The 72089-nt window shown below is 38.9% G+C and overlaps 3 protein-coding genes and 3 long non-coding RNA genes across 6 annotated transcripts; 4 read left to right on the top strand and 2 right to left on the bottom strand.

The window, feature by feature from the left end:
* Positions 1 to 14798: 14798 nt before the first annotated feature.
* On the top strand, positions 14799 to 15345 carry LOC149676500 (uncharacterized). The gene is made up of 3 exons (XR_016366764.1): positions 14799 to 14993; positions 15049 to 15115; positions 15203 to 15345. It is a non-coding gene; the product is annotated as an uncharacterized LOC149676500 (long non-coding RNA).
* A 13365-nt stretch (positions 15346 to 28710) lies between these two features.
* Positions 28711 to 29361, top strand: LOC149676499 (BEN domain-containing protein 5-like). The gene is made up of 3 exons (XM_089838763.1): positions 28711 to 28734; positions 28885 to 29107; positions 29177 to 29361. Exons 1-3 carry the CDS (start codon positions 28711 to 28713, stop codon positions 29281 to 29283), a joined length of 354 nt encoding a protein of 117 aa, XP_089694889.1. The 3' UTR covers positions 29284 to 29361.
* A 536-nt stretch (positions 29362 to 29897) lies between these two features.
* Positions 29898 to 35214, bottom strand: LOC149676498 (uncharacterized). Its single transcript, XM_089838762.1, has 8 exons — positions 35083 to 35214; positions 32870 to 34806; positions 32109 to 32827; positions 31866 to 32057; positions 31391 to 31765; positions 31140 to 31337; positions 30477 to 31093; positions 29898 to 30428 (listed from the first exon to the last, which is right to left on the bottom strand). The coding sequence occupies exons 1-8, from the start codon at positions 35212 to 35214 to the stop codon at positions 29898 to 29900; spliced, it is 4701 nt and encodes a 1566-aa protein (XP_089694888.1).
* An 8516-nt stretch (positions 35215 to 43730) lies between these two features.
* On the top strand, positions 43731 to 44433 carry LOC149676497 (uncharacterized). Its single transcript, XR_016366763.1, has 2 exons — positions 43731 to 44291; positions 44332 to 44433. It is a non-coding gene; the product is annotated as an uncharacterized LOC149676497 (long non-coding RNA).
* Positions 44434 to 56008: 11575 nt separating this feature from the next.
* On the top strand, positions 56009 to 56777 carry LOC149676496 (uncharacterized). Its single transcript, XR_016366762.1, has 2 exons — positions 56009 to 56554; positions 56614 to 56777. It is a non-coding gene; the product is annotated as an uncharacterized LOC149676496 (long non-coding RNA).
* A 3073-nt stretch (positions 56778 to 59850) lies between these two features.
* On the bottom strand, positions 59851 to 60488 carry LOC149676495 (vacuolar protein sorting-associated protein 37B-like). The gene is made up of 2 exons (XM_089838761.1): positions 60272 to 60488; positions 59851 to 60215 (listed from the first exon to the last, which is right to left on the bottom strand). The coding sequence occupies exons 1-2, from the start codon at positions 60486 to 60488 to the stop codon at positions 59851 to 59853; spliced, it is 582 nt and encodes a 193-aa protein (XP_089694887.1).
* Positions 60489 to 72089: the final 11601 nt, after the last annotated feature.

Raw genomic sequence — 72089 nt, 5'->3', positions numbered from 1 at the left:
ATCCCACGGATCGACGATTTGTTAGATGTCTTGGGCCAGCGCCATTATATAACTACCTTAGATTTACGATCCGGGTTTTGGCAAGTGCCGATGAAAGCTAGTTCAATTCCCAAAACAAGTTTTACTACACATTATGGAAATTATGAGTTTTTGCGTATGCTTTTTGGACATGTGAATAGTCCGGCCACCTGCCAACGTATGATGCAGGAGGTTTTAAAAGACCGACGTCTTTATGGAACTGTTGTATATTTTGACAATATTGTCGCTGCCCATGAGCACTGGCTCGACCATCTCCGCACTTTGGACTATATTTTCCAATGTTTAGCTGACGCGGGTCTGACACTTCGTTTGGACAAATGCGCATTTGCCATGTCTGAGACCAAGGTTCTGGGACATATTCATGGACCCTATGGGGTTAAGGTTGATCCTTCCAAACTAACCGCGGTTGAGCGCTACCCTTGGCCCACAAATCTTAAACAACTAGAGCGTTTCCTTGGGTTTATTGGTTGGCATCAGCGGTTTATCCCTAATTTCGCTACCTTGGCCTATCCCTTTTATCAGCTCAAACGCAAGCATATTCGATGGCAGTGGTCGTCTGTTCTTCGAGCTGCTTTTGACTCTTTGAAAAGAGCTCTTCTCAACTCTCTTCCATTGGCCACGTTAAAAGAGGATTTGCCACTTACGCTTACGACTCATGTATCTGATACTGGTATTGGTGCCATGTTAGCCCAAGTTGTTGGCGGTGCTGAGGTTTCGGTTGCTTATTTTAGTTGTTCTCTCAAACCGGCTCAGCGGAATTATACCACCAGTGAACGGGAATGTTTGCCAATTGTAGAGGCTGTAAAACATTTCCCTCATCTTCTAGAGGGGCGTCGTTTTACGGTTTTAACTGACCATAATGCCTTGCAGTATTTACAACGCATAAAAAGTCCTCAGGGTCGACTAGCTCGACGGTCCTTGATTCTGCAAGCGTTCGACATAGACATTCTATATAAGAAAGGAACCACCAATGTCGTTGCCGATGCTTTATCACCGTTTCCTGTAGACTCCCTTTGCTTGACCTCTGAGTCTGTAGTACCTTCTCGCTGTCCTGGCGTCCCCTCTGCCTCTGAGTCCCCGTCGGCCGTTCAACGTTTATGTGTTGTAAGTCCACTAATACATCTTGGAGTGGGAGATGGCGTTTTCGACACTTTGTCCACACAGGAAATTATCGATGCTCAAACCCTTGATGATACCTTTGGTCCTATTGTCACTAGAGACGAGTCGGGTCTTCCATTTTTAAAACCCGACCCGGCCCAGCCCGAAAATTTAAAATAAAAACTTGACCCGACCCGGCCCAACCCGATAAAAGTTTTCAAAAGTAAAACCCGACCCAGCCCGGGCCCGAATGAAAATGAGCCCGACCCGATCCGACCCGAATTTTATTCATTTAAATAAAACCCGACTCGACCCGAAATTGGCATAGGACATGAAAAATCCGACCCGACCCGAAGAGCCGATTGCTTTATCAAAAAGAGATCACACCAAATAAGTAGTAAAAATACTTTATTATTTTACTTGTTCAAAAAGTTCTTATGGACAAACGTAAGGCTCGAGAGTGTTGAGCTTTCTAAATTGGTTCTTCGTGGGCCAAGGGTGTTTCCAGTGGTAGAAAAGACACGTTCATCACTAGTTTGGGATGAAGGAATTCCGAGAATTCTTTGAGCGATACGTGTCAGTCCAGGGAACTCCGAAAGTTTAATGGTAGACCAGAATTCGAGTACTGAAAATGAATTTCCTAGAGAAAAAAAGAGGATACATCTTATGAAACTACTGTATACTTAATTATTCTTTAAAATTTAAACAGTACAAATCAAAAAACTATGCTCACAGTGACCACAAACAGGTTTCAATTTCAGTTTCATATAACGTTCAAACTCTTCTTCAGCTCTTTCTTCAAGTGAAATATCTCCGTTTGTCTCAAATCCTTCCTCTTCAGATGAATCTTCAAATTCGGTACCTTACTTTTTGGAGAGTAAACAGCCATGCTTGAAGTTGAACTTCTTGAAGATTTTGTTGACATTTGACTTAGAGGGCGAATACTATCTCTGCTCTGTTGGTGTTGGTACTCCATTACTAGTTGAGATTTCAATTTCAAATAGGCCAGCTCTTTCATTTCATTACTGGCAAACTTGAGCTTTCGATACCTGGTGAAAAAACCAAACTCGAAATTAGATTATTATGCAATATGCATCGCGAATTCCCGAATCGCGACCATAATCAGGCGAACATACTTAGGGTTAAACAGAGTGGCAACATAGTGGCAGCATAGTGAAACGTGTCTAAACAGCAGTATTCTTTATAGCATTCTCTGGCTTGTTGTTTCAAAGATTTCAACTCCAACAAGTCCTTATCCCCATCTTGAATATGGTTAAAAATTATATGCCACCATGGAGCAGTTTCATGAATGGTTGGCTTCTTTTCTTTGCTAAACACTTCAGTTGCTTCGTGAAAAGGCTTTAAGAAATTAATGATCGTTTCCAATACTTGATCGTCAATTTGGAACAGGCGATAAAGCTGATTTTTTTCCAATAACATTTTCTTAAGCTGCTTGGAAGACTTCATGTACGATTCTAACATAATTAGTGTACTGTTCCATCGGGTTGGAACCTCTTGTTTTAAAGAGTATTCCAACTCTGCATTTAACCCCGACCTTTTGAAATAGGAAACTACAACTTTAACTCCTTGAATGGTTGAGTCAATTTTCGGGCATTGCTCCTTTAACGCAAAAAGCTTTTTTTTTGGTAGCGTTTCAGGATTTTTATATTTCTTTGGGTCCAGGGCAGTATTATTTAACATCCACATTACAAAAAGATTCAACTTGTGGCACTGGCAGTTTAGATTATTTTTTGATGGGAATAATTTCGTCATATTTGAGCTACCATCCGTTACAAGATATGATGATTCCAAGACTTTGGTAGCCAATTCGTTGAAATAGAAATGTAGAATTTCGGTTAACTGCATTCGTATATTATCAGTCGTTTTCTTTTCAAACTCGAGTTCGTCAACGGCAAGCATTCTACATACTAATTTCCAATGAGAGTCTATGTAGTGAATAGACAGCGAGATGAAACTTCTCTGTTTAAACTTGTCAGACCACATGTCTGTGGTGAAAGTAAATACTGGTGATTGGGGTGCAAGACTTAATTCAGATATTATTTCTTGTTGTTTTGACGATACTAATGATGGCAGAATCTGTCGCTTTAAAGTAGTACGGTGGAATATTACTTTGGAGGCATTTTGATGCCCGTGCTTGGCTCCAAAGTCAATTAATGATTGACTTAAATGCCTGAAACCTTCACCCTCCACTGCACCCAAGGGCCGTAAACCCTTAGCTAGGCCAAGTACGATACTATTGTTCAATGATAAAATTTCTCCCTGCGGTACCTTTTTAGAAAAACAACTAGAGATGGAGGGTTGGACTTGGTTTTGTAACTTTTCATATGAAATTTGGGAAACATTTGGACGAATTTCAGAAACTTCGAATATAACTCTTGAATGTTGTTTGGCACTTTAGGTAGCAGAGCAGTAATTGTTTTGGTGGCGGTTTAAGCTCGATGTTCCAGTTTTGGCTTGATACGAAATAATACTTTTACATTTTTCACATCTAACAAAGGGCTGTTCATTATCGTCTACAAAAACAATTTAAACGTCTTCCATATACTTGACGTTTTACGTGCCGAAGAGTTTTTTCAAATTTAATTCGAGAACTGTTTTTGATAATCAGACCTTCTATCACGCTTTTGCTTGAGTTTAAATATATGTTCAAATGGCAGCTAAAATATAAATTAAAATTTAAAAAGTATCAAATAATCAACAGCTATAATGTTGAAAACGGGAAACAACTAATAACTATGTGTATGCGAGTAATCTTGCGAATGTTATCTATACAACAAAGGCTACAGGCTACAATCCAGGCCTTGGCTTGTCAGCACGACATATTCGGCTAATTATATTTTTATATGAAATTGAAAACTTGAAATTACCTTTTTTTTTTCTATATCTATACCTTCGTCAATAGAATTCGAATCTTCATTATTTTCCATGGTTTCAAAAAGAAAATTACATCTGTCGTGACGACACTAAAAGGAAACCGAGCCTAAGGAAGTGTCGATTTGCGGTTGGAGGGGCCGGTGAAAAACTGAAAACCAACAACCGTGCGCAGAGCCAAATATTTTTCTTCAAGGTTTCTCTATTCAGAAGTTTCGACAGCCGAGGCCCGAGGACACGTGTAGTACGTTCTGCCGCTCTTACTCTGGCTCTGCTTCTGCGATTGCCTGGTTCATATGAAATCGGGTCTGGTCTCTTGTTTTCTAATAAAAAACCCGACCCGGCCCGACCCATTTCTTTTCTGAATATAAAAAATCCGACCCGGACCGACCCGAAAGAAACTTAGCCCGATTCGACCCGTTTTTTTTCTGATAATAGAAAATCCGACCCGGCCCGGCCCGAATATTTTTAAATAATTTTGCACCCGACCCGGCCCTAAACGGGCCCGGGTCGGGTCGGGTAGGAAAACCCAATTAAATCGGGGGCCCGACTCGTCTCTAATTGTCACTCAGTTGCGTGACCCTTTGGCTGTTTTGTGTTGTATCAGATCGTTTTATTTGATAAAGCTGGGGGTGCGCAAAAGTTGATCGTCGTTCCTGAGACTTTGATTGATAAAGTTCTGGGTCTGGGCCACGACTGCCCTTTGTCCGGCCATTTGGGTGCTAAAAAACTTATGACCGCCTTGCTCGGTCTTTTTGGTGGCTGCACATGCTGGCACGTGTCAAGACTTATGTTAAGGGATGCTTGGTTTGTCAGCAGCGTAAAGCTCGTAATGTCAGGGTTCCGGGTCCCATGCAGTCAATGGTCCTTGGGTTATGGTGGGCGTTGACCTTATGAGCCCCATGATTGTAAGTATTAATCGCAAAAAGTATTTACCTGTGTTTACCGATTACTTTACCAAATGTATCGACGTTATGCCATTGTGCGAGTCCACTGCGGTGTTTACGTGAACGTGTTATCCCCTGTCCGCCTTTTAAACGATAACGGTCCTCAATTTGTTTCTGCAGTTTGGAAGGAAACCTGCTCCTCCTTATGTCTTCGTTGCACTTACACATCCCCTTATCACCCTCAGACAAATCAAACTGAACGTGTTAACTGGGTTCTTGGGGACATGATGAGTTCGTATGTCGTAAATCGCCACCGGCTATGGGATGTCCATTTGGACTTGTTTCAGCTTGCCTATAATAGTGCTGTGCATGCGACTACGGGAGTATCTCCGTATTTCCTTAACCATGGTCGCGAACCCCGTTTGCCCTGGCTTGAGCCCATTTTCGATCCTACGGGCGTTGCTGCTGACCCTGACACACAGCGTCAGCATATAGCTGACCAATCATATTTTAGTTGGTGAGAGGGGCATATTATCCAATGTATATACCTCTCTTCCTCTGAGAAGGGGTTCCTAAATTTTTTCTCAAATGAAAAATCGTAACTGCCCAGCTTGTTAATGTTAATTGTGTCCCCAAATGCTCCATTGACGCCCATAGTTACTTTTAACAGTGACAAATTTTCACTTGACACACACACACCAGCCCTAAGGTTTGGAAACCATAGGTATAGAAGTCTTCGATTGTTTGATACAGACAAGCTACTAGTAATTTCTGTTGGAAGGGGAATGGCGACGTGAAATATGGGCCAATAATATCAAACCCCGATGTCATATCCCTCCAAAGAAATTGTAGAACATACTTTGCTGGTGCAGGTGTTCGCCTGCTTGTTTTAAAAATATCGGTTAGTACTGGATAATCTTCTTCATCCACTGCGTAACCAACAAATTCGTGGGTTTTAGAATTCCACATGACTTTATCGATGACTTTTATTTCATCCAACACCAAAATTCCATCCCCTTTTGGGACTTCTAGTCCTAATCGTACTCTTTCTTCCTTCCAATTGAAGTATTAACTTTGTTGTTCAGACAGGTACTCTTCAACTACACCAGACGGATGGTAAAATTTCTTACTTTTCTCCCTAAGAGTCGATTCACTAAAGAGGTTTAGAATTTTAAACCCCCTCAATGCTTTATACGCAGCCTTGCTTCGACTTGCCACTGCTAGAGCAATTCTCAGCGTGATGGAAGTCCATTGCCCCTTTTTTAACCGCTTAATGATTGTGATTGACCCGGAACAAATTCCATTTGATCTTGCATGTGCTTTATTTTAGAATCTCGCTCCCATGATGCTTTGAGTAAACTTTTAGTGAAACCATCAGTGGTATTTAAAGTCTGTTCAATTGCTTCATTGCAGTTCTCATTTATCTCTGTAACTATTTCAGATAATTGTTGTGAATGGGGACCTATTAAGTCCAGTTTTCTCTTTTCCAGCTCTTTTTCTAGCTTTCAAATTTTACGCCTCAATATATATCGTGCTTTTACAACTCTAGATGAACGATTCTTTTTACTGTTGGGCGTTAAGAACTTCAAGGGAAAATTACTCTCAACACGTTGTCGCTTAATTTTTCTGGTTGGAGTTTCACAGGCGTTTCTCTTCTTTGCTCTTGAGATTTCGTTCGTTAAAACTGCGCAAAATTTACACTGTTTGGCTTTATTTTTGGGTGTCATCTCATCTTCTTGTTCACTATTTTGATTGTAGTAAACCTCGCATCGTAATGGTAACGAAGAAACGGTTAGTTATCGTAATGGTAACGAAGAAACGGTTAGTTATAAGTTTTTAAACTTTTGGGCATAGTACAAATTGCATTTTTAACTTTGGTTTCATTAACTCCCTGACACAAAACATGTCCTAAATATCCACCAATTAAAAGTAAAGCATTTCGTATAATTTTTTTGTTCAACTATTTTGTCTTAATTTTTGAGTTGAATTGTTTTCACTGGCTTGAAAACAACGTACAAATGAGATACACCATCTTCACTTACAACTAGCTCAACTGGATCTTGACGATAGTTTAAACCAATCAATCCAATGTTTTTTCTCCTTTTAATTGACAACAGGCATGCATTCTTATGATCCAATTTAATCTGCAAAAACGTTTTTGTAGGTGGATCCAGACATAATTAATTATTTATAATAATTTTATCCTTACCTCATATTGTAGTTCAGCGAAAAAATCTAAATCTACAATTGATTTCACTTCATTAAGAAATGGTGTGAGGTGTTCATCAGTTTGAGTGGACAAATTAAGAATTTCTTTTCCCGTGGTACTTGTTGACTTATCTAACTTATTTAAACTTGATTTGCTAGTCAAATTTAATTTATCTAACGAAAAGAAGCACTGTGTGGAGACAGTTTATGTCAAAGGCTTAACTACCAACTTGGGTTTTTTAACATGCGTATCGCAAACCCTCGCTTCTGTTAATATATTAAACATCACCGACCTGTTGTAAAATTTTGGTCTATTCATTAAATAGAAATTGCACTGCGTACTTGCGTCATTAACTAGACTTAAATCTAATATTTTACATTCATTTCGTCCTAATGCCAAATCTCCACCACTACTGCCGGTCGCCATCTTTCAAACTACGTCATAAAAATACCTCGTTAACTTCAGTGGTGGCCGGTAGGTAGCGTAAATAGAAACGAGGGAAAAACTTGGGGAAGAACACAAGGGGGCTCCTTATATACAGAAATAAAGTTTAAGTAAAGCACTCGCCTCCACAATGGGCTCTATGGCGGTTCCGAAACTTCTGCTCATTTTCTTCTGGTAACATTTTGCTTTTTTACACAAAATCACTCAAAATGCACCAGAATTACTGTTTTTCTTAAATATACGGTACATTTTTTTACGCGTGGAATAGCTTTATTTGAGATCGCATAGAATTCTCAAACCATTTCGACTGTTTGAAGTGTTATGAAATAGAATGAATGTTTCTCCATATTTTTATTTAGTCATTCAGATACAATTAAAGTTCTCATTGTTCATAAAATAACTTGGCATGAACATGAGGATTTAATGAACTTGGTTGAGCAGTCCGCTAATGTCGAAGTCATAGAAAAAGAGAAAGCAAATGCTGTTGAAATAATTAAAAATAATTTTCTCGAATTAGAAGTAAACGAGGAAGATGTTTTCAAAGTCGCGAATAAAAAAACTAATTTTAAAATGTTGTAGATATGCTTATTTCAACTCAAAAAAGCGGTGAGGCGTTTTATTAATGCTATAAGAGAACCAAACACCAGAGGGAACGGACCGCCAATCGGAGCTTATTTTACTCACGCCCGTGTATACTCTATAAAACAGTTAACCCTGATATGAATTCGCGTATTAAATATCTAGGAGCAATGACTACCAATTTTTCATAAGTCATTATCAGTATTGGACAACAAAAGCGAATAATGGATTTTTCGTTTTTCTTAATATTTCAGCAGTATGCCTCAGAGGTAAAACGCAGGAAAATTAAGCAAACAGTAAATTGCTTGAGGTGGACAAACGAATAAAAATTCCTTGCAACTTTTGACCTTATAAATATCGATGCGTCATTATATTTCTTTCAGCAAATAAACTGCAGATCACCTATTGAGCTTGCGTTAGTTTTCTGGGATAGTGTTTTACCTCTTCGAATGAAGATGACGTCACGGAAAGGTCTTGCAAGGTGTGTCACCGCGTTAGCAGTTGTTAAAACAATATCAATTAGATTTATTTAATTATTTAAGAAAAACAGGTTTTTTCTGTTTTTACAACTTGTTACTATTGTATGATGATGATTAGACATAACCGAAATGTTTTGGTTTCGCGCGTCAAAACCTAATAGATTTTCACAAGTTTTAAAGCCTTTTCAGTTCTAAGTCTATATCTTAATTTAGACCAAATCAACCCAAAAGACGAAAAAACTCTTTTGAGTGATGCAGAACTTGACAGCAGAAATTAAAACTCCAAATAACCTAATAGGCTATCTCCTTTTTTCTTCAATATCTTCCACCACTTGGCAGTTTAAATGATTTGGATCACATTGTCGTTCATTAGTGACTTTGGAATAACGTCCTCAATTTGAAACGCCAAAACAGCAGGAAGAAATTCTGTTTGTTTCAATCCATTCTTCAGCTTTATTTTTTTATCCTTGGTTAAATGACTTTTTCTGTACTTTGAACACATTATGTTAGTCAAAAGGTGATAAAGTGTCATAGCTTGGTTAAATCTTTTTTCAAAATGTTTCTTATAAGGGCACGAGTCTTAATTAGTAAGGCATTGAAGCCAGATTTCAACAGAATCGGAATTGGTGGTTCCATTAGCCAGGAGTTTATCCAGTGCAACTGCTACTTAAGAATAATTTTTTTTCTGTAAAATGACTACTTCTTTATACATCATTGCATTGACCAAAATTTGGCGATTTGATTATCAAAAGACTCTTCACTTTAAAAGAAACGTAGTTGGAAACGAAGGTACTTAAACAATCTGGATAAGAGTTCCACCGCGTGTCATTAGGATTTTTAGGCATAGCCTCGTTCTTTTCTCGTAGCTAGCCATGAGCTAAGCGAAAGTTTCTAAATAACTTTTGTACTTCCACTTAACGTTTTGGCACAGTTATTGGTGTTGTGTCGTTTTCTACCAGGTTCATAAGATGAGCTGAACATGGACGAAATATTACTGAAGGACGGATGGCAGAGGAAGAAAGTTGAAAAATACTTGCTAATTCGCATTCTAGCGGCTGATAGAAGCAAATCGGACATTGGGGGAATCAACGTTCTGAAGAGGTACTGGGAAACCGGGGGAACGACATTAGCCACGCGATGAAAAAGTCGGTAGTGATTGGTTCATGGTTCAACGGATTCATGCCTTCTCTAAATTTTGAAAAACTGAAATAGGAATTTAAATAGGGCTGGCGTGTTGTCGTAATAAAACGAAAATGGCGTGCCTCTCAGTTTCAGGTAAGTTTTTCATTGCCCAAGGGTTAGTTAATTTTATTATTTTAAACATGAATTTGTTTTTAAAGAAAAGTTTTCTTTGTTGTCCAAGTCTTATCGCTTTAAAAAATTATTGATCTTGACCGTAGGTTTGTATTCAATATCCCCATTCGACAACCATGAAGATGTTTCGGTATTTTATATTACATATATGAAATTCCTAGCTGTTACCCGCGGCGTCGCTCGCGTGTAATAAGAACTACAATCAAAATGATACAAAGAATGGGTAGATTTAACTGATGACTAATATTTTTGTAGCACCCTAGAAGCGAAGAAACTCAGCGTTGCCCGTTAGCCCGTCGAGACATTTTTTGTTACTTTTCATGCGGACATTATTCCATAAAGATGGGTTTTTAAGTTTTTGGCCGCCATTTAAAAAGATGGCAACAAATCGAACACGAAAAATCATTCAGCCCGTCTATAGGTTGCCATAGTACTAAATATCAGTGAAGTCGGTTGAAACGCGCGGACTTTGTTGCATAGAGAAGAGTTTTTACATTTATGGGCGCCATTTTTTAAGATGGCGGTGGATTGGAAATATCTTTCTTAGTACGCGCCTACTACTTATGAGTAACGTTACAGCAAAGTTTCAGCCTTCTAGGGCAAGCGGTTTGGGCTGGGCGTTGATTATCAGTCAGTCTGTCAGTCAGTCAGGACTTTGATTTATATAGATAAAGATAATATTTGGGAAAGGCCAAAGTGTGGTTTCCAGTGTAGTACATCATGATCATTAACAAACTTAGCCGAGATGTGTTTGTGATGCATAAAAAGTGGTCTCGCCAGATCGGCACGTCCGTCTACAATGAACCATTATTATGGCTATTGAACAGTTGACGCAAACGAGTTCTTTGAATGTTCTCTAAATCATTATCTTCAACCAAGAATGGTTCTACTGCACTGTGATCCACGTCTCATTATCTAATTAGTGACGCGCGATACGGAAATAATGAGACTACAAAGTTCTCAACTAATGACCCCGAATATGATTAGTTGTGAGATCAAAACGTTTAGTAAAGCTTTCAACTGAGCACAGTATTCAACCTTCCACGAAGAATGGGTCTGTGTGACCGACACAAAATATTTCGGTTTAAAGCGTCATGAAATGTCAAGGTCAAATTGTTAAGGGTTATTGAACTTATTGTAGACGCATTTCGTTGCGTAGTACAAGCTTTATCTACCGACACAGCTAACTGACAGCGTCCTATACTAACTATTACTGTTAACCGCAGCACGTTATGATGGAAAGGCGAAACGGGGTGAGACCATGAAGGAGAACTCCTTTAACAAGTGTATGGGGAGAGAACTTGCAAAATCTACGCAGGAGTAGACCGGTTCCACAGTTCATGATCAAAATTTCCCACTTGGTGTTAACTGCAACGCCACCCCACTTTCATGATGCTAAATGCTGTGCTTCCACCCAACGTCAGCGTTTACAGCGCTATCAATGTTTGCCGAATCGTTCGTCCAGCTTGAAGCAGCTCATTGTGGTCATGGGCTTGTTCTGCTTCAAGTTCGTCATCGGTGTCATTGGTATTTGGTTGCGGATTTAATGCAACTGGTGCAGCTAAAAACAAAAACCTTATATTAAAACTGGTTCTAATCAAATGGAGTCAAGAAAGCTGTTGTAACTAATTTAAATTAGTACACACCCTTTACTGACCATGGGGTTAACAGTTAGATTACAGGATGATGCGTAATCTGAGAGAAAAACGGCACGCTTAATGTATCAAAGCTCAGGTCGGATAGGACGCCAAAAAGGGGGAGGAATCGCCGAACTCAACACTAAGGGCTACAGATGTAGCAATTACCATTGAATCCTACTCTTTCTTCCCCATTTTTGGCGACCCATCCAACCTGAGCTGTGGCACATTAAGCGTGCCGGTTTCTCTCAGATTACGCATACTTCCCCCATCATCCTAATTATAATGATGTACATATATCCATGCACATGAATAAATTTAACATTCAACATATATAACTATAATTTACCTTGCTCCCTTGGCATTGGCTCATCCAAACAGAAGTTGTGTTAGATGCAGCAAGCATAAATTATGTCAGTGGCCTTTCTAGAGTTATAGCAAAGGGCACCTCCTGACATGTCAAGGCATCGGAAACGCATCTTCAAAATGCAATTGATGCGTTCAATAACATTCCGACCTAAATGTTAATAACAATTAATTGACTAAGTTAATACAGCAACACTAGCTTTGATTATGTCAGGTATGAACGTGACCAATAGTTTAAAATATTTTTGAAAATATCACAAGTGACAACTATCACTTAAATAGTTAATGTCAGTCAATAGCTATCACTTGCGTAATTGGTCAGAATGGTCTATGTTATTTATCTATCAAAAATTCAAAATGCAATTACCTGACATATGACGCTGATTATAGCGTTGTTCATTTGGTGTTTCAGGGTGGAGAATGGGTGTCATTAGGAATGGCTGTAACGGGTAACCACTATCGCCCAAAAGATACCCTTGTGGCATTGTTCCAGCCTTAAAACGCCCAAATATGTCGCTGAAACGCCATATAAATGAGTCATGCGAGTAGTGAGAAAAGGGGGGTCCTAACCCAAGAACCACCATGTTAAACCTATGGAGTTTTTCACAGTACCACCATGTTATTTCCCATAGGGAACCCGTACTAAGTATTTTCTATGGCTAATAAAAAGCGTCCCCGTTTTTTTATGACGTAAAGATCGGAAGGGGTGTTAGTGGTAAAATGGACACGCTTGATTTCCTAACCTACAAAGACTAAAATGTGTGTTATTGTTTAAAGTATTAGAGGAGGAGGGGATGTGATTTAAAAAGAAAAAACCCCTCCGGGATTACAATATGGTTATGAGAATCTATTGTAAGGTTTTTTACGACGTAAAGATCAGAGGGTGGTGTGTTAGTGGTAAAAAAAATTAGTCGAATATGTCGTGTCTGGACAGTTCGGTTTCCTGACCTATAAAAACTAAAATGTGGATTATTTTTCAAAGTATTAGAGGAAGAGGGGATGTGATTTAAAAAGAAAAAAACCCCTCTGGGAATACAAGACATAAGAAAATTTATCTCACGATTATGTATAAATACCATCCTTCTCCAGAAAAGACCCGCACTTTAAGTTTCAGTCATCATCATGAATTTCATCTGTCCGGATTGTAATCGGGAGTTTAGTTATAAGAAAACGTTAAACAGACATACACGCGAAGCTCATCAAAGAAACAAATTAACTTGTAAAGTTTGCGGCGCGACATTTTCCCGCTGTTACAGATTAGAAAAACATTTAACCATTCATAAACGATTAAAATAACTGAGAAATAATTACCCCGATCGAGGGAAGGATGATGTGGACCCATCTAGCAAAACTAATCAACCTAGTACTTCATGTACTAACACATCGAGTGAAAGGAATTTAAATCAATCAGGAGTTAATGACTTAGAGTCGAATGAAGTTCCGATTTTACGTAACGCTCTAGTAACGACACGGATAGAGGCGAATGAAAATGAAGTTGATATTTTAACGTTTACTAGTAGACATAGAGAAGCGATATATGCGTATTTGATGAAACATTTGACTGAAAGACGAGGTATTAAATGGTACCTTGTGGTTAATGTCCAGTTTAGTCGACAATTAGTTAATTCAAGTCTTCGAGTTTCCCTTCTTTCGAGGTTATACAAATACAACTTTAAGCGAGGATGAGATTTATGAACAAATAGAGAGAAGTGTTCAGAAAATTATGAACTCTTTGGAGCAATTTCAGAAAGGTGGTAGCAACTGGGTTTTGAACAAAATTCTGTTTTTACAAGACCAGCGTCATATTTCAAGCTACCACCGTTTTTGAAATCGAAAAAAGCGTTGATAAATATTTGAAATAAGGATGAGAGATGTTTCGAATACTCTATTCTAGCTAAATTACACGATGAAAGAGTTAGTAACTATGCGAGATACTTGAATATTAAAAGTCCATTCAAAGTGTCACCGAGTGAGCTAATTTCCTTCGAAAAGCGTAACAATTTAAGTATCAATATTTTCGGATTCGAAAAGTTTGTCTACCCTTTGTTCATCAGTGAATACGAATGTGAAGAACGGCGTCAAATAGACCTGTTGCTAATTTCTAAAGGAAGAAAGAAACATTTCTGTCTTATTAAAAGTTTATCGAGACTTCTTTCTAATTTAACTAAAAAGAAAGCCACGACTTTTTATTGTCGGAGATGTCTACACAGATTTTCCAAACAAACATTAAGGGATAAACACAAACACATTGACGACTGTAAAAAACACGCGCCGACATTAATAGAAATGCCGGAAGAACAAGAATTTACTTTCAAGAATTATGAAATGAGGGAAAAAATACCGAGATACGTTGTTCCCGATTTCGAATCTATTCTATCTCCGATTGCAGGCCCCGAACAAGATAACAAAGTTTCGCACACGCATAAAATTAATAAACATATCACTTGCGGTTTTGCATACATCGTTATAAATAGCGATGGTACAACATCAAAACCGTTTGTTTACAGGTACATTTTTTAATTTCCAATAACTTTTAACCGGTTCTAATTGAAGCCCCCTTTAAACAGAGGATTGGACGCTGTTAGTGTTTTTCTCAAACGAATGCTAATAGAGGCTGACATTAATAGTTACATGCTCTCTATAAATATTCCACTAATTATGACGGATAAACAGGAGAAAGAGTTTCATTTTTCAAGTCACTGTAGGTTTTGTAAGAAGAATTTCGCCGATGATGATGATGACCGACCAGTACGTGATCATTGTCATTTAACTGGTCAGTTTCGTGGAGCGGCGCATTCGTCGTGTAATTTGAAAATCAAACCCCCTAAATATCTACCATGTATTTTCCATAATCTCTCCAAGTAATAGTTTGAATATGAAATTCTAAAATAGGATTAAAAACATAACACTATTTTTTCAGCTATGATTTACATTTAATTCTTCAAAAGGCTGGATCTTTCAAAAATGAAAAACTGTCCTGCATCCCCTCAAACACGGAACGTTACATTTCGTTTACGTTTAGTAATATCCGATTTATTGACTCATTTAGGTAAGATATTTCATTATTTTACTCCGGTAAAAGTGATTATAGTAATTGTTTTTAGATTTCTAAACACTTCATTATCCAATCTCGTGATGAATTTGGGTAAAGAAGGGGCGGAAAAATTTAAGGTTCTTAATAACCTATTTGAATAGGACAAAGCGAAATTGCTATTAAAAAAATTACCGTATCCATATGAAAATGTAACTTCCTTGAAGGTTTTCGATGAGACAGCGCTTCCGGATAAAGAAGCGTTTTTCAGTACTCTATCGGATAAAAGTATTGATGAAGAGGATTATGAACACGTGAAATTAATTTGGAATACATTCCAATTGAAAAATATGGGTAATAGCTTTTTATTTCTAACAAGAAAATCTAAAGGCTGAAGTTTTTAAAGGATTCATTTAAATATCTAGGTCGATACGTGCTTACCGACTGTGTTCAATTATGTGATGTTTTTAACGAGTTTAGAGACAAATGTTTTCAATTTTACAACCTCGATGTTCTACATTCGTTCACACGTAAGGTGTTGTTAATGTAGTTCTTAAATACTAGAAAGTAATATTTTCAACAGTACCAGGTTACGCCTGGCAAGCGATGCTTTTCCAAACTGGGGTGAAACTAGAGTTATTATTAGACATCGACCAGTATCTCTTCCTAGAATCGGAAATCCGTGGAGGAGTTTCTATGATAACGCACCGATACGCCGCTGCCAATAACCCGCTTATTCCCCAAACATATGTTAATGATAAACCAACGAGTTACATTCTCTATCTGGATTGTAATAACCTGTGAGTTACTTGTCGATTTTTAAAAATAATTACAAGGGGTTAATGTTAGTCTATCATTTCAGATATGGAACAAGTTTAAGCGATTATTTACCAATTGATGGTTTTAAGTGGGTCCCCGAATCGGAATTAAATAGTTTAATGACAAAAATCCCCAAAATACCTGATGATAATAATCTAGGATACATCATCGAATGCGACCTTCTTTACCCCCCGGAAATTCATGCTTTTACATCGGATTTCCCTTTGGCTCCTGAAAGGTTGAGCGTTCAGGTTTCCCAACTTTCACCATATTGTCTTGATGTGTTAGCAGAATTTAACATACCTCCTAAAGAATCAAACCCAAAATTAATTCCCAACCAAATGTCTAAAACGAAGTATGTTCTCCATTATAGAAATCTAAAACATACTTACAACAAGGTATGGTCTTAACAAAAAATACATAGGGTGTTAGAATTCAGACAAGAGCGTTGGCTTAGACCGTTTATTGAATTCAATACCGAACAGCGGAAGCTAGCGCCCGACGAATTTACACAATCATTGTTCAATCTAATTGTCAATTCGTTATTTGGTAAATCAATGGAAAATTTAAGGAAAAGAATAGTATTTCATTTAGCTCACACGAAAAAAAAACATTGTTAAAGAAAGTTAGCCAACCCTCGTTTAAAAGTGTGGCGGTATTTAACAAAGATTTAGTGGGTGTTTCCATGCGCCCCAAAAAATTACTTTAAATAGACCAATTTACATAGGGTTTTCTGTTCTTGAATTATCAAAACATCTCATGTTCGATTTTTACTTCAATTTCTTAAAACAAGTATATAATGATCGTGTGAAATTGTTATTCACCGACACTGATTCATTCTGTATTGAAGTTGAAACAGAAAACGTGTATAAAGATTTAGATTGACACGGTGATAAATTTGACTTTAGCAATTATCCTAAGAACCATTTTCTCCACAATGAGGTCAATAAAAAGGCGTTGGGGAAGTTCAAAGATGAAACTTCAGGGAAGCCCATTCACGAATACGTAGGGCTACGTAGTAAAATTTATAGTCTTTTGTTGAGTGGAACGGAAGAAAAAAAAACGTTGAAAGGGATTGTAAAACTGTTGTGAAAAACAAAATAAGACACGAGGACTATAAAAATTGTCTTTTCAAAAGGAAACGTACGTCGGAGACCATGTATCGATTCCAGTCTGAGAATCATGAACTTTATACCTTGAAAGTTCAGAAAGCCGCGTTATCGTGTTATGATGATAAACGGTATATTTTTGAAGATGGTGTTACTTCATTACCTTACGGGAATAAGGATATAGCGGAAAAATAACCCTATTTTGTAATGTGTGATAATAAAAAAATATTACTAAGATGTCTATTATTCCTAGTTGCGTTATTTTCCTATAAATAACAAGTGTATGAATAAACCATACTCATTCAGAATTTGGATCCATGATGTTACGTAAGAGAATTATAATAGTCCCGTCTAAGGTTTCGCGGAAACTTCTATCAGGTAGGAGGGTAGTTAGACGGGGGAAAAGGTTTTGGAATGTGAATAAACATTTGAGAAAGACAGTAAAGAGCGTGAATAGACCAAGAAAGGTGAAAGTTTAGGCAGCGATTTTTTTAGGTTGTGAAAAGGATACGAGATGAAAAAGCGTAGAGCAGAGGAGACACGAAACAAGGATTGGGGGAAAATTCGAAGCATTTATTATAATAGTAAAAGCCCGGGGTCCTACGCCAGTGTCGCTGCTCTCTTTAGGGAAGCGAGGAAGTTTGGTTATCGGGTACGAGATGTTAAAGAATTTCTCAAACAACAAAATGTTTATACTCTACACAGACCAGCTAGAATTAATTATTTGAGACCGCGAGTTATTTCATTTGGTATTGATCAAATTTGGGGTTTGGATTTAATTGATATGCAAAGCTTATAAAGGTATAATAAAGGGGTCAGATATATTTTAGCTTGCGTGGATTATTTTTCAAAATGGGGTTCGCTAGTTCCGATTAAAAATAAGAGGGTGGAGACGGTGATTCAAGCTTTTAAACATATCCTATTAAAAAGCAATCGACACAAACCTAAATTAGTTACTAGTGATAGAGGTTCGGAATTCGGTCCTCGTTTCCAGATATATTTAAAAAGTAAGTGTATAAAATATTATACAACGTTTTCGGAAATGAAATCGTCCATATGCGAAGGGTGAGACTTTTTTTTAAATGGAAGGAAGCGTCTAACTTGGGTTTTTTTATATAGATTTATACAAACTATGAAACATCGAATTTACCAGTATATGACAGCGAATAACACGTTTAACTACAATAATTTATTACCGAATTTAGTAAAGGCTTATAACGACAGTTTCCATAGAACAATCGGAGTGAATCCTAATGAAGTCAACAGCGAAAACTCGGCAGAAGTTTGGTATAGAATGTTTGGTAAAATCGATTTCAGTCCCCCTTTAGATTCGGAAGATATATACGTGGGAAACATTATTAGAATTTCCAAACAAACAAACGTGTTTAATAAAAAATTCAAGCCAAGATGGAGTGATGAACTATTTAGAGTGCTTGAGGTTTTGAATACGCAACCGAGGACCTATAAGATTGAAGATCTGAATTCTCGGTTGATCGAGGGCACTTTCCTTCAACCGGAAATGCAAATCGTGGGGAAAGATTTGAATGATTGCGTTTTCCGTATTAAAAAAATTTTAAATCGCGTAAAAAATCCGATGGTACTAAAGAACATTACGTTAAATGGTATTCGTATGACGAATCCTTCAACTCGTGGATTAGCGAAATCGATTTAATAAAGAAAAAGTTATAATCATGTATAAATATCGGACACGGAACATCATTCCATCCATTGTTAAAAATGAACTCGTGCTATCTGAAGTTTCGTCATCCTAGCAACTACGCTATTTACGGACCCAGTTTATCAGGTTACGTCAATTTCATTGTTTTTATAATTAATACGATAGCTATTAACTTGAGAACTTTATTTCAGGTAAAAACACGTTCGTTGTTAAATTACTTCGTAATCACAAGTTTTGCATAACTCCGAAAATACAGAGAATAATTTATATGTACGGTTCGTATCAAACCGAGTTTGAAAAGTTACTAACGGAACTTCCAATTTTGGAATTTGTTAAGGGAATCCCCGATGATCTTGAAAATTTACTAGACTGTAATGTAAATAACTTGATTATTATCGATGACCTTCTAAACGAATTGAAAGACAATAAAACTGTCGGAAGTTTATTCATTATAAATGCGCACCATAAAAACGCCAGCTGCATATTATTAAGTCAAAATATGTACAAGACAGGTTGTGTATGGATTTTATTTGTATATATTTTTTTACCGTACTTTGAATATGTCTAATTTTTTAAAGGTTCCGTAATGAGAGATATCAGCCTGAACACGCATTATTTAATTTTGAAGCGAATGATGCGTGATAAGAATCAGATTGCTACGCTTTCGAGACAAGTCTTTCCCAAAAAACCAAATAAATTATTGTTAGCGTACGAGGATACGACTAGTTTATCGCCGTACGCGTATCTAATTCTGGATCTCAGGGTGGATTGCCCCGACGATTTGAGGTTAAGAGGACACGGAATTTTGGAAGATCTACCGATGATATTTTATAAATAGCTATATTTAACAATTAATTTCATCATTATGTCGAGCACTTCGAGGAGATTTAGTAGTCTAAACGGTCTTCCTCTAAGAGGGTAGATTGTGTAAACGATCCGCAACTTAAATTCATATGCCAACTATCAAGCAACTTAAAAAAGGAGATGTTATCATAGATAATAAAACAAGGAGAAAATTAGTCAAGTTCAGGAATTTGATACGTAAACTAGCTGATAAAAATATTTCGTTCAAAAGAAAGAAGTCTCTTCTGAAATTGAAACAACACGGCGGTTTTTCCCATTAACTTCGACGCTTCTACCGAGCATTATCAGTGGCATTTCAACATTACTCGGACAATGAATACTCTTCAAAAATTAATTCTCGTCCCATATGATCAAATTCGATCAAATCAAGATCTAATTAACAATGAAATGACGGGAAATGTTCGCGGTAATTCGAACAAAAGGTCTTACATCGAGAGAAAAAACTCGACGGTATCAAGAATTGCTTCAAAAGTATCAGTTTTCTAAAAAACACATTGTTCCGAAAACGGTTAGCGTTAGCAATCTACCATCAACCCCACCGAATATACAATCGTCACCTATAATTATTCATTCTAACCCTTCCACCTATACACCTCCTCCAACTCCTCCTCCTCCCCTTCAAACCAAAACATTTCAAACTAACGCAGTTCAAACCCCCGCAGCTTCGACTTTTACTCCCACTAACGCAAAACCAATCGTAAAAAAATCACGAAAATATAAAGTCTCGGGTAAATTGAATAGAAATACCGGTCAAGAACCGATTATAACTAGAATCCAGACGGAGTTATTGGAAAAGAAGAAGAAACCCCCGACTATGGTTAATAAGAAAACAGGAAAAAAGTTGTAATATCTTCACCTCCAATTTTAATTGATTGGGACGATGAAGATTTTTAAAAATAAAATGTTGTAAAAAAAGAGACTATTTATTGCTTTTTAATATTTAATTTATTTCAATATTCAATTTATTTTATATATATATATATATATTTTTTTTAATTTTTAATTCAACGATTATATATATATATATATATATATACTTTTAATTTTAATTTTTTTGTTACATTCCGCTGCTGCTGCTCTGACTCTCGAAAAAGTCTTTAAAAATTAAAGCCCTGGACCGTTCGTGGGGCAGAATGAACGTCTCCAACTTCCTCACCTAGTGGAGAAATAAAGGAAACATGGAATAATGATGTAATTAAGCGGGGGTGAGAGAGAGAGAAAAAACATACCTGCACGAAGCTTTTTTCGCCCCCTATTTTTCGCACGAGACGGTCCAGATTTGGGTGATACGACACGGAGACATCTATGGACGATATCTCCGGTCTGAGATCAAACCGGATGACGAATCCGATGTGTATGGATCGCACCAAAACCTTAAACAAATGAATAAAAACGTTGTCGTGATATTTAATTTTTAATATCAAAATGAATCAATTTGTTAAATTCTTACCTCCAAATCTCTGAAGGTAAATTCTGGGAGCTCATCTCGTCCAGGTATTTTGCCTAGGACGGCCGTGTATCGCAAGATCGCTTTACTTCTTCACCGACAGCAACCCCAGTAGCACAAGCCTTCCGCATAACAGTCGGTTAAAGGTCGAATAGTCGGTTTACGGTCCAGTCAGCTGTACTATGCTTATTTCGATAGTTTTCCGACTCATGAAGCCGACTACTTCTTTTAGTTGGCAATGCCGACATCTATCTGACAGTTGGAACAGAGATGGTTTAAAGTAGGCTTGCGTACCGTCTAGAAAACTTCAACTTATTTTTTGCCAATTGATTACCGACTCTCTCGCGCTAGTCGGTATTGTGACGTTTAAGAAGAGTAAAATTAAAAGCAAAGTTATGCTTAGGCCGTTTAGTAACCGACATTTATCCGGCTGTTGGAACTGTGGTGGTTTGAAGTAGGCTTGCCTACCGTCCTAAACATGTAACCCACTTTTGCCAATTGATTACCAACTCCTTCCCGCTAGTCGGTATGGTCACGTTATAAAAGAGTAAAATGAAAAACGAAGTTGTTGTATAGGCCTTCTTTTTCCGTGGGACGGTTTTTTTGACTTTTACTATTCCGCAGTTTATGAATAGCCTTTGCTTTTTTACCTAGCTTCTCATCTGCTGGGAACCACACCCCTATAAAATGAAACCAAAACTTAAACGTTTATGTATACCTTCAGTTTCTTTGTTTGAATATAAAAGAAGCAAGTGTTTTGGGGCGCTTAGAAATCAAAAACCTTATATATTAAAGATTTTTGGTTGTGAAAATAATACTGAATTCCAAAATAGATCTCAATTTGTTTTAGTTACAGAATTTTTTTGCGGTTTCAAACTTTTTAAGAGAAAAATGTGTGAAATAATACCCTTTAGAATTGTATGTTTTTCTTTTTCATTAAAAAAAATCTGTAAGTGTATATCAGGGTTGCCACAGTACCTGGATATCCTGGAAAAGTTAGGGAATTTAAAAATGGGCCAAAAGGTCAGGGAAAAGTCGGGAAATTTTAAAAATTTTAGCAAATTCTGGGAACTTGATTTTAGTGGGTAGTAAAAGTATTTATTGAAAGAGTAATGAAAGTTTCTCCTTATCCTCTCTTAACACAGAAAACTCCATGAGCAATGCTTCAAAATGTCTAGAATTGTTTTTATAAATAAATGCCTTCAAAAAAGCTCTTAAGACTGTTATTTATAGTTAAAATGATTCTTATTCATTTTGGTGCAACAAATACATTGGAAAACTTAATGTAGAGAGTTATATAATTATAAGCACTTAAAACGTGCTGTAAAAATTTACCCTACCGCCCTAAAAGGTCTGGGAAAACTGAGAAAAAGTTCAGGGAAAACCTGGAAAAGTCCGGGAATTTTGTTCTGAAAATTCCGTAGCAACCCTGTATATTTTTCATTAAGATTTTTTTAATTTAAGAGATAGTAACTGGCCACATCGAAGATATTAACAATGAATATTAATAAATGCTTTAATTGATGTAAATATTATACTCGCCCTGAAAAATTTTACTTTCGGTTAAAACCAATTAGCTAGGCAGCTAATATTTCCATTCGACTAGTCGTGTAATATCGAATACATTGTTTAATATTTGAAATTGTTATAATTGATGCTCAACCTGTATGTTACTTGAAATATTCAAAGTACAAATTCTAAAGTGATTTTCATTGAAAATGTATTAAAGAAATTTCAATACTTGGTATCAGTATCCTTTACTATAAGCGAATGAAGCCTCGAGTTAAGGCTTGATAGTCGCAAAACCGTCGGGCCTCGAGTTAAAGTTTGATCGTCGCAAAAGCGTCGGACCTCTTGCTGACAGGCGGTTAAGTCGACTCTCAAACGTGTTGGATGAGGGTCCTATTTCATTCGTGTCGTAACAGTCGGTAAACCAGTGGGCCGTCGTCCCAACGGGCGGACATTTCGATTCTCAAACCCTTACTCTACCAGCCCTTTACCGACGATTTACCGTTCCTATACTAAAAAGCCGCGAAATCGTCGGATTGAGCGCGGCTTTAGGTAGGCATAATGACGCCGACCTATAGTCGGCCAACAGTCGTTTTATAGTCGCCTCGTAACAGTCTGAAAACCGGCGGGCCGTCGTCCCGCCGGGCGGACATTTCGACTCTCAAACCCTTACTCTACCAGCCCTTTACCGACGATTTACCGTTCCTATACTAAAAAGCCGCGAAATCGTCGGATTGAGCGCGGATTTAGGTAGGCATAATGACGCCGACATATAGTCGGCCAACAGTCGTTTTATAGTAGCCTCAAAACAGTAGGAAAACCGGCGGGCCATCGTCCCTCCAGGCGGACATTTCGACTTTCAAACCATTACTCTCCCGACTTATTAGTGACTTTTTACCAACTCGTCGGTAACACACAAAGCCGACCATGTTGGCCCTACGTCGGCAGTGCTACTGGGGAATAAGACCCACAGACATTTTCTATTCTCAAATGTGGTTGATTCTCCGAAATTTTCTGTTTCATAAATGCTGCTTTATCTCTGAAAATAGTATTCGATAATGATGGTTCTAGAAGGAAGGACCGATACTTTTATACACTATCACCGGAACGAATAAATTAGTATAGTATAATACATTTACAATCTGGAAGAATTCAAACTCACCTACGACAATACCTATAATCCTTATTGATGTATTTTAGTTACGACGGAAGGCGGTAACTTTTTATCACTAGATAATCCCACCTCGAACTAGTTTCGTATGTGGGTCAAATAGGATATTTAAAAATGCCATAAACCCATAATCGGTGTTTTCTACGATAAATCACGTAGGACTTATTTTCGTAAAATATCCGATATACATTAAAAACCGAGGAAATGACTATCCACTATTAATTCACCCGCAACGATTAATCCGATACCTATAATCCTTATTGAAGTATTTTAGTTACGATGGAAAGCGGTAACTTATCACTAGCTAATCCCACCTCGAACTAGTTTCGTATGTGGGTCAAATAGGATATTTAGTTTCTATGGTAGATCATGTAGGACTTGTCTTCATAAAATATCTGATATACATTAAAAACCGAAGAAATAACTATCCATTATTAATTCACCTGCAACGATTAATCCGAAAACACGTCCTCGCATGTAGTTTTGACGTTTATTAAAATGAAAAAAGTTCGTTTCGACAATATATCCGTAATATATTATATTTAACGTGAAAATAGAATAAACTATTTCTTATACAATGTCGTAAGATTTAAGCATCTTATTTCCGTCATGAATTCGAAATTGGGTCCGATTTAAAAAAAAAGTTTGAGAGTCCAGGAAATCGGAACTAAAATCACATAAGAGGAAAGGTTGCGGTTAGAAGCTTTCATTCTTCTTCAATTAGTCAACGCGTGTACAACGCTAAAAATGGCTCAAGAATCACTATTTTGGTAATTGGATGTTTTTCATTTTACCGAATATTCTGTTATATTTATATAGCTTTATATAGTGTTAATGATTTGCTTCCAATTACTGCCCGGATCTTATACAATGTTGTAAGATTTAAGCAGCTTATTTCCACCGCGAATTCGAAGTTGGGTCCGATTTTTTTTAAAAAAAAAAGTTTGAGAGTCCAGTAAATCGAAAATAAAATCACATAAGAGGAAAGGTTACGGTTAGAAGCTTTCAGTCTTCTACAATTATTCAACGCGCGAACAACGCTAAAAATGGCTCAAGACTCTAATTTGGTAATTGGATGTTTTTTCATTTTACCGAAAAACCTGTTATATTTATATAGCTTTTTATAGTGTTAATGATTTGACGTTCAATTACAGCCCCGATTTTTACAACATGGACGTAGCCGATCCCGTGTTTTATGACAATAAAAGTGGCTTTGACATATTGTTTAAAGCGCCATTAGGATCGGTATTGGTTTTGGTTGTACTAGCTGCGATACAGTTTGCTAGGTCATCCATAGTTTCCGTTATTTTCGCTTGAGGTGGAATGTATACGATTATTCCAATTATAAGATCTCCGGAGTTTTTATACTTTATTTTCGCCCAGATGGATTCTAGTTCTGAATATAATATATTAATATGGTTAAATAGAACATATTAATATAGTTAAATAGAGTATATGAATATAATTAAATTATGATAACGGTTAAAAGTAGGCACGTTGAAGTAATCAGTGAATCGTTTCCTCACTGTGAAACCCTCAGCTTTGGCATAGCCACCCACTCCAACTTAAGGTATCATGTTGTCCCGAGGCAATTCGTAATTTTCGAATTGGTCCCCATTACGTTGATGCTGTAATTGGTATTCATCTCTGAGAAAGTTGTGCAAGCAGAAGCACACTACAATTACCAAATCCACAATCGCAGGTTTGACATTTATAGGTGTGAAAAAAATTCTGAACGTCGAACTCATGATACCAAAAGCATTTTCAGAAACTCTTCGTGCTTTGCACAGTTGGTAATTAAACTTCCTTTTTTGAGCGTCTTCCAAAGCTTGCTGTTTGCAGAATGGTTTCATAATATGTTCGTCTAATCTGAAGGCCTCGTCACATAGTATGACATATGGCAACAATATATCTGATTGTGGCAATATTTGGGGTGGTGGGAAAATAAATTCATTTTTAACCAATCGACCAATTGCTGATTTATTGAAGATTCCGGCATCCCCTCTTTGCCATAAGAACCAATGTCAACGATGACAAACTTGTAGTTCGCATCCACCATTGCAAGAAGAACTATTGAAAAGTACCCTTTGTAGTTATAATAAAGAGATCCGGTTTGGTCTGGTGCCACAATCCAAACATGTTTTCCATCCATTGCGGCAACAGCATTAGGAAAACTCCATCGCATCCAGAATTCCTCTGCTTTTTTTCCCAGTCAATCTATTCAGGGGCAGGTAAAAATCTAGGAAGTAAAGCATCTTTGAGTGCATTGAGAACTTGGGGAACAATCACACTTATTGTCGGCAAAGATATGCGATGTGAAAATTGTAATGAATGATAAGATTCCCCAGTAGCAAGATACCTGTAAAAATAAATCAATGAGAGCAAATTAAAATTTCACAAAGATAATACTATATTCTAAACAAATGTGTTCACCAATTGTACAAAAGTATATTTATGGTTTCAGGTGCACAGTGCAAAGGGCGATGGAAAAAAAACGTGATCATTTCAAGAAACAAAGGAAGCAGGAAAAAATGCTACAACTGGATCTGCAGCTACCAAGAAAAGGGCTGTGTACTGGGAAAGACTTCGATTTTTCGATACTGTGGAGGATGAAAGAAACACGTTTTCCAATGGAAACACGCAAAATAATGGAGAGCCGCAATTGGATGGTGGCATTAACATTGATGATGACATCATCGCTGATGAGAACGTTAACACTGATGAGAACGTGAACGCTGATAGGCACGGCAACGCCGATGAGATCGTCGACACTGAAGATGATTCAATTTCTGCTTCTTCGAGAAATACCCCACTTGTAGAACCTCACAGTTTTTTAAGACCCCATACAAGTTTCAAGAAGCCTGCGTCTAAAAGGACAAAATACCAAGGAGACCACGTTTTGCAGAATCTAATAAATTCAAGAACTGAGGACCGACAGCATTTAACCAAGAAGTTATATCAGTATCTCAGAGAGAAGGTATAAGATGCCTTTGTATTCGCGCGTTATAGTCCCAGTCCCCCTTTCAAAATACAAGGGGGGACGTAAAAGGAGGCGCTGGGCTATTTCGTCTCTCCTCAGTTGGAAAATATGACTAATTTTCGTCACTCGCGTCGTCGCGCTGACGTGAGTTTTCAAGAACCAATGAGATGCTGGTTGTAATTTAGAGACGGGGATTGACTCCGGACCTACGTTTGGACTGAAGATAACGATGGAAATCTGGCGAATTTATACCTTCTCTCTGAGATACTAGATATAACTTCTTGATTTAAACAAATGTCTGGACAAATTAGTTCAGCCTGAAGAAATTCAATCCTGACCTTGTCAGTGAAGCCAAAAGAAAAATATTTAATATAGTAATGGATTTAGAAGGTTTCAACCGTAGGCTTCAAATGTTTCATGAAAGTAGTTCAACGTTTGAAGATGACAGCATGACATCGTCACTCAGTTCATGTGGGAGTGAGTGCAATTATGAATGTCCTCCTGATTCTGCAAACGGAGACAATGCTATCAACGAGGCCTTTGCATTTGTCCTCGGGAACAAAGACGCTTAAAATTTTTACGATATTTGTTGTATTTTTATATGGAATTTTTATTTCCATTCTAGTTCAATAACACTTATTCTACCTCTACGCAGTTCATTTTTATTTCAACGCTACTAAATAATAAATATTTTTATTCATAGCTTTCAGACTAGGAGAATTCACACCATTTACAAATCCTCCTAGTCTGAAAGCTATGCATTTCATCACATAAATAGGTATCTACCTTAAGGTTAAACCTAGTTTTTCTGCTGGTGTGATGGGTGTTGCAACTCGATTACATATATTTGTTTCCAGTTTATTTTCAATAAGATGTAGCAGAAAGGCAAACTGGTCTGGGTTAAATCTAAAATATTCTTTAAATTTCACACTGTCAGAGAGCAAATGGTTGTTAATCAAAATAGTGTAAGCTCCTTCTTCTCGTCGACGTAAAAACATTTTTCTTGTTGCCCTGCGTTTCCTTTTAATGACTCTATTTACTATATAGTCTTCCTCCTCTTCAGCATCATCCAGATATTTTTTGATTAGAATATAAGGCAGTATTTGTTTGCCTTTATGCAGCATGTTTTTGTTGTAAATCATCCGCTGGTCGATGCGCAGGAGCTGCTTGGCATTGGTGGTTCAAGGATCTTCTGACGACGTGCTTAACCTAAGCACATTCTCGGTGGCGTAGTCTCTTTTAGACTAACTTTCATCTTCTGACGTTGAACTCGGCGTGATTGGCACTTTGGGTGCTTTCTTAATACCAGCAACCGTAATTATAAAGAAACCTAATATTTTATGTGAAATTTACTTCTTCAAAGAGAAGCTTTGTTTTATATGAAATTTACTTCTTTAAAGAAAAGCTTTGTTTTATGTGAAATTCACTTCTTTAAAGAAAAGCTTTGTTTTATGTGAAATTTACTTCTTTAATAAAACTTAATATTTTATGTGAAATTTACTTCTTTAAAAAAACTTAATATTTTAGGTGAAATTTACTTCTTCAAAAAAAAAATAAATGTTTTATGTGAAGTTTACTGTTTTAAGGTAATTAAATGAACTGATTATTGTATTGAAATTAATTAAATGAACTGATTATTGTATTGAAATAATAGAGGTTTCCTATCTTTCTTTAAATCACACACACACACAGACAGAAAGACACACAGACACACACGATCGTTACAGAACCTCTCCGTGACATACGTCACTCGGAGAGGTAAAAAGTGGATTGAAACCATTTTGCTTGTGCCATATATTTAGTGTTAAGTTTTCAAGTGTGGGTGTGTGTGCTTTTTTGGGAGGCTTTTGTATCATTCTCAGTTTCTCACAAATTCATATTGAAATGTCAGAATGTACATAGTGTTATAAGGTGTAAATGAATTGAACTGTTTTGCACAATCCTAAGGGTTCCAAATAAATCTAACTGGGAGTTTCATTATGATATATTAATTTTTCTTGTTGCATGATATTAGCATTTTATTTTCATTTAATATTTTCATTTCTTTCAGCTTCTGCTCCGGATATTTCGGACAAATTTAAGGGGAAAGCCTTTCTAGATGAAGTAGATGAAATGGTTAGAAAGCTCTTAGTAATTATCTATCTTTTCAATCAGAAATATGGATAATGAGCTTAGCAAATATGTAATTGAATCTAGTGAAAGTAGATGAATTTCCTCTCTGTAAGCGAAAATAAGAATGAATTTAAGCTAGTAAATGTTAATAATTAATTGGTAAAAGTTGCAGTCTAGTTATTCAACCGACATAACAATAGTTAATGAGTTATGTTTTCAGGTTTATCTAGGAAACAATGTGTCCATTTGCAAAGAAAAATGGGAGCAGTGCCTTATTGCCCAAAATGAATCAATTTTTTCCAAGAACTTGGCTGTTGCTTTGTGGGGGAGTGGAACTCTAATTAATAGAAGCTTGACAGGAACATCGTCAAATAGGTTCAAAAAACCTAAGGCGTTAGAAGCGAGGCCACCTCTTACTCCACAAAAGGTTTCGGCTATTAAGAGTAAGTTAAATAAAATGAAAGCTTAAAAAGTTTGTATCAATCATACAATAGTAACTGATATTATTGCAGGTAGTGTTCGCTACTACGCCAAGAAAAAGGGGAAAGATCAGTCTGCCCAGGAGATGGCGGCTAAGGCAGTGAACCACGCCCTGACCCAAAAAATTTCCGATTTGTGAAAAAAAATTATTGCCGTGCCAAATTGAAAAAACCAAAAAAAAAAATTCCTTTTTAAAATAAAATATTTCAAATGTGAAGGTTTTATTAGTATTGTGGAGCCTGTGGTAATTCGTTTGTTCGCCATATTATTAATTAATTTCATATGTTCTGTGTGAGCCTATGGGTCGGTAATTGGTCAGTCTTATGGGCCGGTAATTGGTCAGTCTTATGGGTCGGTAATTGGTCAGTCTTATGGGTCGGTAATTGGTCAGTCTTATGGGTCGGTAATTGGTCAGTCTTATGGGTCGGTAATTGGTCAGTCTTATGAATCGGTAATTGGTCAGTCTTATGGGTCGGTAATTGGTCAGTCTTATGGGTCGGTAATTGGTCAGTCTTATGGGTCGGTAATCGGTCAGTCTTATGGGTCGGTAATCGGTCAGTCTTATGGGTCGGTAATTGGTCAGTCTTATGGGTCGGTAATCGGTCAGTCTTATGGGTCGGTAATCGATCAGTCTTATGGGTCGGTAATTGGTCAGTCTTATGGGTCGGTAATTAGTCAGTCTTATGGGTCGGTAATTGGTCATTCTAATGGGTCGGTAATTGGTCATTCTAATGGGTCGGTAATTGGTCAATCTTATCGGACTATTGGTTTCCTATTGGCTCCCAATTGGTTTCTGAACTGCATTTTCCCAATTGGTTTCCAATCGTTTTTTCCACTAGGGTCGGCAATTACTAGAGGATATTGCTTTCTTGTTACGTAGATGTTCTTCTGTCCTGAACGTCTAGTGAAACTTCTGACAATCTTTTCAATGGGCGTCCATGATTCATTAATATTCTCGGCTGCCATTAATCCTTGCGCCTGCGCTCTAGTCTCTTTTCCAGTCTTTTCATCATTAAATTCAATCCAAACTCGAACAGGAACTTGCTCACCTTTTTGATTTTGGACATACTGTATTTTTCTTAGCCTACCAGTTGCACCATTTACCAAACCATCGGCAGTGTTCAAATTGTTGGTGATCATGTACCTGATACCAACCATTAGAGCTAATTCTCTTGGTAAACCGCTGGTTTCTTGGGTTTTTAAGGTTTTGACGGCTTCTAGAATTCTTGTTTTGATTTCATTGCTAGCGTCACCCGTAGCCGAGTCAAATGCGACAGAGCATATCTTTTCAGCATTCCGTGAACATAACTTTCATTCATTGAACGCATTTACTTCATCATTTATTGCAAACAAATGAAGGGCTTCCAGAGGTAAAGGCCTTGAAATAGATGTTTCCAGGCTTCTAAACAAGTCAACGTCGGCGGGTGTCATCTCTCCCATGGACATTCGACTTAAAGCCATATCGAATATTATGTCATCTTTCTGTCTCATAATTTCATCAAGCTCATACAACTTAAATTCCTCCCACAGTGGACTTCCAATTAGGGCCGCATAGGGGTTGTTCTTTTCTGTGTAATTATCCCCAACAGGGGGTAACGGGTTGAAGTCTCCCACGAAAACAACTGAAATACCACCAAAATGCTTTGGAGATCCGATTTGTTGGGCTCTTACATTAATATAATTGAAGATTTTTACTCCACACATAGATATTTCATCTATTATCAGAAGTTTCAGGCCTAAAAGTGAACATCTTTTTCTGTTCAAAGTGTCGTTGTCCAAAGGATTCATCTTGCCAGAAGGCCCAGAAAATTGATTTGTAGGCAAGTTAAAGGCAGAGTGAAGAGTGACACCATCAATATTAAAAGCCGCTTTCCCGGTGAATGCCGTACTTAGAACAGATAATCGTGATGGATCGGCACCGGGTTTATTCTTTTCATGCCTGGATACGGCTTCAAAAAATGGATTGAATCAAGAGACTTTTCCCAACACCAGCACCGCCTGTTATCGGAATCCTCAGAGGTTCTTCTTGAGATGTTTTGAAATGATTAAGTACGTAGTAGAAAATTTCTCGCTGCTTTAAATTTAGTTTTCGAAGCATGCTGTAATATTCTTCATTGTTGACAAGAGTAATTGTTGGAGTGAAGTCGGCAGTGCTTCTCTGTTGAATATCAGAAGTTATGTCACAAACGGCTTCTTGAAGAGAGTTGACAAAAATTGCGGGTCATCCAATGTAAAACTTCTGTCACGCTCGTTTTGATGTTCAATCATAGGTTGAATATTTTGAACGTCATTTGAGTGTTGGTTTTCTCTTACTTCTTGAATCATTTGGTCCAGATCCAGATAATCAACTTCACTTATAAATTCCCTTCTAGCTTCAGATATTTCCTGCTTATGGGCTTCATAAATTTCTTCAACGTTAGCTTCTAGCAATTCGGTTTCCTCACAACGCCAAGGTAAAAATAGAATCATTTCCACTCGACAGTAATTTTTGAGATCTTTCACCATACTGTACTTTTTGAATCTGATTACTTTGGCCTGCATCCTTTTCCTGACGTATCCTGAAGAATCTTTCAGCTCAAGAGACGTTTCCACAGAAGTCGTTTCAATTTCTTGGTCCTCATCTTCGTTCAAATTTTGGGTTCTATTGCGTTTGGATCAAGAAAACTCATACCATGATTCAAAAGCAGCTAATCTGAGATTTTCCAGTTCATCAGGTCTCACAATGTAGTGCTCGATGATTCCATCGGAAAAAAACGTTAGTACTATCATCAGGCAATAATTCCAATTCAGATGGTCTTTTAAAAATGTGTACCCTTTCTTCAGGGGGTGAAGTTTTTATGAAAATATGAGCACGACTGCTCCGGCAAATTGGAATGGAAAGTAGTATGTACCAGCATTCTAGGGCACTAATTTCTTCACAATTAATAAACTTATTAGCAAAAACTTTTAATCTCTCTTTTATACCACTGCCTTTATTTTTCGCTTCCTTGATTGCCTCCCTCAAGAGCTGTGACATCCCCTTTTGGGCTTTGCCGATGTAGGAAACTATATACATGAGACAGGCGTATGGGTCTAGGACGTATTGAAGATCCATATTAGCGTTCCATAACTCCAAAATCTTCTTGTTGTAATGATTTATTGTTACTTCCTGCGGTGACTTTTTCAGAAGGACAGTGTTCCATCTAATTGGATAAGTTATAGCTGCAATATATTGCTCTTCCGTTATGTTCAGCGTTTCCAAAAATTCTTCAAATGTTTCCGATGCAGTTTCGACTTTCAATTTCTCGATAGCATTTTGCACCAATTTGCTTAAGGCTTCAACCTCTTCAACGTTTTCGTTTTCATCACGCTTAGAAGGGTCGTAAATAAGGGTTCTTCCGATTGGCGGAAAAGGTATGCCAAAACGACACGATGACTGTCCACTATCGTTCTTCTTACGACAGGTTTTAGAATGCTTGTGAGTTTGCAGCTTGAACAAGTTGTTCCATTTTTCACTTCCATCCCCTTTCGAGCAGGTAATGTTGGAATCAATGAATATGATAACCTCTTCTAGATTGGAGTTATCGCTTCTCAATTGTGGGACGTATTTATTCCATAGTAGAATATGGGCGTGTGGTGATCCCCTCATTTGGAACTCTATTCTAATGTAGTAATCATCAATGATTCCAATCGGTGACTCTTTGCTTCGCAGAAACTTGAAAAATTCTCTCAAACGATAATCAAACTATCGGCTGCAGGTGACAGGGTCCTCGTTGATAAATGCCAAGGTTTTTACATATTCTTTCGCAGTTTCCCGAGGGTGCCCGGCAATGACGCACAAGGACTCCAAAAGCTCTTCCCATTTCGTCTCAGCGGCACTCAGAGTGAGGAACCACGTAGGATTACCAAGTTGGCGAACCATAGCCAGAAGGTCTTTCTCACGCTGTTGTAAATAGCCAGGGGAAGATCTGACGCTTTCCAAAACTTTGTAACCATCATCGTGTTTCACCAAAGAATCCAAACTTCCTGGCGCTGTTAATGCTCCTGCTGTGTATGCTAGGCCAGCTTTGGACTTGGTTTTTCTCATGCAAATATTAGTAGCGCTCCGTAGTTTTGACGATACTAATTTAACATAGGAATAAAATATTTTTGGAATACTAGAGGCACAACGCCTATCGCTGCATCTGAACTTCCATTTGATATGCTGTGTGTACGTTGCCTTAGCTGGGAGCTTCAAAGCTTGCCCAGCGTAAATACTCGGGAAAGATAGGTATTTGGAGTCCTCATCATAAAGAATTGATTGTGGTGTCTGCCCTTCTCCAGGAGCATAAGCAATACTTTCAATTTGGGGCGTAATTAGATCTTCAGATGAAAGCAAAAGGGTATCACTGTTGCCATTGTTCAATGCTGTTTCTTCATCAATTTCGTCCCATTCCTGGTCACTGTCAGGTGCTTGTTTAGGTTCTACAGCAGAATTACTTGGGTGATCTGTACCAACAGGGGGCGTGTGCTCCACTTCAGTTGGCATATCTTCCTCATTCGATACGAAATTATTTAGTTGATCTGTACTAACAGGGGGCGTGTGCTCTACTTCAGTTGGCATATCTTCCTCATTCGATACGAAATTTACACTATTAGATTCGCTGAATTCCAAAGCCACTTCATCTGGAACTGTAACTTCATGTTTCAAATACAAAGGAGTTGTTATTAGAATCTTTAAAGCATCAAGTATTTTTCTGGGACGAACTGTTTCAAACATATAGTGGTGTTGATATTCCTTCTTCCTCATGAGTTTAATTTGAATAACTTGAGTGTCAGTGGGGCCTCTGGGCAGAATTGAAACAGAAGAGTCGATTGAAACTGGTACATTTACGACATTACCGCGAATGCCTCTTTGCTGATCAACTCCTAGTTTTCTTATTTGCATAAACGGTAATTGCGGAGAAATCATTCTACATTCAAGTTCTGTAAGATCTTTCAACTCCATGGGCAAATCAGGATAAAAATAGCCGTTTTCTCTAGAGAGTGGTGGTACTTTATTTCTAGAAACGTAGCTGTGGCAAGAACCACACAACAAAATATGTGACGGAAGCACTCTCTCGTGTACTCCTTCAACTGACAAGTATTTCACCGACTCTGTTTTTTTAACAGAAGTACGGAAAAATAGTCCATAACAGCATTCGCATTTATAATCTGGACCATATGATATATTTTGCAGATAGGCGTTTTCGAAATATTGTGAGTGTTGTCTCCTAATCTGCCTTGTAGCGTTGTCCCTCTGCATTTCGGCTTCTCTATAGTTGGGATCTTGACGCCTGACAATTCTTGACAGATTATCTCTCTGGTTTTCGGCTTCACAGTACACAGGATTTTCACGCCTAATTTGCCTTGTAGAATTATCTGTCTGGATTTCCGCCTTAGCATAATCCATATTTCCTCTTCTTTTCTTCCTGGAAAGATTATCCATTTCTAACTCAGATTGAGCATAATTTGAATCTATGCGCTTTTGTCTCCGTTTCAAAAGATAAGTTGACGGTTCCTGCTGAGTTAAAGAACTCTGACTAGTTGATGGTTCCTGCTGAGTTAAAGAACTCTGTCTAGTTGATGGTTCCTGCTGAGTTAAAGAACTCTGACTAGTTGATGGTTCCTGCTGAGTTAAAGAACTCCGACTAGTTGATGGGTCCTGCAGAGTTAAAGAACTTTGACTAGTTGATGGGTCCTGCAGAGTTAAAGAACTCTGACTAGTTGATGGGTCCTGCAGAGTCAAAGAACTCTGCCTAGTTGATGGGTCCTGCAGAGTCAAAGAACTCTGCCTAGTTGATGGGTCCTGCAGAGTCAAAGAACTCTGACTAGTTGATGGGTTCTGAAGAGTCAAAGAACTCTGACTAGTTGATGGGTTCTGAAGAGTTAAAGAACTCTGACTGGTAGAAGGGCCCTGACTAGGAGGAGATTCTAACACCAACTGCCTCTCTCGCTTCTTTTTGGCCGCATATCTCTCTAGTCTTCGAGCTTTTTCTCTTTCTCTGTATTCTGGATTCAAACGTAGCCTTCTCATCTTTTCCGCTGATGTTTCTTTCACATTAGATGCCATTTCTGAACTCTCGTATTTGTATAACAGCCGAGTTAAACGGCACAAAGTCAATTTTGATTTCAGACCGTTGAAAATGTCCTAACTTAGTTCATGACTTGTTAGATATCCTGAAAACAATCTTAGGTTACGCGTAAATAGGCCTAACAAATAATAATATAAGACAAAACTACACGTTCAAAGAAATACTTACTTGAAATTAATTCTGAAAATAAACTATAATTAGTGGTAAATTAATAGGCCTAATAAAAAAGGAGAACTATGGTAACAAATTTCAAAACAAATACTTATTTCGAACAATAAGTTTTCAATTGGCATTCACAAAAAGCAGAAGAAATCTTCCAAAGCCGTTAAACGCAGAGCTCGCAAGAGAACAAAGGAAAGGATGTTCAAAGCAGTGATGCCAGGTGGGAAAAATGAAATTTCCCTTTCTAACCCTTAAAATTTACCTTTTTGGACCAAAATTTCCCTAGTTCAGGGCTGCCAGATTCCGCGCCTAGAACCAAAAGTTTCACAAGTGCCACCGTGCGGAGAAAACGCGAAGCTTGATCTAGGGGAAACCTGTAGCATCAGCGGCAGTGTATTTGACGTTTAAACTTATAATTCAGTGCCAAATGAAAATTAGTACCACAATTTTCAGAAGAGAATATTTTCAAAAATGGTAAGTGTTGAAAACCTAATTACCCTAATATTAACCAGATTAGTTATGTAAACTCTTAAGCCTTGGTCATAACATGAGTATAAAAATTGGTAATACTGTTTTTGTTTTGTTTAATACCTGTTGCTCTCTCTCTCTTGTCAAAATTGCTACGAGTATTACACATATTTTCCAAAAGATCCTACTGAAAAAATTCGAAAAGCTCTTCAGTCAAACTTTAAAGGAAATGAATTCACACAGTATGGAATTACAAACGAAAAAAAACACTTGTTGCTTTAAAAAAGTCTAATTTAAAAGTACCGAAGATTGGTTTTGAAGTCAACCCTTCTTATCCATTCTTGGGGTGTTCCCCTGACGGTCTAGTCAACGATAATTTGGTCGAAATGAAGTGTCCAGTCATTGGTGAAAAAGGAAACTTAGAAACAGTCCTCAAGAAAATTCCTTACGTAATCAAGAAGGACGGAACATTTTCTTTGAAACCCTAACAAATGTATTATGGGCAAGTGCAACTTAGTTTGGCCCTTTTAGGACTTCAAAGTTGTCATTTTGTAATTTATTCTAAACTGGAAGATGATTGTTTAGTTATTGATGTGCCTAAAGACCAAACATTTATTAACAATCTTTTACCAAGATTACAAATTACTTATTTTAATTACTACATTCCAAATTATTTGAAATGGAATAAAAAGGACGGAATGTAATGGCGCAAATGAGGCTGAAGTAATATTTTTAAGTTCCTTAAAATGTGATAGATATTTACAGATTTATTAAATAAAATTGTTTAACAAAATTTCAGGAGTCTTGGGTGCATAATTTATTTGCATTTTTTTTTCACGGGTTTAAACAACCTTGGGAACTGCGTAAGAGTTAATTTAAAATGATTTGAAGTCTGAACTTTACTTATTCCAAACAAAGCTGATAGAGCGGTGTTATGTTTGTATAAAAAACCAATTCACCTATTTTACACCTACTACGCTCTAATCTACGCTGATAAGAAATAGTATAAATACCCTTAGTATAGAGTCGATATGGGCAGTTGATATCTATGTAACCGGACTTAGAAGTTATGTAACGTGAACATTGTAAATACCATTAAACTTCATATTGTACAGTAGTTGATGTAACTTAATAGTATAAGTCTAATACACAACAAGCGGTGAATGAAATGCCAAGTTTTACGAATTTTGCAGTCTATTTATGACATCTCATGTTGCCCTCTATTGATTATCTCTCAACAACTATCGTTAAATATATTACTTAAATAATATATTTTTTTAATTATAATAATCATGTTAGCTAATTATAATTATTTAACTTTAAATGAGTGTGTTTCATAGATTTAAATTATATTGCTAAATTAAAAAATTGGGGCGTGCCACCGTAAAGCCAGACAGCTCTCTCTCTCTCTCGTCTCCCGCTAAAGCCACGCAGAAAGGGGCGGGCGCCGGGAGGTGTGTGGGGGGGTCCATATCCTTCTACCTCTCTCTTTTCTTCACTATAATTTAACTCGCTTTTTATTACAAGCAAGCCTGGCTTCGTGGTAGCGCGCGCGGGCACCTTCACTGGCGTCTCGTATGGATCAGGACGTCGCAAGTTCGCTTCCCGGCACCGACAGAAAAGTAATTTCATTTGAAATTAAATACGTTACGCCACCTACGGGTGAATTTCGAGTCGAAAATTCGCGGGAAATTTGAAATTAAAAAGTTTATTTATGACGAAACTTATTATGCGGTTACACCAAATCCAGCCAGCCGTTCAGCCAACAGAGGTCGGAACAATACTTTCGGTGCTCTAAAGAGCGCAAAAGTAAAAACTACTTTACGAAGTAAAATTGTTGACAAAAGCTAAAAACTATAAATATGTATGGGTGAGTGGTGGTAAAATATTTATTAGAAAAATTGATAATGCTTCAGTGATTAAAATAGAAACATTGGAAGACTTAAAACAGTTGTAAAAAAATGTGAAGCAAAATTAATAGCATGCAACAACCTTATAAAAATGTTTAAAGAACTAAGTAAATTTTCAACCCTGAACATAAGAAAACTAGAAGATAAAGTATGTCAAAAGAATCTTAAAATAAATGTATTTAACTTAAATATCCGTAGCGTTAGGAAACACTTCGATGAGCTGATTGCATTTTTATAATCGCTGGACTGTTTACCTCTCCGAGTGACGTATGTCACGTGAGAGGTATTACACCGGCCGTGTCTGTCTGTGTGTGTGTCTGTGTGTCTGTCTGTCAGACCCCACGTGACCGCGTTCGCAGTTTGCGTATCGGAGCAAACGTGTTCCCAATTTCCGGACTGCATTGACAGTTCACGGAAATTTGGGTTTGTCTCCTCTGGCTATTCTTCTTGAGTTCCAACACCACCAGCTTTGGTTTTCGTCCACTCCACATGGACACTAGTCTGTACTTGCTTGCTTCCAAGCACCACCAACTTCTGTTCTTCGTCAATTTCACCTTGACTCCAGCTTCTATGCACCACCATCTTCTGTTCTTCGTCAATTCCACATTGACACCAGCTTCTATGCACCACCATCTTCAGGTCTTTTGTCCATTCCACGTGGACGCCGGTCAGTACATTCTGTCTTCTTTTCCACCGTCATCGTTTGGTTTCAAGATATACGCGGCGAGCGGCTAGGGTTACGAGAAACGTCTAGCCTCCCAATGGCAGGGCTTCCACCATCGGTTCACGCGAATGCGTTTTTATCTATTATTTGGTTTTAAGATATACGCGGCGATCAGCAAGGGTTACGAGAAACGTCTAGCCTCCCAATGGCAGGGCTTCCACCAAAGGTTCACGCGAATGCGTTTTTATCTATTATTATAATGGAAACGGATCGTATATATACCCCAAAATTTGAAGAAAGCGGGCAAGAAGGGTACCCTTCAGTTTAAACGTCAATATTAGCAAAGTGTCGAAAGATATTATGAACAACTTTATTTTAAACGATTTAACTATTTTTAAAGTTATTTACTGGCGATTAAAATAATTAAAAATAATTATATTTATTTAAATATTAAAGATAAACCCAAGTACCGAAGTCGTTAAATCATTGCCTCCTATATCTATTTAGGCCCGTTTATTGCGTTATATTTCCTACAATGCCTCCTCTATCTATCATGGCCCGTGCATTGCGATATATTTCATTCATTGCCTGCTATATCTATCAAGGCCCGTGCATTTCAAAACAACAACCAAAATGAGAAGCTCCTCTCAAAACCATAATAATTTCTTTTTCTCTACTAGTGGCGGTAGAGAGGGGTGTAGACTGTGTATCCCTTCCTCTGGGCGCGCTCTTGCGAGAGGATATACTGTACGCGCCCAGTAGGGGGATGACACTGAGCTAAGAGATAGAAGGGTATGACGTTAGCATACGTAGTACTGCCATTGATGAGGGAACTATTTATCGCGTATGTGATTCGATTTAGTAACCTTGCCCCAAATGGTCTGATGTAGGCAGGGAAAAGGGAGTTGAGATGGATTGGAAATGATGATGGGCGACCTGCGGCACCGTATCTCTCCCAATGTACCTCGCGCACGCCCCTACCCTTCGGTAGGCGATTGCTAAGTGCTGCCGCGTAGCGCCATTTTATTTGTATGAGAACTAGCTTCTATTTTTAAGATAGAGGGAGCGCCCTTTATAATTTTGTCCAGTACGACCCTACCTAACCGCTGAGGATGCTGGGAGGACTACGGTGCCGTAGGTGGGGGTAAACAGGCAACGCTATAGGTATGGGGGTTTCCACTCCATTCCTCTCTCCTTCAAGATGGAAAACCCATACGCCGATTCGCGATGCAAGTGACAGTGTTGCCAAGCTATGCATTTTCAAAACCACAAGATAGTGAAAAATTGCTTGTCCACTTAAGGTAAATACAATTAGTCTTTGTCAACTGTTACCGTTTTCCTACCCCCATATATGGAAATTATTCTATGAATAATGTTTAACTGTTTTTTCATACGCCCCCCCCCTTAGTTTGAAAGAGACCTTTTTTACAAGCTGGTGTTAAAAAAATTCAACGGCGCAAAAAGTATTTGACTATCTAAGAATATTTTTAAATATAAACAAATGCTGTTAAGTTTATACGCCCCCTATTTGTGAAAGACCTTTTTTACGTACTCTTATCATTCTTTATTTGAATTTCAAAGCTAGTACTTCATAATTCAATCTTCCGTAATAAATTTCTTCGGAAAATAATATTTCAAACGTTACAGTCTTGCAAGGGGATTGCTTTTGCGGATTTTTGTGAGTATTTAACTGAATAATAAAATGGAGGAAGATAATAATTTAAGTAAAGAGGAAATCAGAAAACGAAAGGCAAGGGAAAGAATGAGGGCAAAAAGGTCAGATCCCGAATTTAGGAAACGCGAAAATGAAAGGAGAAGAGCGTTAACCGCGGAAAAAAGGCTGTTTCTGGAACAGGTTCTAGCACACAAAATGTTGGTCCTACCACGAGGCCAGTTGGCCATGATCGTACGAAAGATAATGCATTAAATAAATGTTCTATTGAAAGTACTGTAGGCGTAGGCATATCTATTAATAAGGAACCCAATAATGTACAAAATGTTAATGCTAATATTAGTGAAATCATCGAAAGCGATGAACAAGTACGAGCCTAGCTTATGTGTGATTGGGTTGTGGCTTCCATGTTTTGGGGACATTTGCTTTTTGTGTGGCGAGGTATGATTCAGCTTTGATATGGACAAATGTTACAAATCATACTGGTAGACTAAGAATTCGGTTGAGGTATAGCGAGAGTGTAGAGTTTCCACAGCAATTGAGAGATAATGAAAAGGCTAGAACAATTGACTATTTTAAACTTGAATTCCTGCACTTGCAAAGAATTAAAAAAAGCGATAGATGCATATATTTAGGTTGATTAAGGGGTAGTGATAGTCATCTCCACTCGGAGAGGTAATATTTTGGCTTTCCCAACTTGTTGTTTGATATTATTATACTAACGGAAACCCTTTACATAGATGATAGTTATGAATTCATAATTCTTAACTATAATTTAGTTCTAACAAATATGGTATACGGACTAAATACCACCCTCTCTCAAGACAAAATCCCCGGTCATTTTCCCCCATCCAAGTAAAGAGTACAAAATCCCCCCACTCTCAAGACAAAATCCTCCAACGCTCTAGACAAAATTCCCTTGTCATAATCCCCCGACAGTAAAAAATACAATATCAATATTATCTAAAACACTGGAAGCCTTAGCGATCTGGTGGCGTAGTGGATAAGGCGTTGAACAGCGGAGAGAAGAATGGTGGGTTCGATTCTCCGAAGGTACGTGAGTATTATCAAAGATTTCTATAAAAGACAATGCATATTTTAGCACTTGCTCATTAAACCATGGAAATTATAACGACCAATAAAGGCGGGAAAAAGATCCTTAAAGACGGATTTTCGTATGTTAAACAGAAAATTCTTAGTTGTGAGTTTATAAAATGGGAATGTACCAGTAGGAAAGTGGGCTGTCGTGGTAGTTTAACGACCGATAGTGAAATTAAATCAATTCTTAGCTCGACATTTCATTGCCATGAAACAAATATAAACGGTTGCGCGGTTTTGAAATATCGACACGCTTTGAAAATGAATTGCGCTGATTCATCACATTCAACATTGATGGTGTAAGCTTCAGCTGTGTCTAAAGTACCAGAAACATTAAAGCCTTTTCTGCCATCAGAGGAGACAACGAAAAAAACCATCTGGCGAACCAGAATATCAAAATACCCTGCAATTCCAAAAAATATTTCTGAACTGAAAATTGAAGGTGATTGGAGGACCTACAAAGGGCTTCCCGAAGCAGATCCGAAGCCCATTCTCATTTATGACAACGAGTCTAAGAACAGAAGTGCTCGAATTCTCATATTTGCTGTTTCGGAACGCTTAGAGATACTGAGTCAGAGTTCACAGTGGTTTATGGATGGCAACTTCAAAAAAGCTCCTAAAGGATTCACGCAGGTCTACGTGGTTCACGTGCAACTAAATAATGGGTGTTCCATCGCAGTTGTGTATGGAGTTCTTGAGGAAAAGTCGTTGAAAACATATGTGGAATTTTTTACTGCTCTTAAAAATTTGTGCAAGGAGCGTTCACTTGAACTGGTACCTAAAATGGTTGTAATTGATTTTGAACACTCGGTATTTTGTGCCATAAAAGAAGTATTTGGTTTGCAGGTGAAAGTTAAATATTGTTTCTTCCATCTATCGCGAATTAGGGTTAATTCTAAGATATAGGGAAGATAAAAATTTTAAACGATTTGTTAGCCTTTTCGGTGCTTTAGAATTTTTGCCCCTTGATGATGTTTCTGAAGGTTTGCAATATATTTATGATATTGCCGAGGGGTCGGACTTCGGCCAAAATCCCGTACACTTACCCTGAAAACACTTTGGAAATTCTAAAATCTCAAAATCCAAGTCAAAATCCTAAAATCCAAATGAAAATTCCAAAATCCCTGTGAAAATTCTAAAATCCCTTTCAAAATAAAAAACTTCAAAATCACGAAATTTGAATTAAAATCTAAATTAGCTTCTTGCTAAAACTCAGAGGCGACGGAGTATGCGCGAACACGATGTTAGAAAAGGAAATCAGGCTCCTGGCAAGAATTTTACACGGATGCGGTTCCGCCTTTTTGAACCCACCCCATCCGCCTGTTGTTGATGGCTAACAGCCCAAGCTGGTAGGAGTTCACCTAACCAGGGATATTAGATTTTAATACCTTTTATAACCCTGGCCTTATAAGTATCCTCCCTCATTATCCTTCTGCAGATGCATAAAACGCTCGACACCAGCTTGATAGCTCACTGAAAGCTATTACATTGGAATTGTCTGTGTGTCTATCACCGCGTTTGCAGTTCTCAAATCGGAGCAAAGGTATTCGCAATATCCGAACCGCATTTGCAGTTCACAGTGAGCAATATTAGCATGTACTCCAGTATCATCGTTAGGGTTAAAATGTACGTGCCGATCGGCTAGGGTTACGAGAAACGCCTAGCCTCTCAATGGCAGGGCTTCCACCAACTGATCAGTGATCACGCAATTGCGGCATTTTACCTCGCCGAGTGACGTTGACGTCACGGAGAGGCCTTACACTGGACGTACGATCTGGGGGTGTGTGTGAGTCTGTCACCGCGTCCGCATTTGGCAAATCGGAGCAAACGTGTTCACAGAAAGCAATTTTTGGCTTCTACTCCCATCGTTAGGATTAAGAAGTTCGCGGCGATCGGCTAGGGTTACGAGAAACTTCAAGCCTCCCAATGGCACGGCTTCCACCAAAGGATAACGCAATTGCGGGTTTGCTTATCCCTAAATTTTCAAAGTTGTTAAAGAGGCATACGCTTGAATTCAAAGATCAACAATAGCTACGTTTAAAATGACTTTTGGAATAAAGTTTTTTAAAAAGATTTAGCTAGAATTAAGGAAAATTAATGACGATTATTTATTTCTTTAAGAAAAATCTCGTAATTGCGTCTCTACTCGGAGAGGTTTATTTTTGTTTCCCAACTTGTCTTATCATTAAATATTAACCAATTGCCTTATAAATTTACAAAATCAGTGAAAAAGATGGTCGCTAGAAATCAAACGTTAAAAATAGCTATGTTTAAAATTATTTTAGCAATAAAGTTTTTTAAAACGACTTAACTAGAACGAAGGTAGATTTCTGACGATTAAAATAATTAATATAAACTATATTTATTTAGTTATTTAAACCTCTTAATTTGGTAGTTAGCCCTCGTCTGACCTCGGAGAGGTTTATTTTGGTTTCGCAACTTGTTCTATTATTCTACAGATAACTCTCGGATAAATTTCCACTTCTTAATTGTTTCAACATTTTACGATGAAAACTAGTAGATAGGCCGAGTGTTAAAAGTGATAAAAATCAATTTAATTTTAAGGGTTTTAAAACGGATTTGTTGTGACGGTCGGCTTATTTGTTAACATAACTAGCACCACTCCCCTGATATGCATTAAATATGGTATCAAAATATGATGAATAGGTGATCTACTTTCAACTTTAAATTTCGGTTTTCACACTACGCTTAAGTGGTAGTATAGTAAATTGAATGAAAACAATATACTTGGGATTGAAATCCGACGATAATACACTGGCATAAAATTCAGCGCTCAGAACACTATATTAATAAGTTGAAAACTAAAATGAGGGTCAGATTCCAAAAATACCGTTCAAAATCCTAAAATAAGGGTCAAATTCCCAAAATACCGTTCAAAATCCCAAAATCCAGGTCAAAATTCCAAATTCCCAATCAAAATCCTAAAATCCTGGTCGAAGTTCCAAATTCCCACTCAAAATCCTAAAATCCAGGTCAAAATTCTAAAATCCTGGTCAAAGTTCCAAATTCCCACTCAAAATCCTAAAATCCAGGTCAAAATTCTAAAATCCTAAAATCCAGGTCAAAATCCTAAAATCCAGGTCAAAATCCTAAAATCCAGGTCAAAATCCTAAAATCCAAGTCAAAATTCCAAAATCATTTTGAAAATCCCAAAATCTTGAAATCCCGTACACAAAATCGCTCCATGTCCGACCCCTCGAGTTGACTAGTGAACTCCCAGATTTCGATTTATTTTAGTAGTCAAGTCATTTTTTTAGTAGTCAAATGCCTTGACTAGTGCCTTATGTCGAGCCCTGTTTATAATCACCCATTGCATACACTCACTCAATAGTCTGCCTAAGCATGGATTTATAATAAAAGCTTACGCTTCCTTGATATTTCACTCACCTTAAAACGCGCACAACATTTATTCCTCGTCTGAAATAGTACCAGCCTGAGGCAAATTCAGAGGGGGGGGGGGTTGAAGTTTTTCACATGATCGAGTTCTAATTTTTAATAGCGTGCGCGAAAATATTTTTAGAAAAGCGCGCGCGCACGCGCGCCGAAAGAAAAAAGTTTGTCTCAATTTCTACGTCATCAGCGCGAATTTTTATGACATAAATGTGTTTAAAATCAAAATGCCTTACTGAAGGCTACAGTGAAATATCCATGAAGCGTAAGCTTCTATTATAAATCCATGGCCTAAGTAAGGCAACTTAAGCCTTGGTCGAAACTAACATCTAAAATATAAATTAAAAAGGTATCTTAAGTATAGAATTTCAACCGAGACACATAATTAAACGAAAATTAGACCCGACAGAGATTTTTTAATAAATATAGTGTTATATTTATTGAAAAATATCAAGTTAAAGTTTCAAGGCGGTGAAATGGCAAATTAGCGTCGTCTACTTTAGAGTAATGAACAATTAGCGTCGTCTGCTGTAGAATAATCTTTTGAGGTACTTACATTCTTAATTAAATTAACATACTTGGACTTAATTAATTTTCATGAAACTTGAAAAAGGCACACCTTGAATAGTTACTTGTTAATTTGAAAGTATTCCGAAACGTAACTTCGCTTTAGTTTTTAAATGATTCGATGTACAGGAGCACCAAAAACCCCATGTTATTCCTATGGGAAAATCGGCGAAAATCTGTGAATTTTCATTTAACATTACGGGAGGGTGTGGGATCTTATCTAGAAGGGCCTACCAGCCCTCTAGAATTAAAATTTTAGTTCGCCATTTTTTACCATAACCCATTCCCACACAGTTAGGTTCTGTTTGGTTCGGTTAGGTTTTGGCTAGGTTAGGTTAGGTTCTGTTTGGTTCGGTTAGGTTTTGGCTAGGTTAGGTTCGGTTCGTTTAGGGTTGGATTCGGTTTGGTTCGGCTTCGGTTGGGGTTAGGTTCGGTTTGGTTTTGGTTAGGTTAGGTTCGTTTAGGGTAAGGTTTGGTTCGGGTTCGGTTGGGGTTAGGGTTCGGTTTGGTTCAGTTAGGTCATGCTACAATAGAGGTATCCTATTAAACTTGTGATTTGACCATTGCAATATAACTATCTATAAAGAAAAGTGTATTGATAGACGTTAGCATTAAATTAAGTGTGTTTTTGTTAAAAAAATAGATGTAAAAGGAGCATTTTTTAAATACCGTTTGTAAAATCTGGATCAAAATTAAATCTATCGTTAAATAGTATCGAAAATTTTATAATCATAAAACCTCATATTTTTCCTATTTTCGTTCCAATGAGTCAGCAGCCCAAGCTTAAGGTTTCTAAAAGAAAGTAAAAATGTTTTTTTTTATTAAACTGTGCGGAAATGGGTTATGAAAAATTGTGCGGAAACGGGCTATGGGTTTTTACGGTGTGAAAAATAAAACTGTGCGGAAATGGGCAACCACCAATCTGAGATGGGGAGAAATGGAAACATACCTTAAAGTGAATTCAATTCATAACACAAAAGCAATTATTTCTAAAGTTGCACAAAAAAATGCTTGAGTACAACTTACAGACAAAATTAATATTAGAATTAATTTGTTAATGAAGATTAATTAATTCATTTTGCAATTTGCCGAAAAGTGCACTCACTAATTTTCGGACTGTTTTGGACCGCCTAAATGACTGTCGAGAAACACTACAACAAGCATGCTTGTACCCGAGTAAATTCCGAAATTACCTCTTCAATATCTGACAATCGTGTTTGCATAGTTAAGCACCAGAACTTTGTCTTTTTAACCATAAGCTACGTCACTTTATTTTAAAATTACCCAGAAAATTGGCATGGTATTACATGAAAAAAATATGAATAATAAGATTTTAGTTTATTTTGCACTTTATTTTATAATTATCTGTAATTATCCGTAATAATTTGTATATAATTCCAACCTATACAGAGTCTGCAGTATGAGTCTCCTGAACTACGGTCTTCAAAGTAGCACGAGCTGTTTGAATATCTTCACCGCAACTGTATGGCTTTGCAAAATAGCGCATCCCAACAAAAAAATGTACTGTGGAAGGCAACGATAAAAAACAAGCAAGCTTGGACGCTATCTTGAGGGGAGAGAGCGACCGTTTTCCTGAGGGGAGAGAGCGACCGTTTTTTCCGAGGAGAGAGCGCCCGTTTTTTCCGAGGAGAGAGCGCGGCTATTGTAAAGAGGGGGAGCGAGTCTATTATAAAGAGGGGGAGTGAATCTATTATAAGGAGAGGGAGCGAGGCTTTTATATGGAGAGGGAGCGAGGGTATTATAAGGAAGGAGAGCGAGGCTTTTATAAGGAGAGGGAGCGAGGCTTTTATAAGGAGAGGGAGCGAGGTTTAAAGAGAGGGAGCGAGGGTATTATAAGGAGGGAAAGCGAGGGTATTATAAGGAGGGAGAGCGAGGTTTACCAAGAGAGGGAAGGTTTAGAAGGGAGGGAGCGAGGTTTAAAGAGAGGGAGCGAGTTTTAGAAAGAAAGGGAAGGTTTTGCAGGGAGAGAGCGAGGTTTAAAGAGAGGGAGCGAGGGTATTATAAGGAGGGAGAGCGAGGTTTAGAAAGAGAGGGAATGTTTTGAAGGGAGAGAGCGAGGTTTAAAGAGAGGGAGCGAGGGTATTAAAAAGAGGGAGAGCGAGGTTTTGAAAGAGAGGGAAGGTTTTGAAGGGAGGGAGCGAGGTTTTGAAAGAGAGGGAATGTTTTGAAGGGAGGGTGCGAGGTTTAAAGAGAGGGAGCGAGGGTATTATAAGGAGGGAGAGCGAATTTCGAATTTTGTCCGCTTTGGCTAATATTCCCTTTTTCCATAATATAAAATGAATATGTGGAAATATTTTTCGTAATTATGATGCATTTTCGTAATTATGATGCATTTAGTACTTTTGTAGCTTTAAAGGAATGGTATACCCATAAAACTTGTTTTGTCTCTTAGCGTCAATAGTACTTTTATAAAGATAGTGGTACTACTGAAATTAAATTATTAGCGATAGTTTTCATTTTATAATTAAAATAAAATTTTATATGGACAAAACCCTTAACCCCTATCTCTAAACTTCACTGTCGTGCTTGGCCAGACCTGCCAGATGACTGGCTGGTTTAAATAGCGTTTAGCCAATGAGATTTTAGCACTCCAAGCAGAAAAATTTAGGTCGGGTTATTTTTTGAGTCTGACAATTTCGTCTTCAAGTATGTTTAGCTCTCGTTAGTCGTTTCGTTGATCAATCTGAATCAAAATTAATTGCCGAAACGCCAAATTGTATTATAAAAGACTGTCAGAGTATTAACTCTAGGAGTGCGGTTAGTTTATATACTGTTCCCGATCACTATAAGTACCCTTATAGTGCATAAAAATGGTTACGATATACCACGATTTGCTAGGCCTTGGCTACGGCGGTCTACGGGCTTGAATACGGCTCTCTCTACGGGCGCTACCAACGTAACTTGTCGCCGGTCTAGCGCTCAACCGCGTAATAGTCGAGTTTACTTTTTAGTAGAAGCTTGTCCTATAGATACCTCGGCCAATAAGATGGAGGACTGAATTAATATATGAGAGTGACGTATCGCACTCTCTCTGGCTTTGCGGAAAAGCAAGTAGTATAGACCCACACTTCGTACCTCCGTAGGTGTAGAATGTAGGTGTAGAAAGTCAAGGTCACTGTGTCAATGACCTATGACGTCATTATGCCACGCCCACCTGGGAAAACCCGCGCGCCCCCTCACGGGAAAACACTGCGCGGGAATCTGGCAGTCCTGTCTCTTCTACAACTTTATCTGTGACGTCATTGATAAGAGACGAGAATGGATAGCTTTAAACGTACATTGCCAAGGGTTAATGATAGGTCTCTGCTGGAAGTTGCGCAATCCATTGTAATTTTTAGTTTGACTCAGAATTTCAACCTTTTTTCAAGGAGTTTATTTTGATTTTGGTACTGTTTTAATGGAAATTAAAAGGTACACGTAAAAACGTAATTAATATATAAGAAATTCATCTTAGACGTAATAGTAGAAAGCATAATTAGCCTCTGAAAATCAAAGTGTTACTGGTGTGTTAGCGTCTATTTGTAAACCTTGGCTAAATTCTGCCTATAAAAATGAGTTATAAAAGATAGTCAACAATCATCAAGATCAGGATGCCATATTATATGCAAGACTTGCACCCGGACTGTTCAGCGGCCATAGTTTATCCCATCAACCCAGAATTGTCGAGTCACGTCAGCAACTATTAAACCTTTATGAACAAGCTGTTGAATTTTAAAAAAAGTATAAGAAATCCAAGATTGATGAACTAATGAGACAAGTTTCTCTGGATACTACCTTGGTTTTATTTCAAACTGCCGCTGCCCAAGTTGAAGGAGAGACTGAAAGCATTGCCCAAAATTTTTTGGAGACCCAACTTTGTGTGGAGCTTTTTCTGGAGATGTTTTTGTTGCATTTGAGGAGAGTCAAAACTGAGAAAATGTCTGATATTTTAGATCAAAGTTCGAGACAAAACTCCGCAAGCTCTTCTTATTTTGGAAATTCAGCTAGGGCTAGCCCATGGCCTGCAAGACCCGCTACTTCACCATCATTACCAAATGAGGGTTTCCCCTTACAATACTCCACTCCCACAACCTCCTCTTGGTTATAGAGTACCCAATTATTATCCTAATCGATAAATTTTAATTGTATAATTGTTTTTCACTTTTAAAATAAGACATTAGTTTGTTAAATTGAGAATAGTGCTCTTTTGTAGATGTTTGATTGAACCATCAAAATTTTAATTGTATAATTGTTTTTCACTTTTAAAATAACATAGTTTATTAAATTGTGAATAGTGCTCTTTTGTAGATGTTTGATTAAACCATCAAAATGTCAAAAATATTTGTAGAAAAAATACTTGTCAATTAATTGTAAAGAAAAACAGAAAATATTGTGTTTTGGTGTGTTTTATTACAGTTTAAGTGAATTTTAGAGTGATTTATTGCAGTTTTTGTGTGTTTTGGTGTAATTTAAGTTTTTTATTATAATTTAAGTGTGTTTTATTGTACCTTAGTGTATTTTATTATGGTTTAGTGTAGTTTTATTGTACTTTTAGTGTATTTTATTGTGTTTTACTGTGTTTTATAGTAGTTTTATTGTACCTTAGTGTATTTTATTATGGTTTAGTGTAGTTTAGAGTGTTTTATTGTACTTTTAGTGTATTTTATTGTGTTTTACTGTGTTTTATTGTGTTTTACTGTGTTTTATTGTAGTTTTATTGTACCTTAGTGTGTTTTATTATGATATAGTGTAGTTTTAGAGTGTTTCATTTTACTTTTAGTGTGTTTTACTGTGTTTTGGTGTGGTTTTATTGTACTTTTAGTGTATTTTATTGTGTTTTACTGTGTTTTGGTGTGGTTTTACTGTACTTTTAGTGTATTTTATTGTGTTTTACTGTGTTTTGGTGCGTTTTTAATGTAGTTTTAGTGTATTTCAGTGTATTTTGTTGTAATTTAAGTTATTCGTCTTAATTAAAGTGTGTTTTATTGTACTTACATTTTTTATTATTATTTTTTATTTTTTATTTTTACACAAAGATTATTTTCTCTCATCAGGTAAAGTTTGTCGCATTTGAAGCAACGGTTTTTCGTGTCGCATTTGGTGGTTTTTAAATGCCAAAAAAACAAATTTTACAGTGTACGGTCGTGGTGCCTCTCGCTTTTATAACGATTTAGCCGTAAACCGACAAGTTGCACCTTCTTCGGAACATTCGGCGTTACGAGCGTCCTTCGCTGACGAATACGTACCGCATACTAAACACACTCTATCCGGACTCAAAGGTTGAAATTTTTCTTCTATCGGGTGTATGTGATTATTTTTGTTACAAAAACAGTGTGATGTCTTAAAGTACAATTGAGATCTCCATCGCAATAAAACGTTTGTCCGGCGTGATCTGGAAACTCAATAAGGCTTCCGTCGCATTGATAGCATCCAGTCGGATATGGTTTCATTTTATCGGTAGATATATTATCAAGAACTAGAACTAAACGATTTTTTCGACTAATGCGTTAGCAAAAACTAGAAACTGTCAATTAAAAATTAAAAGCAAAAACAAAATCTATCAACGTCGACGTACTAAGCATTCAAAATTAAGAATAACTGAATCAGAACTCTGGTTATCCAGCAGATATACTTTTCGTAACGGGGGGAAAGAACCATATTATATTAATAAATCCACGGTACTATAGTCATCACCGAATACACCCTCAAGTAACATTGGCTCGCTCGTTAACGTATCTGCCTTTAAACTCGTTGTTCTATGTATCGCGAGTTCGAATCCCTTATAGAGAGTCCTTAACAAGCGAACCAAGGTTACTTTTGTAAAGGATATATTTTTATCTCTTATAATAAACAGTTGCTTTTATAAAGCGAAAACAAGGTTGGTTGACGTCAAAGATAATTCGAAATATATTTTTCTCTCTTATAACAGTTGCTTTTATAAAGCAAATACAAGGTTGGTTGATGTCAAATATAATTTGAAATATATTTTTCTTTCTTATAACAGTTGCTTTTATAAAGCAAAGACAAGGTTGGTTGATGTCAAATATAATTTGAAATATACGTATGACGTCAAGGTTAGCCATGATAAAAATTTATTTTGCTCCTTTATAACTTACAGTTGTTGGTTATAGACTTCGTTCCATAAAATACTATCAAACTAGCTAGGACCCGAGGATTCGTTGTACCTGAAGGTGAATAATATAGCGCCTATACCGTGATAAAAATATATTTTGCTTCGTTATAATTAACAGGTGTTTTTATAAAGCAAAAACAAGGTTGGTTGGCGTCAAAGATATTTCGAAATATACGTATGACGTCAAGGTTATAATATATTTTTCTCCGTTATAACTAACAGCTGTTTTTGTAAAACGGAAACAAGATTTATTTATATCTATGATAGTTCAAAATGTACTTATTTTAACGTGATACGTCGACCGTTCTAGATATAGTATATATAACGCCGTAATTCGTAGCGTACAATTACTTGAGCCAATATCTCTCGACCATCTATCTAAATTCTCTCGATGACTTTGAACATGGTAAGATTTTTTTAATTTTCCACGTTGTTAAAACTGCATGTCCAATTGTATCATTATTGTCTTTAGACGGCAAATCAAACGTGGGAAACTATCGAAATTAAATTTAATCAGAGTGAAAATATCGGTGTAAAATTAATTAAATTAAACAATAAATTATATATAGATATCAGAAGATACGCTTTTAAAAAACCCCTTATATATGGAATATGTATTTCGGTAGATTTGATAGAAGTTAAAAAAGGTTTAAGCAAACCATGCGGTACCCTAAAGCAGACCCTATGTTTCCCGGGAATGCTGGAACTGGATAATTTTAAAGATACGGGTTATTTACTAACAAAATATAGGGGGGAAATGCGCGAAAAACAATTAAATTTAAAGTTTGATGAAGTACCAGAAGTTGTCAGTCTTATAGATAATGTTGTAAAGAAAATACCTGTAACTGAATAAGAAATTTGAAAATGTACGCAATAAAGAATTTTTAAAACGTATTTTTAGAAAATTAATACTTTTTATTTTAGAACTTTATAGTGTATATTATTTTAGATATTTTAGTTTGTTTCCTAGGTATACGTCAAGAGTTTTATTTCAAGTCGCGCCTAAGATCAAATAGAAACCATGTCATCAGACGAAGAAGTGCCTTTGGATCTTTCCTATTTTAATCCTAAAAGGTTTTACGAATTATCAAAAGTTAACCAAACTGTCTCTCGAAAGTTCAACTGTTTAGCCTCTGAATATAAAATTATTTTTAAAGACCTTCATATGATCAAATTGACAGAAGTATATGAACAATTGATAAAAATCTTTCAATCCATTATAGATACAATTTTAGAATCTTCTCAAGGTTACAATAGCGTTAGATTTTGTGTTAGGTCTGACTTACTGGAAAATGCTATAAATTTAAATTTTATGCCCCGAAATGAGTTAACGGCCGAAAGATTAATGACTGCCATTAGTCAAGTAAGTCAAAGCCGGCGAAATTTTTTTCTCGAGGGTGATGTCGGACTCGACGCTATATTTTTAAACGTTAATGTACCAATATCAGGTCGTCGATCTGTTAAAAATAGATCGATGATAGCTCTCGACAAATATATTCAGAAAGGAAGGACATTTTTACCCATAATAAACGATTTTGAACTATGCGTATCAAGAGCAATCGTTTGCGGGATGATGGTTGCTGATTTTACATATTTAAAGAAACAAAAGCTTAGTACTTTGACTTTTGATTTTAATCGTTATAGACGTATACAACTAGGTCATAGACCTTTGCAAAAAGAAGAAGCGTTAAAGCTTCATGCCAAGGCCAATGTGCCTATTGGTCCCGTTAGTTTAGACAAAATTTCAATGTTTCAAAAAGTATTGCAACCCGAGTACCAAATAGTTATTTTCAGTGCTAATGATAATTTCAAAAAGGTTTATCAAGGTGAAATGTTTTCGGAGAAAAATTTTTTTTTATTACAAATAGATCAACACATGCACGTCATTAAAAGTTTAGCCAGTATGTTTGCAATACGTGTTTAACAACGTTTACTAAATCAAAGAATGCAAAAAAACACAAATGTTTTAATCAAAAAACCAAATGTTGGTATTGTTACTCTGAAACCTTTCACGAAGACCCTCAGATTGAAATATCTCGCTGTCAAAACTGTAATAGATACTTTAAAGGGCCTGATGTTTCCAATTGCACATAGAAAATGGCACTTGTTTAAAAATTAAACGGTGCTTAAAATGTTGCAAAGAAATTCACGATGACAAACATAAATGTCTTACAACTTGTTCCAGATGTAAAATTGAGCACCCTCCTAAAATCTGTTACGTTCAACCCCTTGATGATACTTTTAAAGAAACTAGATTTTGTTATTTTGACTGTGAAACTATTGATATGAACTCTAAACATACCCCAGTTCTATTAGTTTCGGCCATGCAAATTAATGATACCGAATACGATTATCAAATTTTTAGAGGTTTTGATTGTGTTGATAAGTTTATGAAATATCTGACCCAAACAGAAGATGAGACATCTTATACAAGGAACAATAAACGAATAAAAATAAGTAAACCTAAATTTGAAAATTTGACTATAGTGGCCCACAATTTTAAAGGTTTTGATAGGTATTTTATATTAAATTGGTTAATTAGTAACCATGTAAAACCAGACGTCATATTCGACGGTTCTAAAATTCTAGCTCTCTTTATTAAAAGTCAAAATTTTAGGTTTATTTGTAGTTATTCCATCGTGGCGCTTCCTCTGAGAGCCTTTACAGAAACTTCTCAATTGGGTAGTTACAAAAACAGTTTTTTCCTTATATTTTCTTAAAAGAGGACACTTTAAACTATGAAGGTCCGTTACCTGAAAAGACCGTATTTCAACCTGAATTTATGAATGAAAAGGACCGACAAGCCTTTGATTTATGGTATAGTGAAAACGGTAAACAATCCACGTACAAAATAATGACCGAATTAGAGGAATACGCTGTACAAGATGTGGTAGTTTTACAAAAAGGAATTACAAAATTTAGAGAACTTTACAAAAAAGCATCGGGTCTAGATCCTCTTAATTGCGGAGCTATTACTATATCGGGGGCCTGTACTAACGTGTTTTTACACAAATATTTAGAAAAAAATACATTGGGTGTAGTACCTAGTCCAGGTTATCGTGGATCATACAACCAAAGTAGTAAAGCTATGAAGTGGTTGGCCTGGGTTAGTAAAGAAATGAAGGTAGAAATACAGACAGCCCTATCTCCTGAAGGAGAAAAAAGAATTGGACCTTATTTAGTTGATGGTTACTCAAAGGATCCTGAAATTATCCTAGAGTTCAATGGTTGCGTGTATCACGGTTGTCCGAAAAGTTTAAAAGGCAGTGAATGGAACAGTTTAGAAAATGATACAAATAAAAACTGTTTTTTAAAACCAATTTTCGATAGTTTCCTAAAGTGCACGAAATAAAGAAATTTTGATTTAATTGTGTCTTATAATTTTATAATTAAATATTACTTTAGGAAATTTTAAAAAAATTATATAATATTAAAATGAAAGAGGAAGATGATGAATTGTACGAAAAACACCCGTCATGGAGAAATTTACAGATAGCGCGGGTCAGGCCGAGAATTCATGAAGGAGCACCTGACCCGATTGAGGAAATACCCTTCGTATTGTAAGAGCAACATATTGAATGGTTAATACAACAGCATCAAAGTCATGGGTTGCCCTTACCACCTGAAGCAGCCGGACACGACTCCTGTAGTCGAACCTCAAACCCCTAACCCTAACTCTTAGTCTTTTTTTATTTTAAATTCAAACATCAGAACAAAACATATTATCCTTCTTTAGCACCATACGAAAAAATTATAAAAAGATTTGATCGGTTAAAAAAAAATTAAGATTCATAATACAACATTTCACCACAATGTTTAATGGTAACATTTATTTTCTGTTTTGACAAGATTTTATCATTAAGAGTTTTGTTTTTTTTCACAGTCTTGTATTATTTTTTTTCTTTAATGTTTTGTGTCAAAAATGTCAATTTTGTGCTAAACGTTTTAAATTATTAAGTATAGTTTTAATTAATTAGAAAATATATTACCTTTATCTTCTATTAGGTTATTTGATAGGTCCAAAGTATGAAAATATACATTTGGATTACTTTTCAAAACCAATGCATGTTTATGAGCAAAATCCCTATTTTAAAATACAAATCTTTACATTAAATCACGTCATTATAAGTATAACTTGCACGAATATACACCATTTAACTCCTATATTATCTAAATAGAGTTCTTCATTGGAGACAGTTTTTTCATAACAGCCAAAATCTGTTCCATAGCTTCTTGGGCTAATTTCATATTAGAAGCTCGGAATTTTGTAAACCAGGCATTGTGAGATAATGACGAAATTATTGGAATCAAAATCCTATTTAAAATTAAACAAGGTGGTTTTTTTCTCAATGAGTAAGGAAAAATGATTCAAGTTATTCTAACCTAACCTCTTAGTGATCAAAATCTAACAGTGACAGTTCTTGGCTATCATGTGACAAGTAGATGGTGTCAACATCCCACGCAACTTCTTCACGATAATCGCACATACAATCGTATGGCGTTGAAAAATCTCCACAAACCAGGTCTTTTGATTCTAAACTTTGATTGTATTGCAACATGGTTTGAAGTCGGCTGGGAGGTTCCAATTCAAATTTTCTTATAATATGACTGTTTAACGTAAAACCAGGAGCAGATGACAAAGGAGTCTCGGACGCTAGCTTCCATAATGTAGAGGGCAATGGGATCCGCGAACGTCACGGTTATTTACCAAAATCATTACGCCAGTGCCACCTCTCGTAGGAAATTTGAGCTTTATTTTCCAACCAATAGCGTGGCTGCAAAGTCTCGAAAGGAGATCTGGGAAATCGCGTCTGGAGCCTCTCTTTAAAAATACGTATCGTCTGCTTATAATTAGCCTAGGCTTAACGAGTATTAGAGTTAAAAAATGGATTTCAACGGCTTTTTAATCTTTTTTCAGACTAAAATTGATAATGAAAAGCCCAGCCAATAACGTATGTACACTATTAAAAAACTAAAATGTGTTTCAGTGCCAATTTTTCTAAATTTCTTCTTGAATTAAATTATAGCTACAAGAGGTTGAGAAAAGAAATCACTCACGATCTTTTAAAACCCAAAAAGTAAGAGACAGTGATTTCGTTTCCCACCTTTTGTAGCAGTCAATTAATTCCTACCTTTAAGGTCACAAAATGTAGTCTTATCTTTTATCTTAATACCAACGATTACAGCCGTTTGAATAAAGTAATTATATTGTGTATATTTATGTCGCGATCGGGTAAGACGAACCTCAGTAGCCACCGTTAGTCCGTTATTACAAAAAAAAATTCCCAGCAGACTTTGGTGCCAGACATAATCCACCAAAAGCATCGTCTGCTATAATGTCTGATAGCGCCTCTATGGCAAACGATACCGCTACAGCTGTGACGTACGCGGGTCCCATTGCCCTCTATATTGTGGAAGCTAGCGTCCGAGACTCCTTTGTCATCTGCTCCTGGTAAAACTAACTATTTTAACATAGACTGCTAAAATAACCAGTCGTAATTTACTCTAAAGGGGGAAAAACAAAATAGGTTCTAGTACCTTGGTTGGAACTTTGGTAGTAAATATAAACATATGACAGGAGGAAAATGCCTGAAAAAACTAGTAATTGCAAAAGGTATGACAAACTAACAGGTGTTGGTAAAAAAAATTAAAGTCGAGTCCTTTCAGATTTCGATGCCAATTTAGCTGAAAATAAAAACAAATCCCTTAAACATTTATACCTTGGAAGAGATTTTGCGACTATTAAACCATTGTAAGTGCGACATCATTACCAAAATAGTCCAGTTTAGTATAGGTAATTGCTTTCAAACCATTACTAGCCTATCGGTGATTGATTTTGAATCAGTGATAACTTTGTTATAACTTGGAGGTAGGTTAGGTTTAGATACGTTAGGACGGGTACTTTGGTTTGGTGTTGACCTTATACGGGGTAACCTCTGCCTTGAATCAGTGATAACATTGTTATAACTTGGAGTTAGGTTAGGTTTAGACACGTTAGGACGAGTCCTTGCGTTTGGTGTTGACCCGTAAACGGGGTAGCCTCTGCCGCTACCGTTGGCTTTAGTACGATACTAATAGAAAAATTAGACGTGAATTGCTTTGAATACGACAGATTTGAAAGGAGAGTATTTACACACGCTTACTTTTCTGTGATTGTATTTTGAAACTTAGTACTGGTATTTGATTCCGTTTGGGCTGTCACATCTTTGTTCCTTTTGCAAGCATAACTCTACACACATATCAGTCCTTTTCCAGTAAGGTATTACGGACCCAAACCTCTACTTTGCGACATCATTACCAACATAGGCCAGTTTAGTATAGGTAATTGCTTTCAAACCATTACTAACCTATCGGTGTGGCTTAACTTATTTTCCATAATTACACTTTCTCAATGAGAGATTTTCTATTTAACCCTTGTCAATGTACGTTTAAAGCTATCCAACCATCCTCGTCTCTTATCAATGACGTCACAGATACAGTTGTCATTAACCCTTGGCAATGTACGTTTAAAGCTATCCATTCTCCTCTCTTATCAATGACGTCACAGATACAGTTGTAGAAGAGACTGACAGGTGTTTTCCCGCCAATGACGTCACAGATACAGTTGTAGAAGAGACAGGACTGCCAGATTCCCGCGCAGTGCTTTCCCGCGAGGGGGCGCGCGAGTTTTGCCGCGAGGGGGCGCGCGGGGTTTCCCAAGTGGCCGTGGCATAATGACGTCATAGGTCGTTGACACAGTGAATTTGACATTCTACACCTACATTCTACACCTACGGAGGGTACGAAATGTGGGTAAGCAACTGTTATAAGAGAGAAAAATATATTTCGAATTATCTTTGAGGTCAACCAACCTTGTCTTTGCTTTATAAAAGCAACTGTTATAAGAGAGAAAAATATATTTCGAATTATCTTTGACGTCAACTAACCTTGTCTTTGCTTTATAAAAGCAACTGTTATAAGAGAGAAAAATATATTTCGAATTATCTTTGACGTCAACCAACCTTGTTTTCGCTTTATAAAAGCAACTGTTTATTATAAGAGATAAAAATATATATCCTTTACAAAACTAACCTTGGTTCGCTTGTTAAGGACTCTCTATAAGGGATTCGAACTCGTGATACATAGAACAACGAGTCTAAAGGCAGATACGTTAACGAGCGAGCCAATGTTACTTGAGGGTGTATTCGGTTGATGACGATAGTACCGTGGATTTATTAATATAATATGATTCTTTCCCCCCGTTACGAAAAGTATATCTGCTGGATAACCAGAGTTCTGATTCAGTTATTCTTGATTTTGAATGCTTAGTACGTCGACGTTGATAGATTTTGTTTTTGCTTTTAATTTTTAATTGACAGTTTCTAGTTTTTGCTAACGCATTAGTCGAAAAAATCGTTTAGTTCTAGTTCTTCATAATATATCTGCCGATAAAATGAAACCTTATCCGACTGGATGTTATCAATGCGGCGGAAGCCTTATTGAGTTTCCAGATCACGCCGGACAAACGTTTTATTGCGATGGAGATCTCAATTGTCCTTTAAGACATCACACTGTTTTTGTAACAAAAATAATCACATACACCCGATAGAAAAAAATTTCAACCTTTGAGTCCGGATAGAGTGTGTTTAGTATGCGGTACGTATTCGTCAGCGAAGGACGCTCGTAACGCCGAATGTTCCGAAGAAGGTACACCTTGTCGGTTTACGGCTAAATCCGTTATAAAAGCGAGAGGCACCACGACCGTACACTGTAAAATTTGTTTTTTTTTTGGCATTTAAAAACCACCAAATGCGACACGAAAAACCGTTGTTTCAAATGCGACAAACTTTACCTGATGAGAGAAAATCATCTTTGTGTAAAAAATAAAAAATAATAATAAAAATGTAAGTACAATAAAACACACTTTAATTATGACGAATAACTTAAATTACAACAAAATACACTGAAATACACTAAAACTACAATAAAAACGCACCAAAACACAGTAAAACACAATAAAATACACTAAAAGTACAATAAAACCACACCAAAACACACTAAAAGTACAATAAAACCACACCAAAACACAGTAAAATACACTAAAAGTACAATAAAACACTCTAAAACTACACTATACCATAATAAAACACACTAAGGTACAATAAAACTACAATAAAACACAGTAAAACACAATAAAACACACTAAAACTGCAATAAATCACTCTAAGATTCACTTAAACTGTAATAAAACACACCAAAACACAATATTTTCTGTTTTTCTTTACAATTAATTGACAAGCATTTTTTCTACAAATATTTTTGACATTTTGATGGTTTAATCAAACATCTACAAAAGAGCACTATTCACAATTTAACAAACTAATGTCTTATTTTAAAAGTGAAAAACAATTATACAATTAAAATTTTGATGGTTTAATCAAACATCTACAAAAGAGCACTATTTACAATTTAACAAACTAATGTCTTTTTTTAAAAGTGAAAAACAATTATACAATTAAAATTTATCGATTAGGATAATAATTGGGTACTCTATAACCAAGAGGAGGTTGTGGGAGTGGAGTATTGTAAGGGGAAACCCTCATTTGGTAATGATGGTGAAGTAGCGGGTCTTGCAGGCCATGGGCTAGCCCTAGCTGAATTTCCAAAATAAGAAGAGCTTGCGGAGTTTTGTCTTGAACTTTGATCTAAAATATCAGACATTTTCTCAGTTTTGACTCTCCTCAAATGCAACAAAAACATCTCCAGAAAAAGCTCCACACAAAGTTGGGTCTCCAAAAAATTTTGGGCAATGCTTTCAGTCTCTCCTTCAACTTGGGCAGCGGCAGTTTGAAATAAAACCAAGGTAGTATCCAGAGAAACTTGTCTCATTAGTTCATCAATCTTGGATTTCTTTTCTTATACTTTTTTTTCAATTCAACAGCTTGTTCATAAAGGTTTAATAGTTGCTGACGTGACTCGACAATTCTGAGTTGATGGGATAAATTGATTTCCGCCAAACTCTTGTTACTAGCAAAGAGCGCATTATTCACTTGTCTCAAGTCTTTGACCATTCCGTCCAATCTTTCATCATTGTTAAGCAAGTCTTTCAACTCATCCTCCGTCAAGTGTTGAATTAGTTCTATGGCCGCTGAACAGTCCGGGTGCAAGTCTTGCATATAATATGGCATCTTGATCTTGATGATTGTTGACTATCTTTTATAACTCTTTTTTATAGGCAGAATTTAGCCAAGGTTTACAAATAGACGCTAACACACCAGTAACACTTTGATTTTCAGAGGCTAATTATGCTTTCTACTATTACGTCTAAGATGAATTTCTTATATATTAATTACGCTTTTACGTGTACCTTTTAATTACCATTAAAACAATACCATAATCATGAACTTGACACATCTTCATTTAACAATGATATGATAAACCTTTGCCGCCACCCCTTAATATACGTTACGCAATACAACAATTCTTCGAATGACGTCACAATTGTAGAAGATTTAACCCTTGTCAATGTACGTTTAAAGCTATCCATTCTCGTCTCTTATCAATGACGTCACAGATACAGTTGTAGAAGAGAGGAATTTCCCAATAGACGGCGCGCGGTGTTTTCCCGCCAATGACGTCACAGATACAGTTGTAGAAGAGACAGGACTGCCAGATTCCCGCGCAGTGTTTTCCCGCGAGGGGGCGCAGCCGCCAGGGGGCGCGCGGGTTTCCCGCGAGGGGGCGCGCAAGTTTTCCCGCGAGGGGGCGCGCGGGGTTTCCCAAGTGGGCGTGGCATAATGACGTCATAGGTCAATACACAGTGAACTTGACACTACACCTACATTCTACACCTACGGAGGTACGAAGTGTGGGTCTATACTACAAAATTGCAAAGATTTGTTTAGTTTTTTTATTTTTTTAAAAATTAAAATTAAATATTGAGCCCCCCTTCCGTTTTTTGGGACGCGTCGCCTCACAGTCTTTGTACGAGTGACCCACCACCCCACATTTGAAGCAGTTTTTCAGCTTTTGCCGATGGGGTGGTGGGTCGATTTTCCTGCGGTCCGGGTTGTGCGGCTGGCGGATGGCTCGAATGGGCCACTAGCGGATGGCTCGGTTGGGCCACTAGCGGATGGCTCGGTTGGGCCACTGGCGGATGGCTCGGTTGGGCCACTGGCGGATGGCTCGGTTGGGCCACTGGCGGATGGCTCGGTTGGGCGGCTGGCGGTCCGGGTCGTGCGGCTGGCGGTCCGGGTCGGGCGGCTGGCGGTCCGGGTCGTGCGGCTGGCGGTCCGGGTCGTGCGGCTGGCGGTCCGGGTCGTGCGGCTGGCGGTCCGGGTCGTGCGGCTGGCGGTCCGGGTCGTGCGGCTGGCGGTCAGGGTCGTGCGGCTGGCGGTCAGGGTCGTGCGGCTGGCGGTCCGGGTCGTGCGGCTGGCGGTCCGGGTTGTGACGCTGGCGGTCCGGGTCGTGCGGCTGGCGGACGGGTCGGTCGGCTCCGCGTCCGGGGGGAGATCTCTGATTTGAAATGAACCGCTCCCCCGGACCCTCCTGCGTCGCTTGGTGGGTGGACGGCCATCGGCTTGGGCAGGACCCTCGGCTTGGGCAGGACCATCGGCTTGGGGAGAACCCTCGGCTTGGGCAGGACCATCGGCCTGGGGAGGACCATCGGCTGGCGGCAAGACATCGACGAAGGGCCGGCGGTTAGATCGTATTTGGTTGCCCATGTTTTAGTTTTCGCAGCTAATTAAGGAATGATATTTCTCGACAACCCTCTCTCTCTTTTTATAGTGGATTTCCCTCCCCCTAAAAGAAACCTGCACTGGTGAAGTTACAGTGCTAGCAGTGCTAGGCAACGCGGGCTTTTCTTTACTGTCGGCTTGTCCCAACTAGGTAGGTTGAAACTCAGGTTGGGGGGTTGAAAGACAAGATATCTCATATGGCAGAAGTAGATTAAAAGGCGGAAAAATTTATTTTGGAATTTGGGCTGGAAATTGCACATATTTTATGTTTTAAAGGTGTATATTACAAGTATTTCCTAAGCCTAGTTACTTTTAATATTGTACCATTATATGCTAGGCGACGCGGGCTTTTTACTGTCAGCTTGTCCCAACTAGGTAAGTTGAAACTCAGGTTGGGGGTTGAAAGACAAGATGCGGCATAAGTAGATTAAAAGGCGGAAAAATTTATTTTGGAATTTGGGCTGGAAATTACATACATTTTAGGTTTTAATGGTGTATATTACAAGTATTTCCTAAGCCTAATTACGTTTGATGGGGAATTATTCCAATTTTGAAACGAAATACTATCAATTATAGATCTATCACAAAATATTCTCCTAAATATTAGCCTCTTTTCTGGATAATTCCTGGTTCATTATTTAATTACTAAATTAAATTATCACACTATGAAAAGTTCGGTATTTACTTATGGGGACACACTCAATAATTTGCGCAGAGAACGGGAGGCCCGTTGTTTAAGTTACAAAGTCTAAATAAAACGTTATCCAGACTAACATTTGTGCAAAGTTCAAATATAATGCCACAATATTTGTTAGGAAATTGAACACCGTTTACGGTAAATTTAGGACAATATTTGCGTAATATACTGAAAATATATATTGAATAAGCTTTTTATTTCTGAAAATTTTATTCAAACTATTAAACATGTTTAATTTTAACTTGCACAATTAGTGAATAGTTTATATGTGTCCCCCATTTTATTTGTGCAAAACACAAAGCATGTAAAGGCCGCATAAGGGAAAGAACTGAAGTTGGATGTTTCACCAAATTCTGTCTCTTTCGAACGCTTCTGGGCATAAGTGAATGTTATAAGTATGCATCGGCATAAGTCTATGTTGTAAACTCATAGAGGGGATAATCACTAAAACTATCTGCTCTTCTATTAAGGGTTTAATGATTACTTCGAGAAATCATTTTAGCACTGTTAAAGGTAACGCGTCGAGAGTAAGTAAAACTTTCTCGATTGCTGAAGCCTTACAATCGATGGTACTCTAAGCCTCTAATCTGGTCAGGGCCATCATGTTGCTAACAATTTTTTTATTAATTAACTGTCATTGAGGTTACATTTTCGACTCAAAATCAATTGTACCTTGGGTTCGACTGCCCTTTTTCGAAAACCCTGTATATTTTTGAGAAAATGGTTTGTTTGTGTGTATATTTAGTCAAATTCTATGAGTATTCGAGGCCAAAGCTAGGAGCAATTGTAGTATCCTCAGTCTCCCCCTGGCTCTCAACCCCAGGGTACACAGGGTACTAGTCAGACCTGTTGATAAAAAATAGACATAGTAGTCTTTGATCAGAATAGACTAGTAGGTCAGATAAGGAAAGATAGGGAGAGATCGATAAGGTGACGTCATCCAACTGTTATCTTTGTCAGCCCTCTTTACTTTGCACAGTCAGTTCCCTTTGATATTTCAACCAGTTAACTAGATTAATCCGTCCCAATTAAAGTTGTATTAATTTATTTATGATATTCTTAACATTTAATAAAGATTTGTTATGTTTGTTCATCAACATGTATGATTCACTACATAATAGACCACAGGTTATTTATAACAAACTCAGACATTCCGGTTTGGGGCGTGATGGTGAATACGGTCAAGACGAGATCCGAACCGTACTTGAACAATTAACCCGAGGTTGCGATACCGTTTACGTAAAAGGGCCAGATCAAAAAGAATTTTTAAAGTTTTTTCTTGGAAACCTCCGGGTTGTGGATATAGGATGGATGGGTGCCCCTTCAATTCGCATTATGCCGGGAGGGGAAGATGTCTATGACCCCCATTTACGATTCCCGCATAACGTTAAGAGCTAGAAAAATTGAGGTCATTTTCAATGCTCAAGAAATGGCACCTCAGAGCCGCGCCGGTTCGGTTGATTGGGGTTTAGCCGAAGCTCGGGTTTTGCTGGGACCCAATCGTAATATAATTTCGGCCGGCGCTGAATCTCCTTATTCGTGGGAGAGTAATTGGGGTGACGATAGCGACATAGACATCGCCATTTTACGTAACGTTATCAACACTGAATACCGGCCCCGTACCGAAACCCCTCCTCCCCCATACCCCGGTACTCCTTCCCCTCCTCCAAACATCCTTCCTCCCGATGATCCGCTTGAGCGAATTCAACATCCACCCCAGTCTGTTGTCAATCAGGAAGGACCTCCGATTCCTGGCGCCGATCGTCGCGAGATAACGTTAAACCTATCTGACGGTAAATAGAAAACTTTTTTAAATATTACACCTTTATTAACTGTAAAATAATGAATCATTTATTAATTGTAAACTAATCTTTTGCAGTAACGCGCGGCACCCCGATCCAAATCATCGTGTCGGGTGGTAAGTATATATTAGCATTTGAAAAGATTTAAAATGTTCTTAGTGTAATAATAATACTCTATTGATTCGTTACAGAGGGGCCTTTGCTTTTAAAGATTACTTTTATAAATTTATTTGTTCATGTTTATCTATTTTATGTATTTTTCATTTATATCTTACTTTTTGTATTTTTCATTTATATCTTACTTTATGTATTTTTTCGTTTATACATTATTTATGTATGGATATGTAATAGCACAATTAACCTATTTTTTTACATATAAAGTTTACGTTGTCAGTCAATACCATTAAACGTATTCGCGACATCTTGTTTAGTCAATTTTCTGATAGTTATATCTTTCTAGCGCAATGACCGAGTAACGGATAACATGTAGCCGTAAATAAAATCGTCTCGAGTAAAATTCGAGACGTAAACAGATCCTTAATCAGTTAACATACATCGCATAAGCTAACACCCTCTTATCTAAGTCTGGCGATTACGTCACGACTAAAGAGAGACAAGTTCACGCCCTTAACCCATTGTTAACCAATTATCAAAGACCTAATCAATTGGCGACCCCCACTATCGACCAATAAACAAAGTCAGAGAAACCCACCCGGATAAAAAACCCGTTTTCCCCCGCGCTAGACTCACGCGTGAATTCTCGCGCGAGTCTAGCGTACTAGAAGGCTTGCGGCACATTTAAATGACCTAATTACCACTCCATATATCGGGTGGTTAACTACTTCTGCCACCGGATAGCCAGCACCCTATTCGCCTGCCACCGGATAGTCAGGACCCGGCCTGCCACCGGATAGTCATCACCCGTTTCGCCTGCCACCGGACCGCCAGCATCCCTTTCGCCTGCCACTGGATAGTCATCACCCGCTTCGCCTGCCACTGGATAGTCATCACCCGCTTCGCCTGCCACCGGATAGTCATCACCCGCTTCGCCTGCCACCGGATAGTCATCACACGCTACGCCTGCCACCGGATAGTCAGCACCCGCTACGCCTGCCACCGGATAGTCAGCACCCGCTACGCCTGCCACCGGATAGTCAGCACCCGCTACGCCTGCCACCGGATAGTCATCACACGCTACGCCTGCCACCGGATAGTCATCACCCGCTTCGCCTGCCACCGGATAGTCATCACCCGCTTCGCCTGCCACCGGATAGTCATCACCCGCTTCGCCTGCCACCGGATAGTCATCACCCGCTTCGCCTGCCACCGGATAGTCATCACCCGCTCCGCCTCCCACCGGATAGTCATCACACGCTACGCCTGCCACCGGATAGTCAGCACCCGCTACGCCTGCCACCGGATAGTCAGCACCCGCTACGCCTGCCACCGGATAGTGAGCGCCCGCTACGCCTGCCACCGGATAGTCAGCACCCGCTACCCCTTCCACCGGATAGTCAGCACCCGCTACGACTGCCAACGGATAGTCAGCACCCGCTACCCCTTCCACCGGATAGTCAGCACCCGCTACGACTGCCAACGGATAGTCAGCACCCGCTACGCCTGCCACCGGATAGTCATAACACGCTTCGCTTGCCACCGGATAGTCATCACACGCTTCGCCTGCCACCGGATAGTCATCACACGCTTCGCCTGCCACCGGATAGTCATCACACGCTTCGCCTGCCACCGGATAGTCATCAAACGCTTCGCCTGCCACCGGATAGTCATCACCCGCTACCCCTTCCACCGGATAGTCAGCACCCGCTACGACTGCCAACGGATAGTCAGCACCCGCTACGCCTGCCACCGGATAGTCATCACACGCTTCGCTTGCCACCGGATAGTCATCACACGCTTCGCCTGCCACCGGATAGTCATCACACGCTTCGCCTGCCACCGGATAGTCATCACACGCTTCGCCTGCCACCGGATAGTCATCAAACGCTTCGCCTGCCACCGGATAGTCATCACCCGCTTCGCCTGCCACCGGATAGTCAGCACCCGCTACGCCTGCCACCGGATAGTCAGCACCCGCTACGCCTGCCACCGGATAGTCAGCACCCGCTACGCCTGCCACCGGATAGTCAGCACCCGCTTCGCCTGCCACCGGATAGTCAGCACCCGCTTCGCCTGCCACCGGATAGTCAGCACCCGCTACGCCTGCCACCGGATAGTCAGCACCCGCTACGCCTGCCACCAAATTGTCAGCAAGCACTTCGCATTTCACCGGATCGCCAGCATCCGCTTCGCCGGCCACCGGATAGTCAGCACCCGCTTCGCCTGACACCTGATAGTCAGCACCCGCTTCGCCTGACACCTGATAGTCAGCACCCGCTTCGCCTGCCACCGGATAGTCAGCACCCGCTTCGCCTGCCACCGGATAGTCAGCACCCGCTTCGCCTGCCACCGGATAGTCAGCACCCGCTACGCCTGCCACCGGATAGTCAGCACCCGCTACGCCTGCCACCAAATTGTCAGCAAGCACTTCGCATTTCACCGGATCGCCAGCATCCGCTTCGCCGGCCACCGGATAGTCAGCACCCGCTTCGCCTGACACCTGATAGTCAGCACCCGCTTCGCCTGACACCTGATAGTCAGCACCCGCTACGCCTGCCACCAAATTGTCAGCAAGCACTTCGCATTTCACCGGATCGCCAGCATCCGCTTCGCCGGCCACCGGATAGTCAGCACCCGCTTCGCCTGACACCTGATAGTCAGCACCCGCTTCGCCTGACACCTGATAGTCAGCACCCGCTTCGCCTGCCACCGGATAGTCAGCACCCGCTACGCCTGCCACCGGATAGTCAGCACCCGCTACGCCTGCCACCAAATTGTCAGCAAGCACTTCGCATTTCACCGGATCGCCAGCATCCGCTTCGCCGGCCACCGGATAGTCAGCACCCGCTTCGCCTGACACCTGATAGTCAGCACCCGCTTCGCCTGACACCTGATAGTCAGCACCCGCTACGCCTGCCACCAAATTGTCAGCAAGCACTTCGCATTTCACCGGATCGCCAGCATCCGCTTCGCCGGCCACCGGATAGTCAGCACCCGCTTCGCCTGACACCTGATAGTCAGCACCCGCTTCGCCTGACACCTGATAGTCAGCACCCGCTTCGCCTGCCACCGGATAGTCAGCACCCGCTTCGCCTGCCACCGGATAGTCAGTACCCGCTTCGCCTCTCACCGGATAGTCAGCAGCACTACGCCTGCCACCGGATAGTCAGCAAGCACTTCGCATTTCACCGGATCGCCAGCACCCGCTTCGCCGGCCACCGGATAGTGAGCACCCGCTTCGCCTGCCACCGGATAGTCAGCACCCGCTACGCCTGCCACCGGATAGTCAGCACCCGCTACGCCTGCCACCGGATAGTCAGCACCCGCTACGCCTGCCACCGGATAGTCATCACCCGCTTCGCCTGCCACCGGATAGTCATCACCCGCTTCGCCTGCCACCGGATAGTCATCACCCGCTTCGCCTGCCACCGGATAGTCATCACCCGCTTCGCCTGCCACCGGATAGTCATCACCCGCTCCGCCTCCCACCGGATAGTCATCACACGCTACGCCTGCCACCGGATAGTCAGCACCCGCTACGCCTGCCACCGGATAGTCAGCACCCGCTACGCCTGCCACCGGATAGTCAGCACCCGCTACGCCTGCCACCGGATAGTCAGCACCCGCTACGCCTGCCACCGGATAGTGAGCACCCGCTACGCCTGCCACCGGATAGTCAGCACCCGCTACCCCTTCCACCGGATAGTCAGCACCCGCTACGACTGCCAACGGATAGTCAGCACCCGCTACGCCTGCCACCGGATAGTCATCACACGCTTCGCTTGCCACCGGATAGTCATCACACGCTTCGCCTGCCACCGGATAGTCATCACACGCTTCGCCTGCCACCGGATAGTCATCACACGCTTCGCCTGCCACCGGATAGTCATCACACGCTTCGCCTGCCACCGGATAGTCATCACACGCTTCGCCTGCCACCGGATAGTCATCAAACGCTTCGCCTGCCACCGGATAGTCATCACCCGCTTCGCCTGCCACCGGATAGTCAGCACCCGCTACGCCTGCCACCGGATAGTCAGCACCCGCTACGCCTGCCACCGGATAGTCAGCACCCGCTACGCCTGCCACCGGATAGTCAGCACCCGCTACGCCTGCCACCGGATAGTCAGCACCCGCTACGCCTGCCACCGGATAGTCAGCACCCGCTTCGCCTGCCACCGGATAGTCAGCACCCGCTACGCCTGCCACCGGATAGTCAGCACCCGCTACGCCTGCCACCAAATTGTCAGCAAGCACTTCGCATTTCACCGGATCGCCAGCATCCGCTTCGCCGGCCACCGGATAGTCAGCACCCGCTTTCGCCTGACACCTGATAGTCAGCACCCGCTTCGCCTGACACCTGATAGTCAGCACCCGCTTCGCCTGACACCTGATAGTCAGCACCCGCTTCGCCTGCCACCGGATAGTCAGCACCCGCTTCGCCTGCCACCGGATAGTCAGTACCCGCTTCGCCTCTCACCGGATAGTCAGCAGCACTACGCCTGCCACCGGATAGTCAGCAAGCACTTCGCATTTCACCGGATCGCCAGCACCCGCTTCGCCGGCCACCGGATAGTGAGCACCCGCTTCGCCTGCCACCGGATAGTCAGCACTCGCTTCGCCTGCCACCGGATAGTCAGCACCCGCTTCGCCTGCCACCGGATAGTCAAGCACCCGCTTCGCCTGCCACCGGATAGTCAGCACCCGCTTCGCCTGCCACCGGATAGTCAGCACCCGCTTCGCCTGCCACCGGATAGTCAGCACCCGCTTCGCCTGCCACCGGATAGTCAAGCACCCGCTTCGCCTGCCACCGGATAGTCATTACCCGCTTCGCCTGCCACCGGATAGTCAGCACCCGCTTCGCCTGCCACCGGATAGTCAGCAAGCACTTCGCATTTCACCGGATCGCCAGGACCCACTTCGCCTGCCACCGGATAGCCAGCACCACTTTCGCCACGGCAGCATCCGCGCTGCATAGGAGCTTTAGATTGAAAGCACGTGACAATTTATCCGACTACGAATTCAGGCTCTTTCTATAACAAAGGGGTCTTTAGTTTTACTGCTCTAGTTGATGCTAGTCTTATGGTGATTTCATCACAATAATTTGAATGATCAGATAAAATAATTTATGTTTTGGCTTTTTTTGTCGATGTTGGGACCGCTTTCTTAGAATAACATTTCGGATATTTTAGAGTTTGAAAGGCTACTGAAGTTGCAAAATATTGCTCCTTACGAACCAATTCCATCCATTTTTGCCGTTAATGGTCATTTTTAGATTATTTTTCAAGCTATGTTTCACGTGTTCTAAAACTAAAAACCAATGTCCGAAAGAAAACTGAAGGGCGAATGGGTAGTCGATAAGATCTGATACGCTGTTAAAAGAAGTTACAAAATTGTAGAAAAGGTTGAGGCATGGGTATACGACGTGACTTTTTAAGATAAAACTACGGGGAAGGGGGACTGTTTCAGGAATATATAGATACGTTTCTGAAATACGAAACAGAAATTGAAGTAAGAAGTATATTAACTATAAATTAAAGAATCATTTTAGTCAAATATATCCCGTCAGAGGGGCACGAATTTGAACAAAAACATACCAAAAATGTAGAAGACCATACCATCGCGATGGCGAGATAACGTTTTTTAAAAGCTTTAGAACCAGTAAGTCAACACTGCTTCTATCACGATACTGATTCCCTGTTCTATATGCCACGTACCGCTAATCCTCTATTAGAAACTGGCGATTACTTGGGACAACCCAAAAACGGAATAAAAGATTACGGAAAAGAAATTTTTTGCTAATACTGGCTCAGCGGAGGTCCTTAAAACTATAGCTGAACAAGCAAAAAAAAAAGAAATTCGGCAGCGAGAAAAGGCGCGAGGCAAAAGGGAGACTCAAGCAAGCACCCACTCCGCCTGCCACCAGATCGCCAGCCACCGGATAGCCAGAACCCTATTCACCTGCCACCGGATAGCCAGCACCCACTTTCGCCACGGCAGCATCCGCGCTGTTTAGGAGTTTTAGGTGGAAAACAAATAACTTGTGATATGTTTGGGTTTTTTACCGATGTTGGGACCGCTCTCTTAGAATAACATTTCGGATATTTTCGGGTTTGAAGGGCTACTGAAATCGCAAAATATTACTCCTTAAAATGAAACACACTGAATGGACCGGTAAGGAACCAAAAAATGGCCTGTTTATTTTTCTAATTTTCCTAGAGTCGAAGGGTAAACAATGAAAGAGAAAATGAGAGAAACTGTTGTCTCCTCTTCCAGCCTTTTCATCCGCGAGCGCCGGGCCACCACCGACGCCATTTTTCCGCGAGGGTCGATTTTATCATTAGAAAAAATCAGCGCTAATGCCGCGTGGCACGACGCGCCAGTTGATTAAAACGCTATTTTTCTTGTACATATATATACGAATTACTCTTCCTAATTTTTCTTATCCGTATTTTATTAAACTTTGTAGAAGGACGTCAAATGATACTGTCTGAGCATCCCGCTCGCGATATAGCCGGAATTCGGTTGCGAATAAAAGGCGTTTGTTGTACATCGAGTAGAATCATATTTTTTCGAATATCAATCCTTCTACGACAATCTGAAAAGAATTTATCGCGTTAATTTTATTCGAGGATAACCGGAACTTCCAATCGCGTATCGGGTCGGGTACCCGGATTTCTAACGGTAACTCGAATAATAATAAACAAGCAATCGAGCAGTTCTGATTCACGCTGTGATAATTTAGCAGACTTGGTTGAATTACTTCTAATTGCAGTCTTGGCACAAAGACAACTGAAAATTACTAAAGTGGAAAGCATAGACCCAAAGGAAAAGGCAAAAGAGATGCCAATTTACCATATAGGATATGTTCGTTCTAAACTCCAGAAACAAATATGCTAATCCTGTTATAAAGTAATTTCACATAAAATAAAACGTACAAATTGCCTTATTCATCATTTCTTACACAGCACAAGGCTTTCGGTGACCTCAAGCATCCTTTATCGAGATTATTAGAGTTCGTTAGCCTGCCTGAACAATTCCTGGACACAGTTCTATAAAACATTACAAGCATGAAATCTCCACTTAAAGAATTAAGTTTTTTTATAACTAGAATGTTCCACAATCAATTGGAGGTTGAGTTAAGTTGTTGTAATGTAGAGCGAAAAATTGTTAACTTGTTTGTAAGGCTGAGAATGCACATTCGAAACAATTTCCTTACCTTTAAAATGAAAAAAAGAAGTTCAACATTACACCAGATCATCAGCTCCGTAATGAGAACATAACAAACGTAATGTAATGCCCATGGTGCGTGACATGCCACTATTACCCCAATTCTATAGTACAGTATCAGATTACGCGTAATGTCGAGCAGACACCTAAGCTGACGATCTTAAAAATAGTACTTAAAAGTTTGCGCCAAAGACCAGATTTTCC

The sequence above is a fragment of the Phalangium opilio genome, unplaced genomic scaffold (assembly GCF_054372755.1).
Source record: "Phalangium opilio isolate 3A_F unplaced genomic scaffold, DU_Popi_V2 ptg000046l_1, whole genome shotgun sequence".
Classification (NCBI taxonomy): Eukaryota; Metazoa; Arthropoda; class Arachnida; order Opiliones; family Phalangiidae; genus Phalangium; species Phalangium opilio.
The sequence above is the reverse complement of the archived record's forward strand: the minus strand, read 5'-3'. Positions and strand labels throughout refer to the sequence as shown.

Coding starts and splice junctions, on each gene's coding strand:
- LOC149676498 (XM_089838762.1), bottom strand. CDS start 35,214: ATGGCATCTAATGTGAAAGAAACATCAGCGGAAAAGATGAGAAGGCTA. Junction 32,828..32,869: donor CCTGTCACCTGCAGCCGATA/GTTTGATTATCG, acceptor GTTTCTGCGAAG/CAAAGAGTCACCGATTGGAA. Junction 31,338..31,390: donor GATTGAACATCAAAACGAGC/GTGACAGAAGTT, acceptor ACTCTCTTCAAG/AAGCCGTTTGTGACATAACT.
- LOC149676499 (XM_089838763.1), top strand. CDS start 28,711: ATGGATAATGAGCTTAGCAAATAT. Junction 28,735..28,884: donor ATAATGAGCTTAGCAAATAT/GTAATTGAATCT, acceptor TTATGTTTTCAG/GTTTATCTAGGAAACAATGT. Junction 29,108..29,176: donor AAAGGTTTCGGCTATTAAGA/GTAAGTTAAATA, acceptor ATATTATTGCAG/GTAGTGTTCGCTACTACGCC.
- LOC149676495 (XM_089838761.1), bottom strand. CDS start 60,488: ATGCCATATTATATGCAAGACTTGCACCCGGACTGTTCAGCGGCCATA. Junction 60,216..60,271: donor ACTCAGAATTGTCGAGTCAC/GTCAGCAACTAT, acceptor AAAAAGTATAAG/AAAAGAAATCCAAGATTGAT.